Raw genomic sequence first — 69,507 nt, 5'->3', positions numbered from 1 at the left:
CGGCGCGTTGATTCGTGGCTCCCTCTCAGAGGGGAGGAAAGCCACCAACTGACCCACCGTCCCCGCTGCCTGCCGCGTTCTGGCTTCTCCTGGGAGGTCTCTCTCAAACGCTGCCCGGACCTGACCCTGCGTAGCTCACGCTGCCTCAGCCAGGCGTGGGGTTAGACTCACCCTCATTTATCAGCAGCGTGGTGCTTGCAGTGTCTCTGAAGCCCTCGGTGTGGGGTTCTGGGGCCCTTTTGTTCTCCCTCCCCAGTGCCCTGCTGGGAAGAGCTGGCCCCCAGGCCCTGCAGAAGCCATCGGCCCAGCTTCCAGTTCACCCACTATAGAGCAGGATGTGGGGGGACAGCTCTGAGCCCAAACTCAAGCTCAAGGGTTCCCGTATCTCGGCACGTGACGAGCCCACGTGTCTTTTCTGTAGCGCTGACGGGCGGGGCAGGGCTCATGGGCGTCCAGGCTTCCAAAGCTAACAGCGGCTACTGGGGCGGTAACGGGAGCTGGTCCTCCAGGCAGTCGCCTGCCCTGGGAATGGCTGCGTTGGGCATGTTAGCAAGAGTCTGATTTTCAATCTCTCTCTAAACGGTAGGCGCATCGCAGGGAGGGAAACCCTGGGGAAAAGCAGGGGCTGCAGAGATGACCCGAGAACGCAGGCAGGTGGCTTCCTTGGGTGTGCTTTGCTTGGAGGCATCTGAAAGACTCCAGCTCCCTGAAAGACAGTGCCCTGGCAAAGCCCTCTGGAGAACTCTCCACCCGGGCTCTGCCCCTTGGAAGCCGGGCACTGCAGTGACAGCTCACCTCACCGGCCATCTCTTGGAAAAGCGTCTTGCTCCTTCTGCACTGGGAGCAAAGGAACTCAGTCATGCCCACAGGCACAGGAAGGGAGTGCCACTGAGTGGTTAGAGCCAGGCACTGAGCTGGGATGGCTGGGTCCATTCCTGGTTCTGGCAGACTCTCCATGTAACCGTGTTCGAGCCACTCTAAACTGGGTCGAACGGCCACCTCACCGGTGGGTGATGCTTGTGCCATGTTTGTGACGCCCCTCGGGCCCACTGGCTGACGTGTGCTATACGCTGGGACTACAAAGAAGCTATTAACGTGAGGGTCCGTTTAAAAGGCTGGGGGCTCCCTCCCTGTGTGGTGCGGGGTCAGTGACAGGACTGGGCTGAGTCTCTCTCGGTTTCTCTCTGATGGTGTCTTTTCCCATCAGTCGTGTTGGCCCGACTGGACTTCCAGACGCACCCGGCCGGCGGGGTTCTGAGCTCTCGAAGCCCCAGCCCATTATTAGGTATCTCCTGGCATTCCCCTCCCCACTGGCCGTGCCCCTGGTGGATATTTAAAGACATCTTTATATAGTGGAGCCAATTTTCTGCTTAACAGGCCCCGGGGATGAAACCAGAAGCTGGTGGTTTATGATGCAGCAGGGAAAACATAGGCACGATCCCGGCCATTGAGCCGATGGAACGAGCTGAGGTTTTGGGGGATTGTCTCGACCAGAGATAATCAGGGTTAGACTTCGCCCCCGTCTATGCTGGGAGAGTCGGGAAGGTTGGAATTGGTTGTGCCACAGCTTGTGTGCGAGGTCTAAGGATTCACTAGAGGCCCCTTAGAACACAACATAAGAGCCTCAGAACGGCCAGACTGGGTCAGACCAAAGGTGCATCTAGCCCAGTATCCTGTCTTCCAACAGTGGCCAATGCCAGGTGCCCCAGAGGGAATGAACAGAACAGGGAATCATCAAGTGATCTATCCCCTGTCACCCATTCCCAACTTCTGGCAAACAGAGGCTAGGGACACCATCCATCACTCCACATGAGTCTCCGTTAGCACCTTGATCCCCCAGTAACTTGCATCGTCCTGTCTTGGTGAAAGAACTTAATTGTCAGACTCTGGGTCAGACCCCAGACCTTGCCCTTTGCGCCTCTGCCAAGAAAGGAACTAACAGCTGGCACGATTGTCCGAGATAGAAAATAGAAGGATGGACGGAAGAGCCCCCTAACCTTCAGTCCTGTGTGGGGTTGGGGGGACCCTGTTATCTCACACTGAGCTTCCTATAACCAGAGAAGAGTTGGAGACTCAATGAGGTTCATTGGGCACCTCAAGATGGCAATCTAATTTAAGCTGGGAAGTGATCAGACGCCGTGGGTGTGCAGCTGGTGTGCTGAGACCACTGCCTGTTCTGCTGTGTGCTGATCACTAGCACCTGATTGTTTCCTTCTGCTTCCCCTCTTGGAGCAGGGACTGTCTTTCTTCTGTGTTTGTACAGCGCCTAGCACCTTGGTGCCCTGCTCCACAACCACAATACGTATACTGACCGTGGTGATGACAGCTATTGCACTCCCTCTAAGGCAGTGGTCCCCAAACTGTGGGGCATGTCCCCCAAGGGGAGCTGAGGAACATTCAGGGGGACATGCAGCGAGGCCCGGGCGTGAGGGAGTGCCACATCCCCAGCCCCGCTCCACCCCCAGCCTCGCTCCTCCCCCAGCCCTGTTCAGCCCCTGTCCTGCTCAGTCCAAGGCTTGCAGATGGCAGCCTTGCTAGGGTTGCTTAGCCTTGAAGAGTCCCAGAGGAATAATTATCTAGCTGGGAACCTCAAGGGGATGTCATATGGGTCAGGCCCTGACCTTTAGTGTGAAAACAAGGGGTCGTGTAGTGCAACACCAGCATCAGACACTTGGGTTGCACAACGTTACGGTGCTGCAACCTGCCTCGCCCCCTTTCCTTGCACGCCGTGCTGTGCTCCCCGCCCTGGCGGCCGGCCGTGTAAGCTCTGCGAGGCAAGCACCTGTGTTTGTAACGTATCTCATGCCCTGAGCACGCCGGGCACCTAATCACATCACCCTAGTTACCACTAAACCGGCTGGAGTTCGCCGCTGCTGCAGGTCAGCAAGTTCAATCTTGTGTGGCTGGATTGTTTTATTCCTCCCGCCTTCTTTGTGGAGAGCAGTTCAGGTTTCCCCTTCTCGTGGTGTGTTGAACTCCATACTTCGGGGGTGTAAACTGATCTACTGTGGGAGGCCAGGAAGTGGGCTTTTCCCTACACACCGCAAGGCTTAATTGGCTCCCTCCATTATGGTTTTACACCTTCCTCTGAAACACAGGGTATCAGGCACCGTCGGATTAGACGGGTTTGCTGGACCGGATCAGGTCACTGGCATGTTACATGGGGGTTTGGCCGGAATTTCCTCCCTACTGGAACGGAATCCAAGACAGATGCTGAATTTCCAGGCAACGTATGCTGAAATCTAGTGGAATAATGTTGGGAAACCCGCTCACCCTAGAAACAACTCAGCTAAGGTGCCAAATTGCTCCTGTATTCTCCCGCCGCTCCTTTATGTATCTGGTTCTCTCGTTGTGGTCACTGCCTGAAATGTCTTCACCTGAAGGCCCCGTCCGCTCAAGTCTCCCCGCTGTGACTTGCAACTTCAGAGACGCCTTCCCCGTCCCGTCTCAGCACTCGTCCGTAATCTGAAGGCATAGGACACAGCCGCGTCAAAGCTGAACAAGTCTTGTTACCAGACTCCACGTGTTAATTGCAAAGAGGCTGGGGGCCAGTAAAGGATATTGCCTCCCCTTACCTTGTCTCGCTCAATTGCAAAATGAGGCATGAATCCAGCTGTACAGGAAAGGGCTGCCTTTGTGAACAGATGCTGCCTCATGAAAGGGGGCGTCCAGCTCCCTCGGGCTGCAGGAGGAGGTAGGGAAATTGAAAACATCTGGATCTTTTCAATCTCCTCCCCACCTGATCAGGTTTGTTCCTGGCTAGCTTTTCTCGTCCGAAGAGGCTGGCCCAGGCTTTGGTTTTTAAATGTACAATGCCGGGAGCTACACGCCTGTTGACTTGGTTGTCCACTTGCATCACATCCAATAAACCTTTCAGCTGAAGGGGAAAGTGCCCTTCTGGTTTTGGGAACACTTGCTGGGTTCTTTGTCCCTGTCTGGAGAGGAGTCCTAGGGCAGGTCTACACCACAGAATTACTTCGGTGTAACTACGCTGCCCCAGGGTGTGAAAAATCCACCCCCCCGAGTGACGTAGTTACACCGATCTAAGCGCCCATGTGGACAGCGCTGACATAGCTACCGCCTCTCGGTAGGATTAATTACACCGACAGGAGAGCAGCTTCATTAAAGCGCTACAGCTGCGCCGATGCGGCATTTTAAGTGTGGACCTGCCCTTCGAGTCTGTCTACACTGCAGTCGGGAGGTGCGATTGCAGCACATGTAGACGTAACCGAGCTACCTTTGAGCCCCGTAAGCTGGCGACTTGGAGCACCTTCTTGGGTTTCAGAGAGATGCTATGACAGTGGAGCCCTAACTCTGACTAGACAGAAGGGAAAATTGCAGAATGAGCCGTATGGGACGAGCGGCGGCCCCCTCTGTCTCTCTCCACCGTACCCAGCTTCCTTTGCCATAGCCTGAGGCTTCTCTCTACTTCTCCCTCACGCCATCTTCCATTCAGCAGGGAGATTGGGCCTCTCAGTGGAAAGGGCTGAAGCGTTGTCCTGGGGAGGAGCGGGGGCAGCACTGGCTGTCCCTTCTGAGCCGGGCAGTAAGGGAGCTTGGGTCATGCAGCCCTGGAGCTAATTGTGCCCGCAGGAGCTGCAGAGCAGGTGGAGGCGTCTCAGCTCTGTACCTGGCTGGCTTAGGAGCCCCAGCTGTGGTCTGGTTCCTCCTGCCCCCGCCCACCTCCAAAACCGCTATTAGCTGGCCAAACTGGCCGAAAAGCTCTCCCGCCGCGGGTCCCCTTAGCCCCAATGGCCTGAGCTTCCTCTGCCACCGGCCAAATGGGCCCTGCCCGTGGATGCATTTCGTGGGGCATCGCTAGAGTTATTTGGGTAAAATGAAAAGTCTCCTCCCCCGTTCTGTTACTGTGGCCCTCCGCCCTGCTCTGCTGCCGACGCCGAGCGTGCCACACACTGCCTGGAAGCGCCTGGCCTGGGGTCTAGAACTAGGGGTTGTGGAGGTGATCTGGTGCGTGTGACGCACGTGTGCTGTGTTAAACCCGGCCTGCTTGTGTTCCTAGTGCTGCTGGAAATTTATCCTCCATGCCGTAAGGGACATGGACGGTGGCTCTTCTCCCGTTCCAGGGCAGACAGGGAGCAGGGGAGGCCTCCTGTCTAAACACTCCTTCCATCAGGCTGAACAACCTTAACGCGGCTCTTCCCAGGAAAACCCTCCCCTCCGATCCAATTCAGCCACCTGCCTTCCCAGGCCCCGGCAGGATGTGAGAGCGGAGTGGAAAGTGACTAACCTAGCAGGCAGAGATGCACCCAGATTAAAGCTCACATCTCTGTCCTAGATTAGTTCCGTGTGTGTGTGTGTGTGTGTGTGTGTGTGTCTGTCTGCAGCCCTCTCGCCTCTGGAAGTGCCGATCTCTGCGTGCAGAGCTGACGAGCAAATCAGCAGAAATCCCTTCACGTGAGCCGACACCGTTGGCAGTTCAGACACCGCATCAGCTCTAGGCCAGCCAACCCCGGCGGACCCGTTCTCCGACCTGCTTCTTTCTTAGGCCAAATGCAGCAGGGAGCAATCTTTGCTGAGGTTCTCCGGGAACGGCCTGTTTGGTTTTTTTATCTTTTCATTGGTTTCATTTTCAGAGCCAGCAATTCCCTCCTTTCCCCCTCCAGCTCTGCCATGTGACTAGATCAATTGTTTCTCCTACACTGTACTCTTCACGCAGATCAGCTGTGCAAAAAATGGCCTGAAGGCAAAGGAAGGAAAAGTTTAGGCCAGACCTTAAAGAAGATAATTCTCAGCCCCCAGAGCCATCAGGCCAGAATGCCTAGGGAAGCTGGCAGAGGTACCGTTGCTGCAGATCAAAGCAACGAGGAATGATGTTGCAAAAGGCGGCTGATCCGAGGGCTGGCAAGCCCCTTCTGCCCTTGCGCACAGCCCGTCACCCCCTCAACTCCCACGGTGCTCTTGGGGTGCGCAAGGAATGTCGGACCAGATGCTACGCTCCCTTGAGTCAGGAAGCAAGGAGAGCAGCCAAAGTTCCTCCAGCCACCCGGCCATGAAATAAGCTCTACTTTCCTGAAACGTTGCCAGGCGCAACCTTGGGTCATGGGTGATAACGAATTTGGTGGCTTCTCCTCACTTCTGTGCACATGCGCCACCTGTGTGATGCAGTGTTGCTGGGTGGCCTGGATCTGGACTAGCGGGGGGGGGGCCTGTGGCTCAGCGTGGAAGTGAATTGTCCTCATCCTGCGTGAGCCCCGGAATGGGAATAACACCAGGAATGCTCAGGACCAGGGCTGGGTGGGAAGGTCATCCAGGACCTCCCTACCTGGCATGTAACTCAAGCTCCCGTTATGTCTGGTACAACGTACTTAACTCCGCCCACTGAAAACACAGCTCGCTGCTGGTTTAACTTCCAGCTGAGCCAAGTACGTGCTGCTCCGGCTGATCTCCAGTTAGATCCCTCGACGGAGACCAGCCTCCCCGTTACCCCAGGCTCGGAGACGTTCTTGCTGTGAAAGTCAGGCCCCTGCGGCGCGGCCCGGAGCGTGTTGTTGCATAAACACGGACGTTTGTGTTGGTACAGCCTGGCTGTAACGAGCGACAGTCTGCAAATATCCGCCCTCGAACGCCGATGGCTGGGTGGTCTCCAGCATGCACTGGCAGCACGGGGGGCCCGCCAGCGAGACCAGTGCCAAGTGGTGAGTAAGCGGTGGCAGCTGGTCTCCTCCAAAGGAAAGCCGCTGTGTGCGTGTGGGGGAGAGAGAGCCGAGCAGTTCCTGTTCCGCGCTTTCCCCTCTCCGTGAATCCCTTCCAGCAGCCCCGGCTCGAGTGTCACAGAACCATCCTCCATAGAGCCGTAGGGTTAGAAGGGCCCGCGAGGGTCGGCTAGGCTAACCCCCTGCCAAGGCGACTTGGTACTTTCCTGCGGTAGCTCTTGAAGCTGTGGGCATTTAGCCCGGCTTCGGGAAGCAGGGAAAAGGCTCCCGTGGGGAGTCAGCGGTGGAACGGGGAGTAGACCCCAGCCTTGTGCTCCGAGCGTGAGAGCCCAGCAGCCTCCACGAAGCAGTTGGGTAGCCGCTTACAGGCTGGGGGGGCAAAGCCTCAGGGTTGCTGCCTGCCATAGGGCTAAAGTCAGAATTCCCGTGCATGACGCAGCGGGTACATCTGGCCCCTTGGAACAGGATTGTTACCGTAACCCCCGTGCAAAGGCCAGGTGCCTGTGCCCACAACCGCTGCCTGTACCAATCGGTTGTTTCCCCTGGCTGTCACTTGTCTCTTACTCAGGTTGTAAGCTGTTTGCGGCAGGGTCAGTCGTTTCAGGGTGTGGGGGATGTACAGTGCCTAGCGCAGCAGGGCCTCGATCCAGGATCGGGTCCCTAGATGCTAGCGTAATAGAGATTATCACGTCACCTTCCCACAGCAAAGGGGTTCCCAAACTTTTTGCCGGCACAACCCCATTGTAATGAATTATTTCCTGGCCCCGGCAGCATGGAGGGCACCATCGTGAAGAGCACCAGAGCGTGTGAGGTCACGCTGGGTGGAGCAAAATGGCATCCCCCGTGCACTAGGGATTGCGGTGATCCCAACAGCTGAGGGCGTGATGTCATTTGGGTGCATGGCCCACGGTTCGGGAACCGCTGCCGTAGCACCAGTCATCGGCGGCTCTTGCAAAGCAGTAAGTCTCCCAGTGCGCTGGGCCGTGGGCATTGTCCCGGCTTTACCTCGGCTTTTTGATGTGCCCAAGGGCAGTTAGTGGCCAAGCTGAGGGTAGGGCCCAGGAGTCCGACTCCAAATACCTCCCCTGCTCTGACCACTGAGCCGCCCTTCCCAGGCAGGAGTGGCACCGGTACAGTGACTCTCGGCCTGCCATGAAAGGAACCTTGTTGGTGTGGTTTCCAGGGAGCCTGCTGCAGGCAGGGCCGCCCAGAGGATTCAGGGGGCCTGGGGTCTTCGGCGGTGGGTCCTGGGGCGGAAGGACCCCCCACCGCTGAATTGCCGCCGAAGACCCGGAGCGGAAGAAGCTCCGGGGGCCCGGGCCCCGCGAGAGTTTTCCGGGGCCCCCGGAGCAAGTGAAGGACCCCGCTCCAGGGGCCCTGAAAAACTCTCGTGGGGGCCCCTGCGGGGCCCAGGGCCTGGGGCAAATTGCCCCACTTGCCTCCCCCCCCCGGGCGGCCCTGGCTTCAGGGGCAGCTCGGAGCAAGGCGCTGCGCTGAGGCACAGAGTTTACGGCCAGAAGAGACCACAGACCCAAGAGGAAAGCGATACCTTGTGGGGATCAGTCACGGGGAGGGACCTGAAAGCCAAGCCTCTCCTGCTTCCCATTCTGAAGCAGATGGAGTCCCAGCCGGTAATGGGAACAAACCCCTCCTGTCCCACAGGCCTCCCCTCTGCTCCAGAGGCTGGTGGCAGGCTGAGAAATCTTTCTCCATAACACTCCTTGCAGGGGGTGAAGGTCTCTAACCTACCCGTAAAATCTCTAGAGACTGTAGGGTCTGGCCGTGCCGCCCTGGTTTGCAAGCAAAAGCAGGGTCCGACCGAGCGAGCCCCAGCCTGCTGGCAGCGGGGGGCTGTAGACGGGGACAGAAGACTGGACGGCTGAGCATTATACTGGGAGCCAGGAGCACCCGCCCCGTGGCTTTGGGAGATTGCTGAATCTCTCTGCCCCAGCGTCTCTGTCTGCGAAACAGGGACAGAACCTCCCAGAGGCATGGAGGATTCAGGGCTGAACTGCTCTGAAAGGGGGAAAGCCCTGTGCCTGGGCCAGCGGTGTCCTGATGCTGCCACGGGGCGCTGGGCTGCCGGTGCCATCTGCTGGGCAAAACTTAAACCCAAGCTTCTAACCACGTGCAGCCATGATATATCCCTGGGGGGGCCGCGAGCAGGTTTCAGGGGGACCACCAAGCAGAGCCGACATCACTGGGGCTCAGGTCCCTGACCCCTGCCACCTGGGGCTGAAGCCGAAGCCTGAGCATCTTAGCTTTGTGGGGGTCCCCGTGGTGTGGGGCCCTGCTTGCTGCCCCCTAACGCCGGCCCTGGCTTTTATATGCAGAAAACCAGTTACTGTGACACAGGTGGGCCGTGGAATTTTTATAGCATGTTGGGGGGGGGCCTCGGAAAGAAAAAGGTTGAGAATCCCTGTTATATCCCACATGGCTACGCAGGAGGCAGGAGTGGTCTGTCCGTGTGTCCTGCCCAAATTTCACCCAGCCAGTCACTTTGTCTCCTTCAAATTCCTTACCAGTGTCAGCTGCAGGTGGCACTTCTCACTTCCTGTCCTAAAGTCCTGTGCAGTTGACACAGCTGCTGCATTGTCAGTAGTGGAGGTGTGAATCTCTCTCTCTCTCTCTCTCTTTCTCACACTCACACATACACACACACACACACACACACGCACGCATTTTGAAAGGTGCTGGTGAGCGATTAACCTATATATGGCCAGTGCTTTCGAACGACATAAGCGGAGAGAAAAATGGCCTGGCTACGAGCCAGCCTAGCAGGCCCATGATGTTCCAGGGGTACGTCTAACGTGCGCTTCCCTCGCTTTGATTCGTTAAGTGACGGAGTTCCTGCTGTGACCGGTGGTTCGCAGAGAAACTAAAGGCTAGCTCTGTCTCTTTGTGATCCTTCGGACGAGTCGGCATTGCTCAGAACTCCCACGCAAAAGCTGCCACGATAAAAGCGTGGAGAGTCTCGCTGACTTACTCGCAGTGCTGGAGAGCACTGAAAAGCTGGCAGGGATCAGAGGTGACGGCTTTTATTGGAGTCTGAACAGCTCGGAAGCTGTGAAGTAAAGAGAATGGAGTCTGGCTGCCCGACTTGGCTACCGCTCCTCTCTGTGCCCACCCCCCTTGGTGTGAAAGAGAACCTGAAATGTATGCCATCGCTCTCTGCCTCCTGCAGTATCTCAGCCTCCCTCTGAGCTCTGCAGCTTCCCGTAAGCGGGTTCAGGGCTGGTCAGTGAGACCTGTAGGGGGAACACGGGGGGCAGCTGCAGGAGGTGCCCGTCAGGCTGGTACTGGATGTATTCCTGCAGCGTGGCAGTAGGGGGTGCCATCTTTCAGGTGAGACAACCCCCAGTCCTTGTATCACAGGATTGTCTTCCATGTGGGGCTCACAGCTGCCATGTCCCCTGCTGCCCCCTGCTCCCGATTTAGCTAGCTAGACGCTTAAAGCTGGAGCAAACGGCCGGCCCTGCCAAGTCTCCCCTCCCTCCTGCGTGTCTAAGTGGCTTTGCTCTCCCTGGGGACGGCCGGGTAAGTTTCTGGATGATAAGGAAACCGCAGTGCTATATCCTTCCTTTCACGCAGCCGGAGCAATGTGACTGTTCAAGCCGGAGGCATTGGGCAGAGCTGACTCCCTTTGGTGTCGCTAGCTGTCTGCTGGTCCTTGCTCCCCACATGCTTTCAGCCTGGGCAGGTGCACCGGAGGGCCCTGTTTCTTGCCACAATATTCTGAATTGGAAGAAGACCAGCTGCAGCAAAACTCCAAGGGATCGGGAAGCCGGCGCGCCATGCACGCCCTCTGCTTTGGTGTTAGCAGGAATTCACACCTTTCCGTAGACTTGCTAGAAAACGACACGGCACTTGGGGAGGGCGGGAAGATTTTTGCTGATGGTTTCCACCTCTGGCTTACGGTTTAGCAAGTTGCTGCAACTGGTTTGGCTTAACGAATGCAGCATGTTCAGTTAACAACGGCTGCTGTCTGGAAACAGCGTCACATGTCATGAATCAGAGGCATTGCACCTTTAACTCCATGGTGTGGCTGTGATCACAACTTGCTGTCTTGGAAATGAGCTACAATTGTCAAAGGGGTTTTGCCCTGGTAACCTTGCCTCACCTTGCACAGACGCAGTTGGGGGCTCCTGCAGGAGCCTGGGATCACCTGGGTTCTCTTCCAGTGACCTCCCCAGAACCTTAGGCAAGTATCTCTGCCTCTAATGAGATATATACTGTAGATAGATAATAAGACAGAAAATATCATATTGCCTCCATAAAAATCCATGGTATGCCCAGATCTTGGGTACTGCCTGCAGATCTGGTCGCCCCATCTCAAAAAGGATATATTGGAATTGGAAAAGTTACAGAGAAAGGCAACACATATAATTAGGGGAATGGAACAGCTTCTGTGTGAGGGGAGATTAAAAAGACTGGGACTGTTCAGATTGGAAAAGAGACGATTCAGGGGGGATATGATAGAGGTCTATAAAATTATGACTGGTGTGGAGAAAGTGAATAAGGAAGTGTTATTTACTCCGTCACATAACACACAAACCAGGCTCGCCCAATAAAACTAATAGGCAGAAGGTTTAAAACAAACAAAAGGAAGTATTTCTTCACACAAGGCACAGTCAACCTGTGGAACTCTTTGCCAGAGGATGTTGTGAAGGCCAAAAATATAACAGGGTTAAAAAAAATTAAATAAGTTCCTGGAGGGTAACTCCATCAATGGCTATTAGCCAGGATGGACAGGGATGGTGTCCCTAGCCTCTGTTTGCCAGAAGCTGGGAATGGGCAACAGGGGATGGATCACTTGAAATTGCCCTGTTCTGTTCATTCCCTCTGGGGCACCTGTCATTGGCCACTGTCAGAGGACAGGATACTGGGCTAGATGGACCTTTCGTCTGACCCAGTCTGGCCGTTGTTATGGTCTTATGTAATTCTCTTTTGCCCCCGTTTGAAATCGGTTATCCGTTACCCATCTCCATAGTGTCTGTGTGCCTCCCGAGCAGTTAAAAATAGACATCACCCTAACTGTGTCTCTTCCTTCCCTGCCTGTAGAAGCAGTTTGGTTGGTTCCAGGGTCTCCTGTCTGGGGTGAGCGGGTGGGTGGCATATGGAAAACACTTGCAGGGACAGTTAACTCTAAGAAGCGGGTGAGGTTTTTAGTCAGGGAGGTCTCTTGCAAGAGCGAATGAAAGCACTGAAATTGTCCAGTCCCTGGGACCATTCTGTCTGCTGCCTTTCTCCCCACCCCCCGCTGGCGTTGTCATTGTTCCTGTAGTTCAGAGCTGTCCTAGGAGATTGTAGTGGTAGAGGGTGTGCCGATCTCTCTGGGAACCGGCCCAAATGCATGGCGGGATAGCAAGACCTTGAACTGGAATCTATGGTGGGTGAACCTGGCAAAGCGGTAAATGCAGTTCACTGGAGGAGTGACTCCCGCTAGGTTGCTGTCTGAAGCATGAAAGCTCTAACTCTGCTCAGCTTAGATAGGTCCAAAGGTTAGTAATAAATGCATTGCATCTTCTAAAAACCCAGACCTGGGATCAGGCTTCATGACATCATGCAGCAGGGAGTTCCGCAGGCTGCCCGCTCCCTCAAGTGTTTCCTCTTGGATTTTTTTGGCTTTAATTTGGTCCTAGGTGGGGCAGATTAGTACAGTAGGAAAACAAGAACTAGCCAAAACAAGACTGAAATATTGGCCCTAAATGTCCAATGCATTCCATAGGACTCTGTGCTGGATGCAGAATGCAAATAGAGGCTCTGGTACCACAAGGACGGCTGGAAGTCCCACTTCTTCTTTTTAATTACGTTTATTACCTCGGTTATCTAAACTGAAGTGCTCGGATTGCAAGGTGTAATAAAACACAAAGGATCCCCTCATTCTAGAATTCATTGCATTGTTAAACGTGAAGTGTTTGTGCGTCTTGCATAAAAAAATCTGGGGGAGCAGGGATACATCGGTTTATTCCTATGCCGCCTCTTCCGGAAATGGCTGCACCAAGCCTTTCAGACGCTGTATTTATGATGCAGATAGAATGAGTAACTGATCTGTTACCCAGCTGCACGGCATCTTCCGATTTCTGAACTACGTGGGCCACCATTTGCCTGTGGGAGAACGTAGCGATGTAGATCTCTGTGCATTTGGATTTAATGAGGATAGCAGGCTTCTAGGGTTTGGTAAGGTGTGATTTCTATTTGAATGTTTTTCCCATAGGCTGTGCATGTTTGTTAAATTTAGCAGATTAGTACCGTTGAAAGAGGAGAACCTATCAGAACAGAATCCCTAGCCAGAGGGAGTGATGTGTAGTGGCTAGTGCAGGGGACGCTCAGAGCTATACTTACTTCTATACTTACCCCTGCCACTGACTCATTCTGTGTCTTGGAGTAAATTGTGTCCCCTCTCTTTGCCTCAGTTTCCTCATCTATCAGTAGGGGATAATACTTCTCAGAAACAAACTAGGGAAATGCAACCTAGATGGAGCTACTATAAGGTGGGTGCAGAATTGGTTGGAAAACTGTTCCCAGAGAGTAGTTATCAGTGGTTCACAATCATGCTGGAAGGGCATAACGAGTGGGGGCCCGCAGGGATCAGTTCTGGGTCTGGTTCTGTTAAATATTTTTATCAGTGATTTAGATAATGGCATACAGAGTACACTTATAAAGTTTGCCGCCGATACCAAGCTGGGGAGGGATTGCAAGCACTTTGGAGGATAGGAATAAAATTCAAAATGATCTGGAGAAATGGTCTGAAGTAAATAGGATGAAATTCAATCAGGACAAATGCAGAGTACTCCATTTAGGAAGGAACAATCCGTTGTACACATACAAAATGGGCAATGACTGCCTAGGAAGGAGTACTGGGGAAAGGGATCTGGGGGTCAGAGTGGATCACAAGCTAAATATGAGTCAACAGTGTAACACTGTTGCAAAAAAAAAGAACATCATTCTGGGATGTATTAGCAGGGGTGTTGTAAGCAAGACACAAATAATTCTTCCGCTCTACTCCACGCTGATTAGGCCTCAACTGGAGTATTGTGTCCAGTTCTGGGCGCCACATGTCAGGAAAGATGTGGGCAAATTGGAGAAAGCCCAGAGAAGAGAAACACAAATGATGAAAGCAGCAAAGAGTCCTGTGGCACCTTATAGACTAACAGACATATAGGAGCATGACTAACAGACGTATAGGAGACTCCTATACATCTGTTAGTCTATAAGGTGCCACAGGACTCTTTGCTGCTTTTACAGATCCAGAGGCTACCCCTCTGATACAAATGATGAAAGGTCTAGAAAACATGACCTATGCGGGAAGATTGAAAAAATTGGGTTTGTTTAGTCTGGAGAAGAGAAGACTGAGAGGGGACATGAGAACTGTTTTCAAGTACATAAAAGGTTGTTACAAGGAGGCGGGAGAAAAATTTTTCTTAACCTCTTAGGATTGGACAAGAAGCAATGGGCTTAAATTGCATCAAGGGCGGTTTAGGTTGCACATTAGGAAAAGCTTCCTAACTGTCAGGGTGGTTAAGCACTGGAATAAATTGTCTAGGGAGGTTGCGGAATCTCCATCACTGGGGATTTTTAAGAGCAGGTTGGACAAACACCTGTCAGGGATGGTCTAGATAATACTTAGTCCTGCCATGAAGGCAGGGGACTGGACTAGATGACCCCTCGAGGTCCCTTCCAGTCCTATGATTCTATGAGTCCCTGTCTCACGGGGCTGTTGTGGAGCTTAATGTTTGGGGAAGTGCTTTGAGATCCTCAGATGAAAGGATCGGCATGTTCCGCTCCTCAGCTTCCACTCTGTATTTCAGGAGCACGATCGTGGTTTGCTGTGAGACACGCAGGAGCTGGTGGGGCGATCTCCAGTGAGCTTGGCTCCCGTCCACTGGCAAAGAGTTTGTCGGCAGACCAACGACCTTGGTCACCCGGGAAGATGAGAAGACATATGGTCTGGTACCTGTTGGTCCTGTTGGCGGCCGCCACAACGGGCTACCCCTCTCGACGATCCGCCGTGGACTTGGACGCGACCCCAAGGACGACGATCGCCTATAAGGGTAAGGAAGCTCGGTTTTACCCCTGCCCCGGAGAGAGCAGCCGGACACTGTGCGTCATTGGTGCACGTTGCCTGCATGGCCGGGCGGATGTGAAGGCCGCCTGGCTACGGGGAGTGGAAGGTCCTGGGCAGAGGTCCTTAGATCTGTGCTTAGCTCCTGCAGTGAGCACTGTGCAAAGCCCCAGGATGCACAAAAAATGGGGTCTGGTGTGTAACAGCCAGTGCTCTGAGCTCGCGGTGTGCCCCCTCCTCCTCTCTCCGATGGCTCCCTGGGGATGAGGCCGATGATTTCCCCCTCGCCTCTGGTCCCCTTGTGTTTCGGCTGTGAGAGACGGATGGGGCGTGGGGGAAGGAGGGAACCTGCTCGGAGAGCCATCAGCCTGCCCTGCATGCTGTCTGGGAGCTGCTGCCGATTGCTACGTGCCAGATCGGAGCCGTCAGCACAACAGCATCTGCATGTCCAATGACATCAGCGTCTCCGCTTTCCCAGGCTCCTGCGGCACAAGGACATATGGCCGCAGCTCCTCGAGCACAGAGGCTCTTTGGCGAGGCCGCCTGTTCCTGGCTGCCTGTGCTCAGCCCCCGGATGCTAGAGCTTCCCAGAGCAATTGCATTAGACTGACCTTCCCTGTGACATCCCTACCTGCTTCCTTCCCGGGGGCTTGAAGGGAGGATTTTGTCCCCTCTGCAGAGGGGGGCCAGCCTGGGGTCCACACACCACCCCACATAAACCCCAATTCAGCTCATAAGGTGGTGCCTAAGCCTTGTCCTGGCCCCTCTGCCTAGGGGTGAATTCCGCCTGTGGTGGGCTGGAGGGTGGTCAGATAGGTTGTTCCAGGCCTGCCATGCCATGGCTTTCTTGGTGGGACTGGTTTATCCAGCCTCCTGCGTCATCTTCCCCGGCCCATGGACTGACTCCTGGTTGCACTGTCGGAAAGGAGTGGGAGTCTTACAATTGTCTTTGATGGACAGAAGGAAGCTTGGCCTTTGCCCTGCGGGCTGGCTTGGTGACATCTCACCTGAGATGCTGCTAAATACTTCAAGACAGTTTGGAAGTGAAGCCAAGGAAAGAGCCTCTACCTGACAGGGATGATGAGAGGGCCGATTAATTAACTAACGGTTGCACAGTGTTCGCTTAAAGGCTGATGGAGCAAGGAGAATTCAGTTCTCATGGAAAAATGAAACCTTCATGTAACTGCAGCAATTTCTTTGCAATGGCAAAAGCGTTGGCTGAAATATCGCTGCAGAATGCTCAGGAGAAGCCGAGAACTTGGTTAAAAGTTCACATTTGAGATGAGTAGATGTCCCATGAGCGCCGTGAGGGCTAGCGGGTTTAGCTTAGGGCTCGGAGCCAGGAGGTTGGTCCCAGCTTCTTCACACATCTACCGCTGAGGGTATGACTGCTTTGAAAACCAGAGAGCTCTTTATAAACCCTTAGCCACGAAGCAGTTCGGTGTCATTGCTCCATTTTACATAAGAACGGCCATACTGGGTCAGACCAAAGGTCCATCTAGCCCAGTATCCTGTCTTCCGACAGCGGCCAATGCCAGGTGCCCCAGAGGGAATGAACAGAACAGGTCATCATCCAGTGATCCATCCCTGGATGGCTAATAGCCATTGATGGACCCATCCTCCATGAACTTAGCTCGTTCTTTTTTTAACCCAGTCATAGTTTTGGCCTCACAACATCCCTTGGCAACGAGTTCCACAGGTTGACTGGACATTGTGTGAAGAAATACTTTGTTTGTTTGTTTTAAACTTGTTGCCTGTTAGTTTTATTGGGTGATACCTCGTTTGTGTGTGTTATGTGAAGGGGTAAATAACACTTCCTTATTTACTTTCTCCACACCAGTCATGATTTTATAGACCTCTGTCATATTCTCCCTTGGTCATTTCTTTTCCAAGCTGAACAGTCAGTCTTTTTAATCTCTCCTAATATAGAAGCTGTTCCATCCCCCAGTCGTTTCTGTTGCCATTCTCTGTACCTTTTCCAATTCTCTCATACCTTTTTTGAGATGGGGCGACCATATCTGCACGCAGTATTCAAGATGTGGGCGTACCAGAGGCAATATGATATTTTCTGTCTTATTATCTATCCCTTTCTTAATGATTCCCAACGTTCGGTTTGCTTTTTTGACTGCCGCTGCACATTGAGTGGATGATTTCAGAGAACTACCCACAATGCCTCCAAGATCTCTCTCTTGAGTGGTAACAGCTAATTTAGATCCCATCATTTTATATGTATAGTTGGGATTATGTTTTCCATTGTGCATTACTTTGCATTTATCAACATTGAATTTCATCTGCCATTTTGTTACCCTGTTTTGTGAGGTCCCTTTGTAACTCTTCCCAGTCAACTTTGGACTTAACTATTTTGAGTAATTTTGTATCGTCTGCAAACTTTGCCACTTCATGGTTTACCGCTTTTTCCAGATCATTTATGAACATGTTGAACAGCATTGGTCCCAGTACAGATCCCTGGGGGACCGCGCTATTTACCTCTCTCCATTCTGAAAAGTGACCATTTATTCTTACCTTTGTCTCCTGTCTTTTAACTAGTTACCGATCCATGAGAGGACCTTCCCTCTTATCCCATGACAGCTGACTTTGCTTAAGAGCCTTTGGTGAGGGACCTTATCAAAGGCTTTCTGAAAATCTAAGTCTACTATATCCACTGGATCCCCCTTGTCCACATGCTTGTCGACCCCCTCAAAGAATTCCAATAGATTGGTGAGGCGTGAGTTCCCTTTACAAAAGCTGTGTAGGCTCTTCCCCAGCATATTGTGTTCATCTCTGTGTGTAGGAATTCTGTTCTTTATTATAGTTTCAACCAATTTGCCTGGTACTGAAGTTAGGCTCGCTGGCCTGTAATTGCCAGGATCGCCTCTGGAGCCTTTTTTAAAAATCGGTGTTACATTAGCTACCCTCCAGTTATCTGATACAGAGGCTGATTTAAGCGATAGGTTACATACCCCTGTCAGTAGTTCTGCAAGTTCATATTCGAGTTCCTTCAGACCTCGGGGGTGAATCCCATCTGGTCCTGGTGACGTAAATTACACAGTAATACCAGTTTGTTCCAAAATCTCCTTTGTTGACACCTCAATCTGGGACAGGTGTTCAGATTTGTCATCAAAAAAGAAGGGCTCAGGTACGGGAATCTCGCTCCTATCCTCAGCCGTCAAGACCGATGCAGAGAATTCATTTAGCTTCTCTGCAACGGCCTTGTCTTCCCTGAGTGCTTCTTGGGCAGCCCGATTATGCAGTGGGCCTAATGATTGTTTGGCAGGCTTCTTGCTTCAGATGTACTTTAAAAAATGTCAAGTATCAGAGGGGTAGCCGTGTTAGTCTGGATCTGTAAAAAGCAACAGAGAGTCCTGTGGCACCTTTAAGACTAACAGATCTGTTAGTCTTAAAGGTGCCACAGGACTCTCTGTTGCTTTTTAAAAAATGTGCTGTTAGTTGTGCTAGTTGCTCTTCTGTTCTTTTTGGGCCTGCCTAATTATGCTTTTACACTTGACTTGCCAGAGTTTAGGGTCCTTTCCGTTCTCCTCAGTAGGATTTGGCTTCCCGTTTTGATTTGGCTTCCCGTTTTTTTGCCTCTTACCGCCTCTTTTACCCTCTTTAGCTATGGGGGCAGTTTTTTGGCCCTCTCACCATTTTTTGGTTTTCTTCAGGGAAGCCTCTGTTATGGCGGTGTTTTAAACGTTGCCAGAAGTTTATTGATGAGGAAATTGAGGCACAGAGAGGGGAAAGGAATAGCCCAAGATGGTATCAGAGCCTAAGCCACTACACCCTAAAATCCTTCGCCTCTTCCTGCAGGAGGGGAAGGTGCGGGTGGGGGAGGGCTCCCTTCTGGTGCTGCTGTTAAGAAAAGAAAATCGGAATGCATTATCTCTTACCAAGGCTTCAGCCAAAGTGGGCTGGGCTGCGCCCTGCAGGCGCACGTTGTTCGCTAGATGATGGCGGGGCACGAGAACGTGCAGGGGTGAAGAATAAGTTCTGTGCCTGCTCAGTGGGTATCGGTGGAGCTTTCGAGCAGAGCCTGAACGAGCTCCCTCCCCCTTAGGACATCTGTGCGCTTTGCCTGCCTGACAGCTGGCGCGACTCGGGGGGAGATAACACTTCACTGCTGCACGCAGAAGAGTCCTTCCTGGCCAAAGCCCAGGACATCCAGGAGAGCTGGTGAAAAGCCCACGCACCCCAAAGAGTGAGAAACCTGGGGGCTACCTGCAGTCCTACCTTTGAAAAGAAATCCTAGGAAATGAAATGCCAAAAACTTTGCTAAGATGGCCCAGGTCGGGTTGCCGGGTGACCGGTTTTCGACTGGAAAGTCCGGACGAAATGGGGACCTGACAATGTCCAGTCAGATCTTCTGACCGGGCACCCAAAGTCTGGTTACTGTGGGCAGGGGAGGCACCCAGCTGTCACCTGCGCCATCCCCTACTCAGCTGGGGCTGCCTCCATCTGCGTTAGTTACCTGCAGCTCCCAGCCCCGGCTCTGCGGGCGAGTCCCTCCCAACCTGGGGTGGGGTGACGGTGGAGGGAAAGCAGCAAGCAATGGGGGGAGGGGAAAGAGGAGCGAATGGGGGGTGGGGCCTTGGGGAAAGAGGCGGGGCAGGGATGGGGCCTCGGGAAAGCAGGGCCTCGGGGAAGAGGCGGGGGAAGGGAGGGGCCTATTGGGAAGGGGCGGGGCAGGCAGGTTCCATAGGCGCTGACTTCCCCTCTGCCTGGTGGGTGCTCAGCCCCGCCCCTGCACCGCCCTCGCCCCGCCCTCATTCCACCCCTTCCCCAAAGTCCCCGCCTTTTCCCACCCCAACCCTGCCCCCTTTCTGCCCCCATTCCACCCCTTCCCCCAAGTCCCCGCCCCTGCCCTTCCTCTTCTCCGCCTCCTCCCCTGAGTGCGCCGCATCCCCGCTCCTCCCCCCACATCCCGGAAAGTCCTAAGCGCCGCCAAACAGCTGTTAGGCGGCGGGACACGCTGGGAAGGAGGGGGAGGAGCGGGGACGCGGCACGCTGGGGGAGCTTGGCTGCCGGTGGGTGCGGAGCACCCGCTCATTTTTCCCCGTGGGTGCTCCAGCCCCAGAGCACCCACGGAGTCGGCGCCTATGGCAGGTTCTGGCATTCCTGCTTGGAGTGTCCAGTTTTTCAATATTACAAAGTTGGCAACCCTAGGCCCAGGGTCCAACAGCAGCACTGACTCTGGCCCCGCTGCGCCCAGCTGCCGCGTAGACATATCCATAGAGGCCCTGAACTGACGGGCCTGTGTCTCTTGCCCCTGGCAGTAGAGGCGCATGCTTCGCCGCGCGGAATCAGCTGGCGACGTCGTTAAAAGTGGTGGCCCAAGGTCGCCTGTGTGTTGTTTCTGTTTCTTTCCAGCTAGCTGAGCGTTAGTATGTTCCTCGCTAATCTAGGCTGCTGAGTTGATTCTCCTCTCTAGCAGCTGGGAGAGCGTCTCTCCATGGCACCGAGACAGTGCAGGCGCGTCACACACATAGATTGGCAATTAATAGTGTTTGAATGGAGCTCTGGAGGCTTTTCAACTAAGCCCAGCACACCAGGTGATTAAAATCCACTTAGCGCGGGCCTGTCAGCCCAGCAGAGCCCGGGTCGTGCTTTCATGGTCAGGGCACAAGCTTGCAGCTGTGGGCAGTGCTTGGGATTCGCCGGGGCTCTCTGGAGCTGTGGGGGGGGTTCCTGCCTGTGTGTGTTGTGTTCACAGGTAGCATTGGGCAGTATAGCCTAGTGGGGAGGGCACCGCGATTCAGGAGACCTGGGTATTATTCCTGGCTCTGCCATTGGCCTGCTGGGTAATTGCTGGCAAATCACTGCACTGCTCTCTGCCTCGGTTTCCCCATCTGTGAAATGGGGATAATGCTCCCGCCCTCCTTTGTAAAGCGCTGTGAGATCTGAAGAGGGACAGCGCTATAAGAGCTAGGAATTCTTATTATTAGACAGTCCCCTCCATCGCCTAGGCTTTGAGCAGATGGGCGAGTGTGGGCACGAATTGGCGAGCGGATTCTGGGGTGCTCGCCTCACGTCTGAAAGTTTGTTCCAAGCGTCCCTGCTCTGTTCGAATTGTTCGTCTCTCTATGTGGCTCTCAGTCCACCCCGCCCTCCCAGTGAGGTTTTCCTCAGGCTGTCTTAGGGTGACCAGATGTCCCAATTTTATAGGGATATCCCAGATATTTGGGGCTTTTTCTTATATAGGTGCCTATTACCCCCCACCCCCATCCCGATTTTTCACACTTTCTATCCGGTCACCCTAGGCTGTCTAGAGATCTCTGTACCTGCCACAACCCCAGAGCAATTGACAAAACAAGGACATTTCCTTCCCAGGGAAGTGTGTGGGGGTGCGTGTGTTTTGGGGTCACTTTTTATTGCAGTAGCCTCTAGAGGCCCCACCGGCGCGTACAGACCAGAATCCGGATATTCCTGGAGCCCCTTTGCCAGTTGGCTTTAAGACAAGGGGAGGGGATGTGACTTGCCCACTCAGGATCACGCAGCAGGTCAGTAGCAAAGCTGGGACTGGAATTCAGGTCTCGGTGCAGTGGCCTAGCCACTAGGCTGCACTGCCTCTCACTGCTCTAGCGTGGCCCTTCCGTTTTGGGCTGTATTTGGCACGCCATGAAATGCAGAACCCGTGGTAGTGGCTGGAGCTAATCGCAGCACAAGCTGCCAAGCACCGCCGGCGCGATCAGAATTCCAGGCCGGTTGAACACGGCCCTTCGGTTTGGTTTGAATAGGCTTTGACCTGGGCCAGCAGGGGAAGAAGTGTTTCATGGTGCAGGTGACTGCACCCCTCCCCGCCCAAGGGATGGAGCAGATAGCTTAGTGGAACCTCTGTCCACAGAGGTCACTGTGTCCCCCAGAATGTCACGTCTTATCCGTGTGAAGCACTTCTCTGGGTGTCCCCAGACCGCTGTGAGCGAGGGGACAAAGGGCTCTGGCTGCGCACAGGAGCCACGCAGGGGTGGGGGAGGAAAGTGGTGGTTTGTTCCCACACCATGAGACTGCACCTAGATCTTCCTGCCCCGGCCATTCGCCTCCTCCCCTGCATGCTCTCCCCAGCAGCGAAACAGAGACAAACAACAGTAACACTGACACTTCGGCGCTGTGTGCTGACACCTCGTCTCACTGTACCAGCCGGTGCTGCATGTCCCTGCTTCCGTTCCCATTTTTGAAGGCTTTTTTGTGTGTGTGACCTGAGCGCTGGAGACAAGACGTTAACTTCCAAAATAAAAGACTGGCTTGGTGAACCGCTGAGGACGGAGCCAGTCCAGTCCCTAGATGTGTGTGTGAGATTCCTCCCACACACACCCTGTGTGCGCCTTTGCAGGCACACACAGGGGTGGGGGAAGAGACTAAGGGAGGTGCTAAAATATTCTTCACACTTCTTCAGAACATTCAGCGTCTTAAGATGCAAATCTGCAAACCACGGGTGTGTGTCCCTGTGTCAATCGACGGCCTGAGAATAGCGGTGCTTGTACAGAACATGTATCTGCAGAATATAAACAGCTGGAGATCACACTCCCCAGAAACTGCTTGTGTTGGGATGTTTTGATCTCCCTGTCTCTGCCCTCTCTTTCTGACAGCTGCAGGGGCCACACGGAGAGGGGAACAGTGCGGGGCAGGGCTGAAGCCACCTCATCTTACATGATTTGGTTCCATCCCTGGTGATCTTTGGAATCCCAGAACCACTCCCCGAATCGGAGCACCATGGCTCCACACTGGCTTGGTGGCGTTTCATGGCGGGATCCTGGTGGGCAGCTTTGTACCGGGGCGGCTCCTTACCCCCATACAGGGACCTGGCTAGATGTTGGAATAGCCCATTACTGTGGATTTGTGCATTCATGGCCTCTTGGCCACCCAGGCATCTTCACACCGTCTGGAATCTGCATAATCTCTCTTGAAACAGAAGTCCTGGGGATCGGGGACGTGGTCACTGGGGAGGAGAGAAATCCAGACCCGTATTGGTCCGTCTGGGGTTTTTCTCTGTAGTGCGTGTGGAGTGAGTACTTCCTTCCGTGCCCTCTGGGTGCGGGGAACCCGAGATCAGGGCAGAGGGGTGGCTCCTGAAGGAGCTGAGTCGTCAGGCAGGAGCACGGGGACCATTCCAGGAGCACTGTGGGTGCGGCCCACACCACAGCGAAATGCACCGTGCGTCACGAGGGAGCTGAGCCTGCTCTCTAGGCTTGGGAATGGTGTAACGAGGGCCTTGAAACAATAACGGGGCCCCGACTCATCTTGGCGTGCTTCCTCTCGTCTCACGACTCTCTCTTTTGGTGCTAGGGCTTCTCTCCTCCATCTTGTTTGTTCTTCTAAGGTTCCCGGGAATCCACCTTCTCCACCAGGAGGGATCCCCCGGGGCTAGTCAGACCTCTGCTCTCCCTGCTTTTCAGTTTCCTTCTCCTTGCAGCTTCTGGATGCTCGTGTGACAGCCGTGCGCGCCCGTTGGGAATCTTCCGCCGCAGGCCCAGGCCCCAACGCGGTGTCGCTGCTGGACGGGGCCAGCTCTCCCCAGGCACCGCCAGCGTTCCTGCTGCTTGACTGTTGAAGTGAATTCTGTAACCGCACACAGAGCATAGCGTCTCACACGCGCTGAGTTGAGCAGCAGTATCCCATCGGGGAGACGGGCCAAGGGAGGCACAGAGGCGGGGCGTGACTCGAAGTTCACCCAGCGTGGCTGTAAGAGCCGGGACTAGCGCTCCGCTCTGATTCCTAGCCCTGCCTCCCAAGGAGCTGTGTGATGAGCGCTTGGTGCCCACACCTGCCCTCCAGGATCTCCCCGCCGAGGCGGCTTTCCCCCCGCGCTCCCGGCTGGGAGCAGGAAGGCACGAAGCCCTGGGGGGGCAGCTGGCCTCCCAGCAAGGAGCCGAGCAGAGACCTCCGGCTCTCAGCCCCCCGCACTGCCCCTCTTCAGTGGGTGGAAGCGCTGCTGGTGTGGACAGAAGGAGGGTAATGTGGCCATCAGCCACCGAAATAATTACTGCGGCGGCTGTTAATCGACCTAACATCGCTTGTAGTGTAGACGTGCCCTGTGACACATAAGGAGTTGCAAGAGACCATTCAGAGGGAAGTGGGCAGATAACCCTTCTGCCGCCACGGGACAAAGGAGAGTTAGTGAGTTATGGGTTGTTGTGATGAGCCAGGAAACCAGTGTCTCCACTGAGTCCATGGCTTCTGGGGCCTGGCAGAGTTACAAAATTCCATCGACCCAGCCATGGCGCTCAGGGGGTTGAAAATCCACCCCCCTGAGCGAAGCAGTTAAGCCGACCTAAGTCCCCGTCCGGACAGCACTAGGTTGACAGAAGAGTTCTTCCGTCGCCCTGGCTCCCTCCTCTCGGGGAGGTGGATGACCTAGGCTGCTGGGAGACCCCCCGTTCCCCTCACAACCCCGTTGGCATAGGGAGTGTCTCCACTCAGCACCGCAGCTGGGCCGCTGTCGCGTTTGAAGTGTGGATGAGGCCTGAGCTCCCCGGCTGGTCTTTAGAAGGTGCTGCGCGGGTTTCCTTTGAGGAGGAGGATGGAGAGGTTGGAGAAAGGGTGTGAAAAGTTACAGTTGCCCTCGTTCAGGTAAAACCAGTGTACGTGTTTCTTGAGGGTCAGGGGCTTCTGCACCCCACCCCCTTCCTGCCTCCCTGAAGGTTTTGCCCCACTTCCTCCCTCCGGGGACGGCTCCATCTCGTAGCCACCAGCTTTCTCGACCCGGCTCTTCGGCGCTGGCCCTTGATGCTCACCAGCATCATCTGAAGCCCCTGTGCTGAGGGTTGAACGTGGCAGTCTCTAAAAACAGCCCCACAGCTCCCCCCTGGGCTGGCTCCCGTCACCTCTGCACTCTAGAGCAGCTGAACGGGCTTGTTTCAGGCGGGAAGCCCAAGGGGAGGTTGGCAGCTGCAGTCGGAGGGGAAGTGGCTTTCCAGCCCTGTGTTCGGCCAGGAGTCCCCCTGTGACGCAGCTATGTGTGTTAACAAGCCATGACCCCATCAGGCAGCCTCCCCTGGGGACCAGGAAATACTGGTCTAGACGAAACATCTGGACGCCGCGGCTGGTGCTGCAGATGTGACCAACTTTACGTAAAGTATCCTGTGTTAAACGCAGAGGGGGTCGAGTCATAAATTCTGGTCCGGGAGACGCTGGGATAAATCCAGAGTAAATGAATTGAAGTCAGAATTGAGCAATGCTGCGGTAAATTTGTAACAGATCAGAATCTGGGTTATGGGCGGGGAGGGGCTACGTGCGCCTCAGGCACTGGAAATATAGCTGCCGTAGCACGGATTCAGGGAAGAGTGAGCAAGAGAATGCAACACATAAGGAATAATATTCCTAGACTTCCCTGTAGGGTAGGTCTGGCACAGGCCTCACGGCTGCTTCTGACTTTTCCCATGGCGTTCAGCTGTGCTGGGCAGAAGGATGGATGGAAAGCAGGGCCCTTTGTTCCATCTGTCCCAAAATGGGCCTCTGTTTGCACCTGCAGTCAAATGCATCTCAAGTCAGCACGGCAGGACGCTAACGCTTCAGCACACGGAGTCAAGAATCAACGAGAAAGGAGGCTGAGGGTCACATACTCTACCTGACCCTGCTGGGTAGGTCACCCATTGCGCACTGGCCTACCTGGTACATGAACCGGTACCCATTCCGCACCAACCTACTTGGTACCCATTCAATGGCTATTAGCCAGGATGGGCAGGGATGGTGTCCCTAGCCTCTGTTTGCCAGAAGCTGGGAATGGGCGACAGGGGATGGATCACTTGATGATTCCCTGTTCTGTTCATTCCCTCTGGGGCACCTGGCACTGGCCACTGTCGGAAGACAGGATACTGGGCTAGATGGACCTTTGGTCTGACCCAGTCTGGCCATCCTTATGTTCTTATTCCACACTGGCCCACCTGGTACTTGGACCGGTACCCATTCTGTACCAGCCCAGCTGGTACTTTATGGGGCATGGAAGTTCATCTCACACACTTCACCATCACTAGTCAATAAGACCCATCTTTGTCCCGCCCCCTACCTGGCTGGCCATCTAGCCATCCCTGGCAGGTCCAATGCCTCTTGTTTACAGACCCTCTGATTGCGCTAGCCCCTCGTTCATAGAAAGGGGTGGAACGCAATTCTGGATTTTTCCCCAGCTGGTTTCTCGTTGTCTTAGCTCCCAGCTCAGTCTGACCCACTGCTGTGTTTGGAGGGGGCCTTTCTGAACCTCTGCAGAGAAATACATGTTAAAACCTCCCTGACGGAAGATCATTTTCCGATTATTCTACGATCTTCCTGCGCCCAGGTGGAAGCTGTGAGACAGCAAGAGCGCAGGGCGGGTTTGCTTTTACGCCTACAATCATAGAATCTCAGGGTTGGAAGGGATCTCAGGAGGTCATCTAGTCCAGCCCCCTGCTCAAAGGGGGACCAATCCCCAGACAGATTTTTACCCCAGTTCCCTAAACGGCCCCCTCAAGGATTGAACTCACAACCCTGGGTTTAGCAGGCCAATGCTCAAACCACTGAGCTATCCCTCCCCCAATATTTTGGAGCGGTTCCGTCTAACTTTCCCAGCCTGGCTCCAGGCCTGTTCAATTGCCTCTCGCGCTGTAGGCTGCATCCCTGTAAGGTGAGCAGAGGGAGGGAAGTGTAAAGCTAATCTCTGACCCTTGGGGCTCCAATAGACATGTGCCACAATTGGGGCAAACAGGAAAGCTTTAGGCTCTTCTTGCAGTGAGCTTGGCTGCCTGAAATACGGCAGCTCAGCTGTGCCCTGGGTTATCAACGTTAGAGGTGACTTAACGGACTGCCTAAACTTTCGGAGATTTCCTTCGGACTCAAACAGCTGCCAGAACTAGCCGCTCTCTGAAGCAGCTGGGTGCAGTTCCGGTCGCCCCATCTCAACAGAGATATATTACAATAGGAAAAGGTACAGAGAAGGGCAACAGAAATGATCAGGGGGACGGAACAGCTTCGGTGTGAGGAAAGGTTAAAAAGACTGGGACTGTTCAGCTTGGAAAAGAGACGACTAAGGGGGGGGATATGATAGAGGGCTATACAATCATGACTGGTGTGGAGGAAGTGAATAGGGAAGTGTTATTTACCCCTTCACATAACACAAGAACCAGGGGTCACCCAATGAATAGGCAGCAGGTTTAAAACAAACAGAAGTACTTTTCCACACAACGCACAGTCAACCTGTGGAACTCATTGCCAGGGGATGTTGTGAAGGCCTAAAATGTAACTGCGTTCAAAAAAGAATTAGAAAGTTCATGGAGGCTAGATCGGTCAATGGCTATTAGCCAAGATTGTGCTCTGGGTGTTCCTAAACCTCTGACTTCCAGATGCTGGGATGGGATGACAGGAGCTAGATCACTCAATAATTTCCGTGTTCTGGTCATTCCCTCTGAAGCGTCTGGCACGGGCCACCATTGGAAGGCAGGATACTGGGCTAGACGGACGATTGGTCTGACCCAGGATGGCCGTTCTTATGAAGATCATAGGGACCAGGGGCCAGATCCTTCGCTGGTGGACATGGTCCCAGCTCCATTGCAGCTGGGCTCTCTTCACCAGCTGTGGTGTCCAAGCCCCCTGGGCAATGACTTGGCGCAGGGTCACCACGTAGCCCCGCTGTGGCGTCTGTCCTGCATCTCTGGCTTGCGGGACCAGCGAAGCCGCCTGCGATGTATGTTTTGGGCCTCCTGTGCCGTCATGGCAGTGCGTCGCCCAGCACTGCAGCCCAGCTGCCACGTCACCCCCAAGTGCATTGCAGCCGCTGTCTGCCTCTCCTCGACCCCCGTGCTGCCCCTCCTCCCCCCAAAGCATCCGTTCACCCGACGCTTCTCCACTCTCTAAGAACCGGCGTCCTCCCATTGTGTCTCCTGTCTCTAAGGACCGGCGTCTTCCCGATGCTTCTCCACTCTCTAAGGACCGGGGTCCTCCCGTCATGTCTTCCGTCGCTAAGGACCGGCATCTTCCCGACGCTTCTCCACTCTCTAAGGACCGGCGTCTTCCCGACACTTCTCCCCTCTCTAAGGACCAGAGTCTTCCCGACGCTTCTCCCCCTCTAAAGACCAGCATCTTCCTGTCGCTTCTCCCCTCTCTAAGGAGCGGCGTCTTCCCGATGCTTCTCCCCCTCTCAAGACCAGCATCTTCCTGTCACTTCTCCCCTCTCTAAGGACCGGGGTCCTCCCGTCATGTCTCCTGTCTCTAAGGCCCGGGGTCCTCCCGTCGTATCTCCCGTCTCTAAGGACCGGCATCTTCCCGACGCGTTTCCAGTGTCTAAGGACCGGCATTTTCCCGACACATCTCCCCTTGCTAAGGACCAGGGTCTTCCTGGCGCGTCTCCCGTCGCTAAGGACTGGGGTCTTCCCGACGCTTCTCCCCTCTCTAAGGACCCGGGTCTTCCCGATGTGTCTCCCGTCTCTAAGGACCGGGGTCTTACCGACATGCCTCCTCTCTCTAAAGACCGGGGTTTTCTGTACGCGGCTCCCGTCGCTAAGGCCTGACTCTGGCAGAACCCCCTAGTGTAGATGAACTGTAAGGTAACTGCTGGCACAGCTGCCCCCCCTCCCCGAACCCGATGTCAGGCCGCTGCTAGCAGTGCTTTTCTGCTGGCATAGTTACGTCTCCACTGGGGATTTTGCCAGCACAGTTATGGTGGTTCAGGGTGTCATTTTCCACACTCCTGGCCAGCAGAGCTATGGCAGCCGAACTCCGTAGCATACACCCGGCCTCAGGTGTGTGACCAGCTACCCGCTGTCCTGGGCAGGGAGGGGCACTGCTCGGCCGCTTTCCAGGACAATAACACTCAAAGGCCCCAGTAACCCTTTGGAGGACGGCTCAGCAAACCTGTCGGCTGGGCGAGCTCCTGCGCATGGGATCTGTGCTTCTCCGCTCACTTGGGGCGGCACCATCGTTTGACTCCATCGGCAACTGCGTAAGAATCCTTATCAAGGCCACATGCAGAATCAGTGTGTGCCTGGTCCTGACGGAGCTGCTGCCCCACTGCGCCAGCTCTCTGCGCTGGCACGCAGCCATTACCGAGACCTCGTTTCACTGCAGAAGGCAAAACTGGGTTAGGCTGGACGCTGCTGGGAAAAGGGTCCTTGCAGATTCCTCCTTCTTCTCCACTGCTGGAGTGAAAACCTGCTCCGCTTCCCTCCCCTGGGACAGGCACAGCACAGACACACACACACACACCCCGGGCAAGCTTTCCTCATTCCCCCATGTCCTGGCACTGTGCTTTACCGAGCCCCAGGGGCCAGTCTGTTGCAGGTAAGAGGGGACGGTAGGCTCCAGGCCTTCTTAGCCATGGTCTCTCTGGGGATCCGTCATGATGGAGCCTTTTGTGCTATGGTCACCCATCCCCCTGGACCCATCATCAACCTGTTTTATCCCCGGCCACAGAGCATGGCCAACCTGGGGCGGATCCAAGCCAAAGGCTCCATTGTCCAGCTCTGATCTCTGGACCCACTGGGCGTGTTATCAGCAGGCAGACAGGTTCCTGGGATGACAGCTCCTTCCCGGTGCGACCGCCTTGGTACCAGGCCAATGGGGTTGTTAAAAGGCTCGCTCAGATCCGCCAGCAGAGACCGTCATCCCAAGTGGAAAGAAGGTGCCAGTGTTTAATAGTCAGAGTAATTAACCATTGGAGCCATTTACCAAGAGCCGAGGCAGATTCTCCAGGACTGGCGATTCTCAAATCAGGCCTGGCTGGTTTTAGAACAGAAGCTAGTTTCTAAGAGATCGGCCCTAGGGATTGTTCTGGGGCAGGTCTCTGGCCTGTGCTAGACAGGAGGTCAGATGAGAGGCTCACACTGGTCCCTTCTGGCCTTGATAGCTGTGACTCTGTGGCTGGGGGAGGAGGGCTGGGTGCTGCCGTTGGGGTGGCCCATGGCCAGATGAGCCCGTGGCTTTGGCTCTCTGGCTGCTGGGGCGATGGCAGGCTGGCTCCTTGCCATCTGCATGGCTCTCTTCCGTCTCGCTCCCCTGCTCCTGGGCCCCATCTGGTGCTGCGGGGGCGGGGGGGGGGGCGGGCTCGGGTGCAAGTCACACGGCTTCCTGCAGTGCAGGAGTCTCGGTCAGCACCTGAATTGCAGCGGCTGCATGGATGCTGCCTGCACTGGCCCCCACGCAGCGACCCTGAAGTATCCACGCGTGACCCTACAGCCTGATAACATGCGGAGCTTGTCTCGGTCCTTAGGAGGGGTCTCAGCACATCCCAGGGCACCAAATTAGCCACTGGCACAGCAGCTGGGAGGCAGGCAGCGGAGCACAGAAAGGGGCCGTGGGCGGGTTTAGATGGCTCTGGGATATTATCCGGGCTGAGCTCCACCCCAGACCTGTACTTCCCCCAGGCAGCACCTGCCCACCCAGCCCTGTCCGCTCCCCTCCCTCCGCGTCCATCTTCCCAGCTCCCAAGGCTGGAGGAGGGCGGGAGGAGGTGAAAACCGTTTCCAAAGCTTCCGCTTAAGAAACGAAACTCGGAGGATCTCACAAAGATCGAAACCTGGGCTCCAGGCGGCTGCTGGGGAATTTATGATGCGAGCGATTTCTGCTCTCCACGCCCACGTGCCAACGGCATCTCTCCCGCCTGTTCCCAGGCCTTTGTGCCAGCACATGTATCCTGCTGTCCGAACTCGGAATTGTACACGGCAGGGCCCCGGGCAGGGAGGACAGAATCAGGGAGCGGAGGGGGCTCGTCCAGCTCTGAGTCCTTGTAGCAGAGCTGGCTGGTTACAGAGTGGGCTGTGGGACTGAAGTAACACAAAACGGGTGGATGTCGCAGTTTGGGCGCGGGGTGGGGCGAGAGACCTGCGGTTGTGAGCTTCGGGCTCTGGCCCCCCCATGGGCCTGGGCCCCCCCCTGGGCCTGGGCCCCCCCCCAGCTTGGGGAGCAGGGAGGTCAGTGACCATGTGTCTGGCCAGCGCCCCCTCCCAGCTCGCTTTCATACTAAAAGTCCCCACATGGGGGCAAGGGGCTTTTTTGAATGCTGGTGAAAGGTACCTGGAGCCCCCCAGCCCCTACTCCTCTGTCTCCCCCCTCCACCGCCCCCCCCCCCCCCCCCCCGTTGCTGAGCAGTAGATCCAGGCAGACACCTGCGCCTTGGGACCTGGAAGGAGAGAACCCCGCCCTGGTTGGGTTCACACCGGGAGCTGAACTACTGGGATAAATCTGCATCCTCCCCCAGGCGCCCCCATCCCCGATCCCGTAACTAGCCGAGAGACGATCTGCGTGGTCCCAGCTTCCAGGCAAATCCAGCCAACCCAACCCAGGCCGCAAGCGCAGGAAGCATGTGGGAGGGTCTCGATCCGGAGCGGCCCCATGCTGCCAGCAGCTGGCGTCCGTCCATCATGCTGGAGCCTGGAGGGCATCAGGCTGGCTGGGGACGCGCCGTGTTAGAAGAGAAAAATCGCTCCAGGGGAACGCGGTAATGTGACAGTCTCTAAGGCAGGGGTCCCCAACGCGGTCGCCCGCCACACGGAAAGGTTGGGGACCACGGCTCTAAGGCATCGGCAGCAGGTCCTCCTGCCCTGTTCCTCTGGCCTTGCTCCGGCAGAACTCTTGGTGCTTTAACTGGGAGGCTGCAGGAGAGGAGACCTCTGGCTTTGGGCCGTTGTCACGATCCACTGGGTGGGAAGCTACGTAGAACTGGGTTCCCCCCCAGTTGTTCCCTCAGAGCAGAAGCACACGCTTTGGCAAGGCAATCAAAGGCCGGTCTCTTCCCTGTGCCACGTCAGCCCGACCTTCTCAGATCCGGCCAGGAAGCGTCCGACGCGGGCTCTCCAGGGACGCAGCGGTTGCCGGGGTGCAGTGGGTTTTGCAATGTATAGCACTCACAGCAGCCTTCGGGGAGAGAATGCCAATGCCTGGCGCCGCATGAGGTGCACACAACACACACGCGGTGACTGCTTGCAAGTGCCTGATTTCCCACGTCGCAGCAGATGGCAGCCGGGGGTCCTGTGGGTTGGGAAGTCACCTGGTTAATTGCAGCTCTTGGCCTAAGTTACCTTCCCTCCCCGTGGCCGGAGCCTAGAACGTCTCGTTCGTTTCCTGGCCGCTTTGGAGAGTCGCTCTGCTGTTGTGCATTACTGAAGCAGCAACGGCATTTCAAAGGCAGGTGCCTGCCAGCTGTTCCCACTCCCCTCAGCTCGGGTTCCAGCACCCTGGAGGTCAAGATCAGATGGTTTGTGCTTTGCTCGGGGGATTTCCTTTATTTACTCTGCATAGGCCGGTTTGCTCATAAAAGTTTAACGATGCGACTACCTTGCCTGTCTGGATGCCGGGTTGTTTGGGCGGGCGATTGTGCGCCTCCGTTGTACACACTGTCACAGTGATTGCGTGTGCAGTTGGTCAGGCCAGTCATTTCGTGGACTGGAAGCTCTTTGGGGAAGGGACGTATGTACAGCATCGTGCACAGTGGGCCCCCAGTCCTGAGTGGGGCCACTGGGCAGGACTCTACGATCAATATTACATGTGCAAAATAATAATACTGGCGTTTCTAGCAATCTTCAGCAGCAGCTCTCAACATGCTTTACAAAGGAGGGTGGTATTATTATCCCGATTTTACAGATGGGGACACTGAGGCAAGGTCACCCAGCAGCCTCGTGACAGAGCTGAAGGATCTCAAACCCCCTCCCAACCATTGCTGGCTTTTCACGTAGGACGGGGACACACACACGTCTCTGTCTAGCATTATCCGCATTGTGCCAGCAAAACTGACGCAAGAGAGGTTAACTGACCCATCTAAAGTCACACAGTGAGTCCGAGGCAGCGCTGGGGATAGATCCTTGTTCCTTGCTCTGCTGTTTGTTTAGTGTGTTGTTATTAGGGAGCAGGGCCCCGTGGTGCTAGGGCTGCCCGGGGCTTTTGGTTAGTTACCTTCTTTCTGCAGGCCCCTGAGGATCGGGCCCAGATGCTGTTCCCAGGCAATGGCTCCTCGGGGGCCTGTGTGAAATTAGCGTGGCCCAGTCGCCGTGCAGGGAGTGCCCCCGCCCTTGCTGGTGGGCTCCATTGTGCCCCCGGTGAGCAGCCGCAGCGGGGGGGCCATGTGTCAGGTGGGCCACAGAGGCTGAGCCCCACTTTCGCCCCTAGCAACTGACTAAACCCTGGGAAAGCTCCCTCTGGTGTGGACCTGGGCCCCGGGAGCACTTCATCCTGTGTCCCTTCAGTTTCGAATCGCAGCTCCTGTGCGCGTTAGCCCCAGGAGCAAGACACAAACCTCTGGGCACCTGTAGGGAGATGGCACTGCAGGGTGGAAAGGTTTGGCTCTTTTCCCTACAGCCGCAGTCAGGTTTCCGTGCGTCCTTCCTTTTGTGTCTGGCTCTATAACTCCTAGACAACACTATTCCTTGATGAATTCCAGCCGTGCTCTGTACACAGCCCTCAGCCGGGCTCTCCGGGGACTCATTTTCTTCTCCTGACAGCAGTGGAAGGACACCGGTGTCATAAACGGTGTGATTTGTTGGAGCAGGACCCAGACACTAATGGCTCCTGAATCTAAAGAGGGATTTTAATTAGTGGAGAAAACTTTCCAACAGGAGACTGAAAGCAATTAGGGCCTTTTGCTTTCCACAAGACCTTCCTCCTCATTTATTTCTTTTGTCCTCCTCGCTCGTTAGCCGAGCTGTTTAAATAATAATACTTGGTGCACACCTTCAAACACTGGTTAATCTTCACTCCTGGGGCTGCTTTCAATTTCTTCAAATGAAAAGGGGCTTTTTTGGGGTGGAAAACCCCCCAACCTTTTTAAAAATAAAATTGGCCAAAAAAAAAAAAAATGGTGTCACATTTGTATGGCAGTGTTTTGTTTCCCCCAAACCAGGGCTTTGGCCAGTGGAAATGGAATGTTTGGGAGAATGTTTTCAGTAATCTGCGGAGTGGAAAGTGGATAAATGTCACCCACAAAACTTAAAATTGGCTCATTCGAACACTTCCGAATGAAGACCGTTTTTAAGTTGTTCACTAAACAGGTTTCCAGCCGGCTTTGTCCCAGCCCCTTTCCTGGGCTGGGTAAGGACCCCACGGTTCCTCTTCTTAAACCAGAGCAAAGAGAGGGTGACGTGGCAAAGGCCGCAGAGGGAAGCTGTGGCAGAGCCAAGATAAGGCGCTGGGGGTTCCCGGCAGTTAGTCCTTCATCACTACACTAAAACCCTTCCTAGGCCATTGGCTTCTGTTTTAATTTTTCCCGCCATGCTGTGAACAGAGCCCCGTCTCCCTGCGGTGTTTGTGACGTCACAGCCGCTTCCCCCGCCACAGCCCGGCAGCCGGACGAGGCTTTCCCACTTCTGCTTACGAAACCCCAGCCGGCCTCGGCCCCCCCAAGGGAAGCAGCAAGCCGCCAGCCAGCCCCCACTTCCCGTCCATCTGCCTGTCTCTCCCTGCCCCTGGCCATGAGCCAGGCTGGCAGCCCTAAGGGGAACTGAACGTACCACGCCATGGTCATGGGCAGCCCTGCCAGCTGGTGCCGCTTGGAAAGGTGCCTCCTCCCAGCCATGTGGGTACTTGGTGCAAACCGATGTGGGGAGGTCCTGTAATGCCCTAAAGCCAGGGGGCAGGGGAGACGCTCTGAGCAGGGACTCGCTTGGGCTGGCTTTGGGCCCATCTGCTGCCTCAGTTTCCCTCTAGGCTCCAAAGTCTCCCTGGTCATTTTTCAGGGCTTCCCCTGGCTTACAGCCTGGACTGCAGCCTGCCTTGCCTTCCCTCCAGCCACACGACTCTTCGGTGGTCCTCCACGCTGGGGGTTTTCCCCCAGCAGGCTCCTGCTCCCTGCATGGCTCTCCCCCTCTCCCCGACCTCAGGCTGCCCTTCTCTTCCCCCTCAGGCCTGGTTTCTAGTTCCCTGCTGCCCCACACCTATTCCGTCCACCTGGGGAGGTGGCTACACCTGGTCTGAGCCCCCAAGCCCCTCAGAGGGCCAGCTCAGCTTGTGAGAAGCTCCCTTTGCCAAGTGGGAATGGAGAGGGTATAACAGTCCGAGGATGGGGCTGAGGGCTGGGCTCCTGGGAGTCCCCGATTCCTCGGATCCCTTCTCTAGCTTCCTTCTGCGTTAAGTTCTGGTCGTTCCTGCATGTGTCTGCTCCCGTTCCCTCCTGCTCTCTCTCTCTGCTCCCCCCCTTCACGCTGCCGCCTGTGCCCACGTGCTCTCCCTAAACCGGTCTCCCTGCTGAAACCTCTCCCCTGCCAGGACGCCCCAGGCCCAGCATGCAGGGACCCACTTCTCCACCGCCCCCCATCTGTGGGATAGAGAAGCAGCAGTCCGTTGGGCAAAGTCTGGGGGGGAGCCTGCGTCCCCCCGCACCAGCACCTTCCCCACCCAACTCCACAGCTGCAGGAGTTTGCTGTTCCCATCTGGCCGTAAAGCCCAGATTCACGTTTCTTATGGACCCCCTTGAGCCAAGGCAAAGGTCCAGCTACGAGCTGTGCAGCCCGGGGGAGTGACAGCCGAGTGCCTGGTACATGCAGCGCTTAGAGAGAGGTGAGAGAGCGGGGTTCCCTGGAGCTGGGGGACCTGATACAGCAGCCTAGCAAAGAGCAAGCGCTGAATCCGAGGGACCAGCATGGACAGCTGGTGTGCGGCTCGCGGCTCCGGGGAAGCAGCCTTGTCCTTCAGCTCCTAATAAATGCAGCGCGGCAGCAGCAATCGCATCTGCCTGCGTGTGCCCCGGCGCCTCTGCAGAAGGGCATCGGTTCCTCTGCCCGGACTCATCCGGACGCTTGGTTTCCTTTTCCCACCCCGTGGAGATCGGCTGGGGGATCTCTCAGGGCCCCTTCCAGCCCCGCCTTTGGGTGAGTCTGGCTCCAAAACCCGCGCTGCTGACGCTGAGCGCTGTCCGCAGCTCCTGCTCCGCTTTGCCTGTCTACAGGAGTGACCATTCCGATGCAGTTTAGTTCTGCCAGGCCCCTCGGCGCGCCCACGGCCAACAGACCCCCAGCTCCGTCCCCTTCTGGAGGTGCGAAGGATTTCCCCGTTGTGCACGGCCAAATCCTGAATCCTTCTCTCCCCTTTGAAATCTCACAATAGCACCCAGGAACCTCCGGCACGGGCCTGGGGAAATGTCCGCTCGTATAGATCTGCGGATACGAGAAGTGGATTTCCCTGCTAATGCCAGGGAAGTTATCCCCACTCCTGTCTCATGCAGGTGCATTAGAGGTGCAATTCACCCGTTTGGAGGGCGAGGACAAAGGGCTAGTCCCAGAGACCTAGATCCCTCTGGGCTGGAGTGGGACCTAGACCTTCTTGTAGGAGCAAATTTCACCCTAGATGAGCTGAGCCAACTCGCCAAGTGTCCTGTTCTAACACTGCCCTGTGCTTCTCCCCACACAGAGTTGTCCGACATCCGGCGCTTCAGCAGCCACACCCTGAACTACACCACCCTGCTGCTGGAGGACGAGAAGGGGATCCTCTATGTGGGAGCGCGAGGGGCCATATTCGCCTTAAACTCCAGCAACATTGCCGACGGCTCCCAGAGGGAGGTGAGCAACACCCCGCCTGGTCTGGGCTGAGGTTCCTGAATGGCCAGTTGATTGGTTTGGATGCGTCAGGCGTCTGCAGCTGGGCAAAACCGAGTCACTGGTCACTTGGAATCTTGGCCTTGGCTCCTAGCTGCCTTTTTTTTTTAAAATAACATATAGGGGTCAGATTGGTGTGGGGGGAGGGCAAGGTGGTGGTACTCTTCTAAGCTCCACCCACAAAAATAAGCTCCGCCCACGTGTCTCCCCAAAACGAGGCCTGGCTCCCAGGACAATGTGCGGATCGGTGACCTTCCCTCTGCTTTCTCCCACGAGCAGTGACAGAATTAACCAGGCTGGTGTTTGAATTGGTGTCCCTGAGTGTCTGAGCTAACCCCTGGCAGAGCTGAAGGAGGGAGTTTTCACCTCTTCTAGCGATTGCCCCAGGCTCTCTGCCTCAGTGACGCTTGTCGAGATCCTCTTCCTAAGGAGGACAGCTAACGACTTTTTAGTTTGTAATACAAGCTGAGATTCTGGAGAGCAATTAACAGCTCCAGCTGGATGCTCGTTAGGGCTGGGTGAGACACGGTTTTCTAATCCCAGGAGAATTTTCAACAGTGTGAAAAATGTTCCTGTCCCAAATTGCGGAAAAAAGTCAAAATGTCAAAACTGTTCAAGAACCAAAAATCCACTGTCCAGGTCAGTCCAAACGTAACATTTCGACCCCTTTAGCCTCCCCCACTCTCTTTTTTTAGTGTAAATTTACAGACATTTCTGAACTCAAAGTAATTTTGACGACAACCCGAAACGTTCCGGTTCGACAGTCTCTGGTCTCTTTGACCAAAGGTTTCCAAGTCTGGCGTTTCATTGATCCTGACCTAGTTTCGTGAACAGTTTCGGTTTCGATAAATCGGCTTTTTTTGAGGGGGAAAAACACCTGTTCATCAGAGAGTTCCCAACCTGGCGGCACAGGGAACGGGGCGCGTACTGGCTGTTTCTGAAGCCTGGACGTCAAGGGCAGAAATGGGCCGGGTTCCCCTAGCGGTTCCCAAAGCGCCCTGTGTTGCTGCCCAGTTGGTTGGGGTGACGCCCATTGCTCACAGCACCTGCCCTCTCTCTGGGGCAGGAACGAGAGCTTTGCATGCTAGTGGACGGCTCGAGGCTGACAGCCCCAGAGGGGACGCCCTCTACAGGCGCAGCAGCAGCAGTGCAAGCTGCTCCACTCCCACCCACAGGGCCAGGCGGCCGAAGGGGGGTGTTCCTTGGCAGAGCAGGCAAAATTGACTCTCAAGTCCATGAGAGAGGGCGGGCGGGCGGGCATGCGGCTAAAGCACAGGACTGGGACGCAGGGGATCGAGGTTGGTTTCCCAGCTGTGCCTCAGGATCCCCACGTGACCTTGGGCAAGTCACTTCTGTGCCTCAGTTTCCCATCTGCAAAACGGGGCTAGTAATCCTTTCCTTGTTTGCCTGGCTGTGTCTATGGTGAGCTCTTCAGGACAGGGAAGGGACGTTCTCTTGTTATTCACAGCACCTAGCACCCGGGGGCCCGGATCTCGGCTGGCGCTGCCGTGATTCCAGTCATTAGTATCAACGACCAGGCTCCGTCATCTCTCCGTGATCTGCCTTAGCCGAGCTAGTTCTTGGTACCAAGTGAGTTTGCTCCCAGCATCCCCCTCTGCCTGACCAGGGTGCAGTTTGCTGCTCCTGTCCCCACCTGGGGCCGGTCCATCACCTCACGGCCATTTCAGGTACCAGTAGCTGCACTGGAGCCGTGACTTGCGGCTGCGTATTGGGGTTGGTCCATCTGTCTTCCCAGCTGATGCCCCCAAGTGCTTCTCCCGCAAAGTCTCAGCTGCTTTACCTCCTTCCTTTGGGGTGCATGCCACGCCCCCCGGCAATGCCGGCTGCTGTCCGCTGAGCAAGCCGGGCTGGGGAGATCACCCTTCCTGCAAATTCCTCCCTGGGCCCTGGCACCCAGCAGCTGAAACCAAACCAAACCCGTGGTGCTATAAAGCCCAGCACGGTCTGGGGGCACAGGTGTTAAGGCGAGAAGGGGCCCCCCAGTATAGCCAGACCTGTTCTCCTGCACCCAGCAAGAAGCCCAGGAATCTGGAGTAGGCCAAAGACCAGGCTGTTTGCCCCAGGCAGAGAGTGGGGGGGATCGGGGTGCAGGAGGAGGCTGGAGGGACCGGGGGCAGGGTGTCCTCAGCAGTCAGCCCTCCCTTGGGGACTCTGCTGTTCCCCAACCCGAGCGCGGCCGCTTGGAGGAAGCGCTGCAAGCCGCACTGCCTTGGCCAGGCTCTCTGCTAGCCCCAGCTGTTCATCCTTCATACGGCTGAGGCGGACGGGGATTGTGGAGCACTGGTTCCCTGGGCAGCGGCAGAGCCCTTTGCCCGTCTAAGCCGCGGGCCGTGCCTCCAGCCAGGATGGCGACGGGCACCAGGCAGCACCTGTTCCCGTCTCGCAGAACCCCTTACCCCAAACCCCACGTGGTCAAACACGTCTGGCGCCCAGCTCCTCCCCAGATGTGACCTTTAACCCCCGGGCCCACTGCCCCCCCTCCCCCATGCCATGCTCCTGGGCGCCATTGCAAACACGCTCCATTGAAGTCCCTGCAGCCTCCAGCTGCTAGCTCCCCTGCGCCCCCCTACGGCCAGTTCAGTGTCTCCCCAAAGCTGGACGCCTCACCCCGTCCCGGCTTCTTCTCCGCCTGTCTGCCTCACGCCCTCGGTCCAGTGTCCCCTTCCTCGCTGCCCCAAGCGCCAGCACCTTCCCCCAAGCCGTGACCTCTGTAATCCACTCGTGGGTGCTCCCGCTTTTCCCCTCCCCTGCCAGCCCACCCCAAATGCTGCCGCTAAAGTCCTTCCCCCCCCCCAACGCTGGGACACCCCCCCCCATCCCCGGATCCCCTGGCCACCCCCTCCTGCAGGAACTTGACACCTGCCGAGCGCCCCTGTCTGCCTCCCCTCCAACTCCGCAGCCGCTGCTGGGTGCCTGGGACAACTGGAACCCCCAGGGTGCTGGCTCGATGGGATGAACGGGGCTGGCACCTCCTACCCCAGCCCTCTCTGCCCAGGGTCTCCTGCACTTCCAGCCCAGACGCTGCGATGGGCATGCAGGACTGGCAGTAGCCGGCAGCTAAGGATACGCGCCCACAGATCAGACTGTTGCAGGGTAGAGTTAAGGTTTTCCAGCCATTAAGTCCTTCCAGATCCTGTTGTCCTGGACACACACACGGTCTTTTGTGTCCCGATTTTAAGATCCCCCCCGGCTGACGGGCGCAGCGGATGCGATTTTGCAGCCTGACAAATTGGCTGGTGATGAATGTTGTCTCTGTGCCAGCCTCCGCGGAGCTGTCCTCCCCCGCGAGGGGCCAGTCCAGCCGGGGGTCTTACTGACAGCAAGGCCGTTTCTCTGCCAGCCCCGCTGCATGGGCAGGACGGTGTCGCCGGGCGGTGGAGGGGCATTTTTGCTTCCCGTCTCTGTCTCTCCGAGCCTTTCCCACGAGGGGCCCCTGGGCTTTTGTCACGACGGCAGCAGCGGCCCAGTTGCACGAGCGTTTTATGATGTGTATTATGGTGGCTCCGCGAGGCCCCGGTGCGCCGGGCGCTGCACAGGCAGAGGGACCGTCCCCTGCCTCAGAGAGCTTTGAAATAGGTAGGGCGGAGCCTGGGCAGCAGACAAGAAGAATTGTGACCCCAATTGCATGGAGAGATTAAGTGGGTCTCCCAGGGCAGCAGAGAGAGGGTCTGATGGTGCCAATCGCAGCCCCCCCAGGCGCTACGTCACTCAAAGCTTGGGGGTGGGGGAGAGCAGCTTCAGGCATTGGCGCAAGGTCCTACGCCAGCGGAGAATTCGGCACAGCGGAGTCCTGCCCTCCCTATCCCTGTCTGGCCCAGGAGGTGGTGGGTTTGGGTCCTACAGCTTCACATCGGTGGGCAGTGCCCCTCGTGGGGCGGATTCTCCAGGGCATAAGCTGGGTGGTTTAAGCTCCTCCGGTTCTGTTCATAGACTCATAGACTCATAGACTTTAAGGTCAGAAGGGACCAATATGGTCATCTAGTCTGACCTCCCGCATGATGCAGGCCACAAAAGCTGACCCACCCACAACAGAATCTTCCAGCCTGCGACTCCTGCCCTATGCTGCGGAGGAAGGCGAAAAACCTCCAGGGCCTTTGCCAATCAACCCTGGAGGAAAATTCCTTCCCGACCCCAAATATGGCGATCAGCAGAACCCCGAGCATACAGGCAAGATTCTACAGCCGGACCCTCATTTTACCCGCGATGGCACGTTAATGCCTAACTGACTAAAATCACGTTATCCCATCAAACCATTCCCTCCATAAATTTATCAAGCCTGATCTTGAAGCCAGAGAGGTCTTTCGCCCCCACCGTTTCCTTCGGAAGGCTGTTCCAAAATTTCACCCCTTTGACGGTTAGAAACCTTCGTCTAATTTCAAGCCTAAACTTCCCCACTGCCAGTTTATATCCGTTCGTTCTCGTGTCCACATTACTACTGAGCTTAAATAATTCCTCTCCCTCCTTGGTATTAGTCCCTTTGATATATTTAAAGAGAGCAATCATATCCCCCCTCAGCCTTCTTTTGGTTAGGCTAAACAAACCGAGCTCCTCGAGTCTCCTTTCATAGGAAAGGTTTTCCATTCCTCGGATCATCCTAGTGGCCCTTCTCTGTACCCGTTCCAGTTTGAGTTCATCCTTTTTAAACATAGGAGACCAGAACTGCACACAGTACTCCAAATGAGGTCTCACCAGCGCCTTGTATAACGGAAGCAGCACCTCCCTGTCCCTACTAGAAATACCTCGCCTAACGCATCCCAAGATCGCATTAGCTTTTTTCACAGCCACGTCACATTGCCGACTCATAGTCATCCTTTGATCAACCAGGACTCCGAGGTCCTTCTCCTCCTCCGTCACTTCCAGCCTGTGCGTCCCTAACTTATAACTAAAATTCTTATTAGTCATCCCTAAATGCATCACCTTACACTTCTCACTATTAAATCTCATCCTATTATTGTTACTCCAATTTACAAGGTCATCCAAGTCTCCCTGCAGAATATCCCTATCCTTCTCCGAATTGGCAATACCTCCCAACTTTGTGTCATCCGCAAACTTTATCAGCCCACTCCTACATTCGGTTCCGAGGTCAGTAACGAATAGATTAAATAAAATCGGACCCAAAACCGAACCTTGAGGAACCCCACTGGTGACCTCCGTCCAACCCGACAGTTCACCTTTCAGTACTACCCGCTGCAGTCTCCCCTTTAACCAGTTCTTTATCCACCTCTGGATTTTCATATCGATCCCCATCTTTTCTAATTTAACCAATAATTCCACGTGCGGCACAGTATCAAACGCTTTACTAAAATCTAGGTAAATTAGATCCACCGCATTTCCTTTATCTAGAAGGTCAGTTACTTTCTCAAAGAAGGAGATCAAGTTGGTTTGGCACGATCTTCCTTTCGTAAACCCATGTTGTAATTTGTCCCAATTGCCATTCACCTCAAGGTCCTTAACTACTTTTTCCTTCAAAATTTTTTCCAAGACCTTGCATACTACAGAAGTTAAACTAACAGGCCTGTAGTTACCCGGGTCACTTTTTTTCCCTTTCTTGAAAATAGGAACCACATTAGCTATTTTCCAGTCCATCGGTACCACCCCCGAGTTTACAGATTTATTAAAAATTATCGCCAAGGGGCTTGCAATTTCTCGCGCCAGCTCCTTCAATATTCTAGGATGAAGATCATCCGGTCCGCCCGATTTAGTCCCATTTAGCTGGTCAAGTTTGGCTTCTACCTCTGATACTGTAATGTCAATCGCCCCTCCTTTATTCCCCTCTGTCCCGCTCTCTCTATTCCTAAGCCCTTCATTAGCCTTATTAAAGACCGACGCAAAATATTCATTTAGATATTGTGCCATGCCTAGATTATCCTTAATCTCCACTCCATCTGCATGCTTCAGCGGCCCCACTTCCTCTTTCTTTGTTTTCTTCCTATTTATATGGCTATAAAACCTCTTACTATTGGATTTAATTCCCCTCGCGAGGTCCAACTCTACACGGCTTTTGGCCTTTCTCACCGCATCCCTACATGCTCTGACCTCAATAAGGTAGGTTTCCTTGCCGATCTCTCCCCTCTTCCATTCTTTGTACGCTTTCTGTTTTTTCTTGATCGCCCCTTTGAGACGCCCGCTCATCCAGCTAGGCCTAATTCTCCTGCCCACTAACCGTTTCCCCTTTCTCGGGATACAGGCCTCGGACAGCTCGTGCAACTTCAGCTTGAAATAATCCCAGGCCTCATCTGCCTTTAGCTCTCTAAGTATGTTAGCCCAATCCACTTCCCTAAGTAGTTGCCTTAATTTATTAAAGTTGGCCTTTTTGAAATCGTAAACCTTAGTCACAGTTTTATTTCTGTTAATCCTTCCATTTAGTTTAAACCGAATTAGCTCATGGTCGCTCGAGCCAAGGTTTTCCCCTACAACCATTTCCTCAACGAGGTCCTCACTACTCACCAGCACCAAATCTAAAATGGCATCCCCCCTCGTCGGTTCAGCTACTACTTGGTGAAGGAATTCATCTGCTAGCACGTCTAGGAACATCTGAGCCCTATTATTGTTACTAGCATTTGTTCCCCAATCTATGTCTGGGAAGTTAAAGTCCCCCATGATCACACAGCTCTTATTAGTTTTTACTTCCTTAAAAACATTAAATAGTTCTCTGTCCGCATCCAGGCTAGATCCCGGCGGTCTATAGCACACCCCAAGCAGTATCTCAGGGGAGGCTTTAGTAGTTCTTTTACCCAGTGTAATCATTGCCCAGACAGACTCCGTCTTATCCATTGCATCATTTATTATTTCTTTACATTTTAGCTCATTATTGACATACAACGCCACACCCCCACCTTTACCTTTTTTCCGGTCATTCCTAAACAGCACATACCCTTCCATACCTGTACTCCAGTCATGACTACCATTCCACCACGTTTCGGTTATTCCTACGATATCAGGTTTCATTTCTTGGACCAGGAGCTCCAATTCCTCCATTTTGTTACCTAGGCTTCTCGCATTTGTGTATAAACATCTTACCGTATGCTGTCTATCCTTTCTCCCATTAGTTATGCACTTTGGTACGGACCCCGTAGTGTCCATCCGCCCCCTCCTTCTCATGTCTAATTCCCTACCCCTACCTATATCTGCGCTTATCTCTTTGCCCTCTTTTTCAGTGTTGGAATCTGGCGTGGAGATTAACTGGACATCTCCCAACCGTCTCCCCCAAGTTCCTAGTTTAAAGCCCTTTTGATGAGATGAGCCAGCCTCCCTCCCAGAAGTCTATTTCCTTCCCTACTCAGGTGAAGTCCATCCCGCGAGAACAGCTGTCTGTCCCCGAAAGCCTCCCAGTGGCCATACATCCCAAAGCCCTCCTTATAGCACCACTCCCTTAGCCAGCTATTTATCCTCACAATCCTGTCTGCCCTTTGCTGTCCTTCTCTAGGAACAGGCAGAATCCCACTGAAGATAATCTGAGCCTCGACTTCCTTAAGCGTCTTCCCCAGCCTGGCATAATCTCCCTTGATTCTCTCTAGCGAGAACCTAGCCGTGTCATTCGTTCCTACGTGAAGGACGATCAAGGGGTTCTTACCTGCTCCTTTTAGGATCCTTTTCAACCGCAGGTCCACATCCCGTATCTTAGCGCCTGGCAGACAGCACACCCTTCTGTTCTCTGGGTCTGCCCTGGTCACAGGCCTGTCTAACCTCCTCAGTAAGGAGTCCCCAATCACATAAACCTGCCTTTGCCTGGGGGCAGCGCAATCTACCAATCTATCCCCCGTTCCCTGTGGCCGTAACTCCTGTCTGTCTCTATTTTCCCTTATAGTCCCCCTATTGCCATTCTGTATCCTCCCGGGGCTGAGTATTGATGCTGCTTCCATCAACTCCTCCCCCCTGTCTATTGGACTAGCTGCCCTTCTTTTCTTCCTCTGCCTCCCACCATCAGTTACCACCTGCTGCGTCCCCTCCTCGTTAGCCAAACACCCAAACCTGTTCCTGAGTTCTATTTCCCCCTCACTAGCCCTCCTTTTCCTTGGCCTGCTTCTCACAGTCACATACTTCCACTGCTCTTGTTCTCCCCCCGACATTCCCCCCTCACAGACCATAGCCCCCGCTTCCACCCGCACCCCCGAGCATTCCCCTTCAGTCACCCCTTGCCTTTGCTCCATTAGCTGCTCAAACCCCCTTCTAAACTCTACCAGGGTCTCTACCTGCATCTCCAACCCCCGAACCTTTTCCTCTAACAGGGCAAGTAGGCGGCATTTCATACAGACATACCTCTGATCAGGTGCACCTGCTAGGACTATATACATACCACAGCTGCTACATGCTTTCATCTGCATTGTGTCCCCTGCTGCCTGGCTCATGGCTGCCATGGTCTCAGCCTGCAGCCTCTGAGGGAACAAAGCACACCGACCGCCGCGCCCTCCTGCCTCCCCTTCCACCTCCCCCTGTAAACTCCCACTTAAACTCCCCTGTTAGCCGCCCTGTTTGCCGACCGCTGCTCGCTGTTCAATATCTTCATCATTGAGTTAGCTAACGACATCGAGTGTCCACTCATACAGTGTGTGGACGATACCAAGCTGGGAGGGGTTGCGAGTGCTTTGGTGGATAGGATTAAAATTCAAACTGATCAGGACAAACTGGAGAAATGGTCTGAAGTAAATAGGATGAAATTCAATAAGGGCAAATGCAAAGTACTCCACTTAGGAAGGAACAATCAGTTGCACACATACAAAATGGGCAATGACTGCCTAGGAAGGAGTACTGCGGAAAGGGATCTGGGGGTCAGAGTGGATCACAAGCTAAATATGAGTCAACAGTGTAACACTGTTGCAAAAAAAGCAAGCATCATTCTGGGCTGTATTAGCAGGAGTGTTGTAAGCAAGACACAAGTAATTCTTCCGCTCTACTCCATGCTGATTAGGCCTCAACTGGAGTATTGTGTCCAGTTCTGGGCGCCACATTTCAGGAAAGATGTGGACAAATTGGAGAAAGTCCAGAGAAGAGCAACATGATTAAGGTCTAGAAAACATGATCCATGATGGAAGATTGAAAAAATTGGGTTTGTTTAGTCTGGAGAAGAGATGACCGAGAGGAGACATGGTAACAGTTTTCAAGTACATAAAAGGTTGTTACAAGGAGGAGGGAGAAAAATTGTTCTTCTTCACCTCTGAGGATAGGACAAGAAGCAATGGGCTTAAATTGCAGCAAGGGCGGTTTAGGTTGGACTTTAAGAAAAACTTCCTAACTGTCAGGGTGGTTAAGCACTGGAATAAATTGCCTAGGGAGGTTGTGGAGTCTCCATCATTAGGGATTTTTAAGAGCAGGTTAGACAAACACCTGCCAGGGATGGTCTAGCTAATACTTAGTCCTGTCTCAGGGCAAGGGCCTGGACTAGATGATCCCTCGAGGTCCCTTCCAGGCCTGCGATTCTGTAAGTGGGACCAAGTGAACTGGTCAGTCCGGACGCTCTGCCCCTTTGCTTTGTGCGGGGAAGGCAGGGGAACTAAAAGCCCAGTCTGTGATAGGCATTGTCCAGCGGAGTTGGGCGCTGCTGCTGCTCAACGGGCCCCCAGCCAGGGATTAATAGCAGCCAGGTCCTTATTTGAGTCAAGAAGCGTGGAAAGCAAATGGACCCAGGCGTGGGGCTGTTCCTGTGCCATTAGCCTTCACCAGCCGAGCTGGCTCTTTAGGGGCTTGGGTGACATCACTCCGGGGCGTTGCGGGGCAGCTAGCGTCTCCACAGCCGAGAGGCACCGGTGAGTAACGACCCCTTGTCCCTTCGCAGATCCGGTGGGAGGCGTCTCTGGAGAAGCAGACCGACTGCCTCCAAAAGGGCAAGAACAACAAGGTATTTGCGGCGGGGTCTCTGCCCGTGCGGGGGGCGGGCGCGGGCGTCGGGCCCCCGCGTGATGCTCTTTCTTCCTCTCTGCAGACCGAGTGCTTCAACCACGTCCGGCTCGTGCAGAGGCTGAACGACACCCACCTGTACGCCTGCGGCACCTACGCCTTCCACCCGCTGTGCGCGGCCATCGTGAGTGCGAGCACGGGGCAATTCACGAGGAGGGAGACCCCAGCTGGGTGTTGGATGCTCCCTCCATCTCTGTTCATCACTCGGTGCTTCCGGCCCCGTCACAGGCTTCTGTCGCTCCTCGCTGCTCTCCCTCCTGGCTGGCAATATCTTCCGCAACAATTTGCCACCAATCCTCGTGGTTGATCCATGGACCGTTCAGCGTGGGGAGCAGGGCATTGTTAGCCGGCAGGGGGCGCTCCAGACGGCCCTTGTTTGGCAGGGTTACGGGCCTGTCATGCAACCTAAATCCCCCAGCCCAGGCCCCGCTGCACGACAGTCACGAATTAAACGTGGCTTGCAAGGAACGTGGCTGGATGTTGGCCTCCGCCTCAGGCTGCCCCACCCAGTGTAGGGAGTGAAAAAGTCCATTCTGGGCTTTCTGTTCTTCACCTTAGTCACCTCCAGTCTTTGATAACCAGGAGAGGGCACATTTTAAACCAGTGTGTGGGGTTTCAGCTGAAGGTCCCTTCGCTGATGTCAGATGTTGTGGCCACGGGCATGATAGGCGTATCAAATATATAAAAATAGGCAGGGCTGGCGGAAGGTTGCCTGACCCTTATAAGACCCTGTTTTCAGTTGCTTATGACCGTGTCTGTCTGGTAGCCGCTTGGTCCGTTAGTTAGCTCTTCCGTCTGGTTGGAAGAGCCGAGCCCCGGGAGCCGCCATACTCCACCGTGTTCCCCAGACCGCCGGTAGCAATGGCACGTCCCGGTGGGCTGGCTTCCAGCAGTGACAGCATGGCATGCCCTGAGACTGGCAGGGTGGGTGGGGATGATGGCTCTAGCGCGTGGCCTGCGGGATGAGCTAATGGGCGCTGGAGCTCTGCATCCCTAGGCTGCCAGCTCCTGCCCAGCCCAGGTTGGGCAGCGGCTGACGGTCGTAGCCATTTGGGGGCTCTGTGATTTGCATTGGTGGGGGGCGGTCTCTGCCCACTTGCCTGGTCGGGCAGTGCCCACATCCCAGGACATTGGTGTGGTTGTCTGCCCCTGGAGGGGAGTCCTGCCAGCTCACGGCCTGGGGAACCTTACCCAGCAGCTGCCACTCCTGTCCCTGGTCCGTGGCTGCATGGAGGCCCCTGGAGCTGTGGGTGCTGCTTTCATGCCGTCCTGCCCAGCCCAGCGGCTCCTCACCCCCTCGCTCCCTCTCTCTGCAGGATGCCGACAGGTTCGCGCTGCCGCCCCACTTGGAGGAGGGCAAGGAGAAGTGCCCGTACGACCCCACCCGCGGCTACACCGGCCTCATCGTAGGTAGGTGGGGCCGGAGGCCGACGGGGCCGCTCGCCTGGGGTTCCCCGGGGAGGTCACGGCTTGATCTGGCTCTGGGCTGTCGCTAAGCGAGTTGGAGCAGCCCAGGAAGGTTTTCCCCCTGCCCCCACCCAAATCTCTGTGCACCCCTCAGGGGCTAGAGCCAGCCTCCCCTGCCTCTCCTTTCACAGCCAGTCACCTCCCCACAGTGCCCACCTGCCCCATGGCGTGCCAGTTCCCTTCTATCCCGAACCCTGCCCGAGCCCTACACTGCCTGGCGTGGTGCAGCCGCAGGAAGGAGAAATCCCCCCCACCTCCTGACAGGGTCTCTGCGAGGGTCCAGCCAGGCCCCGATGCGATCAGGGCTGGGGAGCAGTGTCCACGGGCACACGTTACACGAGTCCCCGAAGTGGGTCCAGCCTGGGCACGTGGCTTCCCCTTCCCCCGGCCCCGGTGCTAAGTGAGTGGGATGCGGGTTGGGCCACAGGTGGCTAAACAACGGGGGGACCCTGACCCGTCCTTCCCCCTGCTCTCAGACGGCGGGTTGTACACGGCCACACGGTACGAGTTCCGCAGCCTGCCGGACATCAGGCGTAACTTGCACCAGCGGCCCCTGAAGACGGAAGAGTCCCCTGTGCACTGGCTAAACGGTAAGATCCAGCGGCCCCAGAGACCTGACCCTCCCCCTCCTTTGCCGGCTCTGAGCGCCCCTTCAGCCACTCCGGGCCGAACCCTGCCGTCCTCGGGCAGAATAACGCCCAGGGGACATTGAAACGGGCGGAATAGACTCGTCTGTGTCGGCCCCGCGACACCCGGGGTCTGAAGGGCGTCCTGGGGTCCGACTCTTGGCTGTACGTTTCATCCGCAGCCTGGCACCTCCTCGCTGCCCATCTGGCATGGGGCACAATGCGGGGTGCTCGGGGCGGGCGGGTGCCTTGCCCACCTCCAGATCAGCAGGCCTGGCAGAGGGGCAGAGATACACGTGGCTCCGTGGGGCTGCAAAGTATTCACACGAACGTGGCCGGCCAAAGGCAGCCGAAAGGGCATCTCTGCTCCTCATGCCGCGCCTTCCCCTGTGCCATGGAGAGGGCGGAAGCCGGGGCCTTCTCCATTAGCGGAGAACAGGGCACCCGTCGCATGATGCGCCCAGGACCATCCTCGGAGCCTTGGCACTGATCCTAGCGACCCACCTCCGTGCCCCTTCCCCGGGAGGGCGTGGCGCTGGCCACGGAGCGGGCAGCTCTGCTTTGTGCATCCGGCTGAGTTCCTTCCTCCTCCTCCTGTTTGTCCCGTCAGGCTTTGCCCCCCGCCTCTTTTTGGGGGTGTCCTGGCGGTGATCACTCTCCAAACCTTTTCACACCCTGGCCCCATGTTGAGTGGCAGCCCGTCCCGCTGCACACCCTGGCGAGAACCTCCCGCCGGGAATCTGGGTCACTCCGGTGACGGGGCACCCTGAACGTCTTGCCATGTCTGGGCGGGCGGGGTGCCCCAGATCACTAAGAGTTGGGGGGTTCGCTAACCAGACCAGCAGTGGGCACAGATGCCAGCTGGAGTGCTCAGGGCCGGGGGATGAGACACAGCACGGATCTCAAAGCTCTTGTCAGGCCCTGCAATAACCCTGCAGGCAGAGGGGCAGGCGGTATCGTCCGTCCTCATTTCAAGGGAAGGAAGCTGAGGCATCCAGAGGGAAAGGGACTCAGCCAGCGGCAGAGCCGGGTACCGATCAGACCCACCACCCGCCTGGCGGCGGGGCGCGTCTGACGCCGCTGCTGTTTGCAGATGCGGAGTTCGTGGCCTCTGTGCTGGTCCAGGAAAGCGTGCGCAGCCCCGTGGGGGACGACGACAAGCTCTACTACTTCTTCATGGAGCGGGCGGCCGAGGAGAGCGCCTCCTTTGACAAGAGCCATGTGGCCAGGGTGGCCAGGGTGGCGCGGGTGTGCAAGGTAAAGAGACGCTGCCGGAGCTGGGGCACGCAGCTGGGCAAAGCTTCCCAGGGAAACCTGCAGGGCCTGGGCACAGCCGTTAGGCCAGGAGGGGTTTCACCCTCCCAAGGGGATGCACCCTGAACACTGGTGAATTCGCAGCCGCCCTTGGCACCTTGGCCGGACCAGCGTTGGACCCGGGCACCCCCTCCCCAGGTGCAGGCTGGGCTGCCCCTTGCTGCTGTTATCACTGACGGCGGCTTTTATGGCCCTCCCTCCTCCCCCGTCCACCAACCTCCCTCTGCGTCTATTTCACGCCATGCCCCTTGCAAGCGTTCGTCCCAGGGGTCCTGGCGCCACTCCGGCTGGGTTTCTGCAGGGCCCACCTCTCTGGAGAGGAGTTCTCCAGCGGCAGCTACAAACGGGCAGCCCGAGGTCAGTTAGTTAAGCGCCGGTGTTGGCGCGAGAACAAATGGCTGTAAACTAGCCATCAATAAGTTTAGGCTTGATGTTAGGCGAAGGTTTGTAACCATCAGAGGAGTGAAGTTCTGGAACAGCCTCCCAAGGGGAGCAGTGGGGGCAAAAAACCGAACTGGCTTCCAGACTGACCTTGATAAGTTTATGAAGGGGATGTTCTGTTGAGACTGCCTACAGTGGCGTGTGACCCATCTGCGACTGCTAGCAGCAGATATCTCCAATGGCCGGTGATGGGACACAAGATGGGGAGGGCTCTGAGTTGTGACCGAGAATTCTTTCCCATGTGTCTGGCTGGTGGGTCTTGTCCACATGTTCAGGGTCTATCTGATTGCCATATTTGGGATTGGGAAGGAATTTCCCCCCAGGTCAGAGACCCTGGGTTATTTTTGCCATCCTCTGTAGCATGGGGCAGGGGTCATAAACTAGTGCAAATGGTGGATTCTCTGTCACTTGATGTCTTTAAACCATGATTTGAGGACTTCGATAACTCAGCCAGAGCTCAGGGGTCTATTACAGGAGCGGGTGGGTGAGGGTCTGTGGCCTGCGATGTGCAGGAGGTCAGACTAGATGATCACGATGGTCCCTTCTGGCCTTGAAGTCTATGAGCCCCCAGCCCTTGGTGTCAGCGCCCTGCTCCCACCACCAGACTGGCACGAACCGGGCCGGGGCATGGCTGCCTCTGGGGGACACGAGGGGGTTTAGCCTCCCTCAGCTGCATCCGGCACAAAGGCCGATGAGCCGCAAGGGAGGGAGCTGGCCGAGTCCTCTCTGGCCAGGGCAGGCAGGAGCGGGCGTGACGCTGCGGTTTGAAGCAGGAGAAGGAAGAGGCTGGTGCGCTGGGCACTTCAGACAGGAGCTAAATACACCAGGGTGAAGCCTGTCCTCAGTCCCGACATCCACTGGGGGCAGGAAGGCGCGTGGCTGGGTCTCCGATGGCTGCCCCTCGGGGATCTCGATACTCGGTCCGCTCCCTCCTCATGAGTGCGGCACATCAGTGCCCGCAGGACGGCTCTGCAACAGGGGAAACCCCCAGCGGAGCTAGCCGTCGTCTGCAGGGCGTGCGGGGGGCGGGGGAGGGCGCAGAAGGGGCTCCTGAGAGAGCCTCCCGGGTGTGTGTGCCGGGTGTGACTGCTGCTGCAGGATGGTGCGAACGCGAGCCGGATTCAACTCACAGCCAGCCCAGAGCCAAATCAGGCGGCAATGCAGAGTAGCCCAGCCCATGTACATGCAGGTGAGGATTGGTTTTGTGGCTATCCTGGGAGCCTGAGGCACGGGCCAGGACCCCGAGGTGCTAGGAGCTGTACAGACACAGAACAGAAGGACAAGCCCTGCCCCAGTAGCTTGCAATCGAAAGGCCGGCTGCAATGGGGTTTACATCTGGGGAGCCCCCTTCCCTGGCCCGTCTGAGGCCCTGAGCAGCTGCAGGGGTGGGGGAGTTGGGAGCACCCCGGTCCCGGGGGGCTCAGAGGCTGTGACGGGGCAGCCCAGGCGACAACTTCGCCTTCTCCCAGCGCTTCCCTTCCCTTCGCAGAGCGACCTGGGTGGGAAGAAGATCCTGCAGCGGAAATGGACGTCGTTCATGAAGGCCCGGCTGGTCTGCTACATCCCCTACTACGAAGTGCTCAAGGCCGTGCACAGCGTGGACGGGGGCAGCTGGCCCAGCACCGTCTTCTACGCCACGTTCACCTTGTCGGCTCAGTGGTGAGTGGGATCCTGCCTGGCCTGCTTTCCCTGCGGGGCCCACAGACTCGTCCCCAGAACAGGGTGATGGATCCACTGGGGGGACGTGGGCTGGAGCAGTTCAGCTGGGTCGCCTGGTCCCCTGCGGGCGACCCCGAGAGCTGAGAGAACGGCTGATCCCAGGCTGCAGGGCGCCTGCCCCTGGTCAGAACAGCTGGTTCTGGCCATTCCCCTAATGGACACGTCACAGCTCCTCCCCCTTTGCATCCCGCCGGCCGTCCCCAAACAGGTCCTCTTCCACCACGGATTCTCTGTGCTTTGTCCACTGCCGGCGTCTGACCCGTTCCCCCGTCACCACCCTGCTTGGCCAGCCAGGCTGCCGGGCCGGGTCCATGTGCTTTCAGCTCCCTGATCTGTGCCGAGCCCGGCCCTGCCTCTGGCTCTCTCGGCGCGCTCTGGGCGGGCAGATCCTCCTCCTAGCACCCCGCGGTCCAGCTGCCTCAGCCCTGGAACCCCCTTCCTGGAGCTCGAGCCTTGGGGCTCTCTGGGCTACGCTCCACCCCAGCAGGGACACGTGAGAGCCGCAGCGCCCAACCACAGGCTGTGCAAACAGCGTTCCCAAACCAGTCCCTCTTTCCTATAGACAGCACAGAATATACGCAGCTCCGGACAACCCACTAAACCACCCGGATGCCATCCCCTGCCTCAGTTTCCCCCCCAGTCTGCAGGATTTGGGTCAGCGTCCTTTCAAGGGTCCTGGACCGCCCTTCCCCTCTCCGTCACTCTGTGTGGGTCTAAAGATTCATATTGACTCTGGGCCTGTGTTTTCCCCTTCCTGGGGAAATTCCACTGCTCCAAATCCTCCTCCTGGCCAACCACCTGGGGAGCTCGGGTTCCCCCAGCTCAGGCAGCCTCTTTAGCATAACCATTGTCCTGTCACAGCGCAGACGGTAAGGTTAACAACTTCCTTCGTTCATTCAGCCGCTTCTTCCAGAGCAGGGGGTGGTGATAGAGTAAGGGGCCCCCCACGGCTGACTCACGCCCCATTGAGGTGTTCACTGATACAGCAATTTCACCCAGTGACCCAGACTTTGTGAGCTGTACGTAGCCAGATCCCCCAAAGCGTGTCACCCCCAACCCCCAAGTGACGGTCTACCTTAGCGCGCGCAGATCTGGCCACGCTCCGCAGCACGGGAACGGTATGTGTAGGGACCGTGAGAAAAGCCAAGAGCATCATGTGGTTTTAAACAAGCTCTTCGTCGCGCCGTTGCATGGGGCGGCTCGGGGCTGTTGATGGCCCTGGTGTCACAGCTGACTTGTTCCTGGGAATGGTGCGAACAAGAGGCAGTGTATAAACGTATAACTAGGAAAACCCAGTGCCCGGAGCTCAGGAGGAAGACACAAAGCCCAGGTTACTGGGACCGCAGAGAGAGGTGGTGGTTTTCCTAATTTGCTGGATTATTTCCCAACCTCGACACTCCTGCTCCACAGGGAGCTTTCTGCTTTCACCGTCCATTCCAAACGCATCGGGTGTTACAAACGTTTGGGCCCCTGTTTGCAATGCTCCATTTGTGTGCAGAGGGCAAACCTGGACAGCAGGGGATCAATGGGGCACAGAATCATAGAATATCAGGGTTGGAAGAGACCTCAGGAGGTCATCTAGTCCAACCCCCTGCTCAAAGCAGGACCAACACCAACTAAATCATCCCAGCCAGGGCTTTGTCAAGCCGGGCCTTAAAAACCTCTAAGGATGGAGATTCCACCACCTCCCTAGGTAACCCATTCCAGTGCTTCGCCACCCTCCTAGGGAAAGTTTTTCCTAATATCCAACCTAGACCTCCCCCACTGCAACTTGAGACCATTACTCCTTGTTCTGTCATCTGCCATCACTGAGATCAGCCTAGTTCCATCCTCTATGGAACCCCCTTTCAGGTAGTTGAAAGCAGCTACCAAATCCCCCCTCACTCTTCTCTTCTGCAGACTAAACAATCCCAGTTCCCTCAACCTCTCCTCGTAAGTCATGTGCCCCAGCCCCCTAATCATTTTCGCTGCCCTCCACTGGACTCTCTCCAATTTGTCCACATCCTTTCTGTAGTGGGGGCCCAAAACTGGACGCAGTACTCTAGGTGTGGCCTCACCAGTGCCGAATAGAGGGGAATAATCACTTCCCTCGATCTGCTGGCAATGCTCCTACTAATATAGCCCAATATGCCGTTAGCCTTCTTGGCAACAAGGGCACACTGCTGACTCATATCCAGCTTCCCGTCCACTGTAATCCCCAGGTCCTTTTCTGCAGAACTGCTGCTTAGCCCATCGATCTCCAGCCTGTAACAGTGCACGGGATTCTTCCTTCCTAAGTGCAGGACTCTGCACTTGTCCTTGTTGAACCTCATCAGGTTTCTTTTGGCCCAATCCTCCAATTTGTCTAGGTCACTCTGGACCCTATCCCTACCAGGGGCGGCTCTAGGCACCAGCAAAGCAAGCAGGTGCTTGGGGCAGCCCATTTGCAGGGGCAGCAGCCGGCAGGGATCCAGCATGGGAGCTGAGAACCAACAGGGGGCCATGGGAGCTGTAGTTCCTTGGTTAGCTCCCTGCCTATAGAGCCAGCCCTGGAGCAGGGAAAGAACTACATTTCCCAGCATTCCCTTGGCCGCTATCAACAGGAAAGGGAGGGGAAGGAAGTATGTAGCTGAAACCTCATGCTGCAGCTTGCTGTGAATGGAGAGCTCATTGCTAGAAGTGGTGGTCCTGTGAATGGGGAACAAGTGTGCCCAAGGAGTAGAAGGCTTTGCCCCAGAGATCCCCTTCAGAAGACATCCCCAGCCTGGATTAGGGATACTGCTGTGACCTCACCTTGCAGCCCCCCAACGAAAGAATTGGGTGGACTAAATGGACAGCGCACCTCTCTATCTGAAGCCTAGCAAGGGAGGTACGTGGATCCCACTAGAATTTAAAATGAAAAGTAAGGGAGGGGAGGCTCTGCTAGAGGACTTGGGCAGCTTTAGATACAGTACCAGGCTCATAGGAGAAGCAGAAATTGACTTTTCCTTTCCAGATTTAGCTAATATTCAGAAAGGGAATCTAGCACCTGCCTTCCAGATTTGAACACCCTCAAAATTCAGGGGTGCTCAAGCTCAATTTGGGCAGCTGTTACTTCATTTCTCCCAAATCAAATATACTGATCCACTGTAACTTGCTGTAGAAAAAGTAGGATAAAATTGAGCAAGAAATGCTTCCCAGTGGTTATTAGGACTAGAATTACTATTTTCAACAGCCATTGCCATTTTTTTGTTTTTGTTTTTTTTTTGTTTTATTTGTTTAAAAGGAAGTCAGTGATATTGCATTGGCAAATTTCCCCATAGAAACAAAGAGTGGAACAAAAAAATAATAAAGGCACCTCAACTTTTCCTCATTTATGGAGGACAGTTTTATAATATGCATCCAGATATCCTCCAATCACACAAGCTGAAAATTGTTCCACTTTACTAGAGTTCTGTAACCATATGGGAACCAAACCTGTCTGTGTTCTGTGCACATCCAAAATTCCTGCTGAATGACCCACCCTGGGAGTGAGTTACCAGTCACCCAGGGCTGGGGTGGAAGGAGGGTGCAGTTGGCGGGGGAGAGCCCAGGGCTGGGGTGGCAGAGGGTGTGGGTGGAGGGGGGAGAGCCCAGGGCTGGGGCAGCAGGGTGTGTGTGGGTGGGGGAGGCACAGATGGGGGGGAAAGGGAGGAGCCCAGAGCTGGGGCAGCAGGGGGGTGCAGGTGTGGGGGGGGAGAGCCCAGGGCTGGGGCAGCAGGGAGGTATGGGTGGGGGGGAGCTCAGGGCTGGGGCGGCAGGGGGGTACGGGTGGGGGGGGAGCTCAGAGCTGGGCAGGAGGAGGTGCGGGTGGGGGGGGGGGCTCAGGGCTGGGGTGGGGGGCAGCCAAACATTTTTTTGCTTGGGGCAGCAAAAAACCTAGAGCCGGCCCTGATCCCTACCCTCCAGCGTATCTACCTCTCCCCCCAGCCTAGTGTCATCAGAGAAGCCCGGAGCCAGAAGGCTTCCCCACAGAACGGTTAATTGTCGCTGCATGCATTATGTTGCAGGTGGCAGGGGAGGGAGTGGAACAGTTCTGGCAGGCTTCCTATCTCCACCTTATCTGGTGGAAACGCAGCCCAGTTAAACAGGAGGAGGTTTAGCAGGAACCAGAGCTATCAAGGAGCCGGGGCGTATTTCACTTGGGCACATCTGGGCCAAGCTCCAATGGCCGTTTTAATGGAAAGGGGCGTTTCCTGTTGGTTATTGACATTGATGTGAATTCTAATGAATCGCTGCCTGGCTAATTAGCCGGGTCTGTCGCTAGAAGCCTGACACTGACGGTGGCTATTTATAGCACAATGGCACAGGGAGAAGGACTGGGCTTGGATGGTTTCTATAGAGAAATTCATTAATGATCACTCAGGGGGCTCGTTAACCCCCCAGGAGTGGGTCAGCCTGGGGAGTGTGCAGGCAGCCGGGAAGAATCCAGGTGTGAGAGGGTTAAATTAAAGGGAAAGCGGCAATGGCACCATAGCCTAGTAGTTAGTGCACTCCCAGGCAGGGGTCCTGATCCACTCTCCAGGGCACCAGCCTTCCTCGCCTGCCGGTAAGGGGGAGGGTGAAGATGAGCGGGGAGGGGAGGGAGCCTCTCGAGGCGGCAGCAGCAAGCAGTGATCCATCCCGCTCCTGATGACCAGGGAACCGGAAACCACCTCCTGAGCTGGGTCTCACCCAGACACCCCCCTCCCCAGGGCCAGCTTCTCGCATTGAGCACACCGAGCGAGGAAGGGGCAGCAGCCCAGGGCAAGTGTCTCCAGGGATCACAGGGCCATCGCGCTACCAAGCACGGAGCTGGGCGTTCACCCTCCCACCTCCCAGCTGTACTGTAAGCTGGGCAGAGGGCGCTGGGCCGGGGCTTAGACCTCCTCTGTGACCTTGGGCAGGTCAGCGACTGGGAGGTGGGAATAGGGCCGGGCCAGCACTGAGGAAGAAGCCCCCTCTCGCTCCACCCCGCAGTGGGGGCTGGATGCCAGGCTGTCTGGGGTTGGGAAGGAATTTCCTCTGGGGTGGGGCACAGGGGCTGTAGGAGCCAGCGGGGCCATGAGAGCCAGCAGGGGTCCCCCAAGCCATGTGCTGAGGGCTGGCCGCTCGCCGGGGGCTGCCCTTCCTCGGCTCTGTGTGACGCCTGGGGTCATGGGGTAGGTTTAACAGAGTGGGGAAACTGAGGCACATGTTGGGGCTGGGGCTCGTTGTGCACTGGGTCAGTGGCAGAGACAGGAATAGAGCCCTGGAGTCCTGACTCCCGGAGTCCTCGAATGGCTGCTTCTCTCCACCTCCCATCCTGCTCATGTGCCAGCATTCCCCTCTGGTGAGGGCATGCCGCTCTCAGCACCTCCAGCAGGCCTGGTCTGGGGCCCCCTCGGGATCTGCCCAGAGAGCCCTGGCTTGGGAAATCGCCAGGCTCCCAAACTTGGGGGCTCTTCCCCGACCTGCGGGGCCTCCGCCTGGCACTCCCCCGCCCCCCGTTGTGCGGCGGGTGACCCTGCTATTGAGTCTCCGTTCCCTACCAGCTCATCTCCGGTGCCTTTGGGGCTGATATGCCCACGCTGCTGCGGGCAGGGGGCTGGCAAACAGCGCGGGGGCGCAGCGACCTCGCTGCCGGAGCGAGGCAGCCGCTGGGAGCAGAACCGGAACCGCAGGGGGGCTGCGGGTCGGGATTGAGGGGCGTTGGCAGAGCTGTGTGCTGCCCGGGTTGGCGAGGTCGCCCATCTGCTCCCTGTGCTGGGCTTGGACAGTGGCTCTGTGTCATTTGTGGACGCACTGTCCATCCCCCCCATCCCTCCTAGGGCCTGCTGCTCCCACGTCCCATCCTGCCACAGCTCTGCCAATGCCAGCTGCTGCTCTGGCGTTTGCCAGCCGGTGCCTGGTGGCGCCGTTTTCCATTCCCTTTCCCTGGAGAGACATGTCTGGGCCTTAGGAGGCTGGGGTTCACTGCCACTGCCTTGCTGTGTGACTCTGGGCAAGCCCCTTCCCCCTCTGGGCCTCGGGTTCCCGTCTGTAAAATGGGCATCATGCGACAGATCCACTTTGCCACCTGCTTTGAGGTCTCCGGCTGCCGGTCCATGGGACGGTCCTGTCATTATTTCAGAGCTCCTTGTCCTCCTCCAGGAAAGCCTGGGTGTTTGGGGCCGTTTCGGTAGGATCCAGCTCTCAGTGAGGGAGAGGGCGGCGTGGTCAGTGGCTGGGGCGTCTGGCGGATGGAGCAGAGGTGCGTGTAGCCCTTGGGGGGGGCCCGCGGGTCGCTGATCCTGTCGCCCTCTCTCCTAGGAGGAGCATGGAGGCATCCGCCGTCTGCCAGTACAACATCTCTGAGCTGCAGAGGGCTTTCGAGGGCCCCTACATGCAATACCAGGACAACACCCGCAAATGGACCCTCTACGACGGGGAGGTGCCGGCCCCGCGGCCGGGCTCTGTAAGTGACCTGGCCACGCCAGCGCCCCCTGCTGGCCTGCAAACATGCCCTCGGGCTTCATCCCCAGGAGGGATGGGCGAGGGGCAGCAGGGATGGGGCTGAGAGCCACGAAGACCTGGATGCTGGTCCCAGCTCTGCTGCTGACTCACGGCCAGGCCCACCGGTTCCAGCATGCATGGCTCCCTCCTCAAAGTGGCTGGTGGCGCTCACACCCCAGCCGCCAGCCACTTCCCGAGTTTTGGAGGGTTGGGGGGGAGGAATCAGCTGAACGTGAGCTAATGCGATCCGGGGATGTATAAACGGGAATCTCGAGGAGGAGTAGAGAGGTTATTTTAGCTCTGTATTTGGCCCTGGTGCGACCGCGGCTGGGGTCCTGTGTCCGGGTCTGGTGCCCGCAGTTGAGGAAGGATGTTGATCAATTGGAAGGGGTCAGAGAATGGTTCAAGGACTGGAAAACCCGCCTGGTAGCGATAGACGTAAGGAGCTCAGGCTACCTAGCTGAACAGAGAGCAGGTGAAGGGGGGGCTGATCACAGTCTGTCAGCACCGAGGGAGGGAACAAATATTGGGTAATGGGCTCCTCAGTCTGGCAGACGACGGTCTAACATCTGAAGCAGGACAACTTCCGACCGGAAATAGAGTAACTAACCGCTGAGGCAATGTACCAAGCGCCTGGTGGATTACCCGTCACTGGCGGGTTGGAAATCCAGACTGGGCGCTTGTCTGAACTCTGCTCTAGGAGGGTTTGGGGGGCAGGTCTCTGGCCTTTGCTATGCAGGGGGTCAGACTAGTTGGTCACAGTGGTCCCTTCTGGCCCTGGCGTCGAGGAAAGCCCTGGAGGCCGAGGCGGGAAGGGATCCCGTGTAACGCAGAGCAGGATGTTTCACCCCGTGCTGAGGCCAGGTGCAGTCAGACCACAGCACGTCAGTCGTCAGGACTGAAAGGAACAGCAGCACCCATGCACCGAGCCCCATGCAATGGGTTAGGTGAGACGTGCCAAGGTGATCCCCACAGATCCTAGCCTGCCAGGCGCTGTTCACCAGCTGCTGTGTCCCGCCCCAGAGGTGGCCGCATTGGGCCAGCGGGCAGGCTGCGTACCCGTCCCTAGCCACCTCTCCTCCCCCGTGCAGTGCATTACCAACCGCTCCCGCGAGGACGGCTACCGCTCCTCCCAGGACCTGCCCAACGGCGTGCTGGATTTCGTCAAGCTGCACCCGCTGATGTTCGAGGAGGTGAAGCCGGCACTGGGGGAGCCCCTGCTGGTGAAGAAGAACGTGCTCTACACGGCCCTGGCGGTGGACAGGGCGCCGGCCCTGGATGGCCAGCAGTACGACGTGCTCTTCATGGGGACGGGTGCGTCGGCGGCGCCCCTCCCCCACGTGAAGGGTTGGGGGGGCAGTGTTGTCTGGGGGCCCTGAGTCGCTCGCCCAGGCTGAGTGGGACGGGGGACCCCAGCGTGGCTGGGGGGCCTGGGTGGAAGCTGCCACCGGAGAGGGGACCCACAGAAGGAGGGGGGGTAGCACAGAGTCCCACACCCCCATCGGGGCAGCAGCCAGGGGCTGCCGTGCCCAGGCCGGGGGGGAACTTAGCTGTGCGGTTGCCCGACCCCAGCCCTGGCCTGTGGGCACAGCGCTCTCCCGCCCGGCGCTGCCCTGACGGTGCCCCTCTGCCTTTGCCCAGGTGACGGCTGGCTGCACAAGGGGGTGGTGATTGGCTCTGCCGTACACATCGTGGAGGAGCTGCAGGTCTTCGGGGCCCCCCAGCCCGTGGAAAGCCTGGTGATCTCCAAAGGCCAGGTGAGACGCCGCTCCGGGCTGCACCCCGACTCCGCCGGGGGGGACAGAGTAGAGCTGGCCCCCGAGGGGGAGGCACTGCGGACACGCCGCCCCTCCAGGGGCCCTCTCGCTTGTAGATGGCAGAACAAAATGGGCGTGTTGAAGCCCTTGGCTGCCATAGCCCGCAGCCAGGCCCATTGAAATCTAGTGGCGCATCGGGGCACCCCCCTGAGGGGGGATTGGGGCCAGGGAGACGGGCGAGGAAGGAGAGGCAGGGACTTCTGCCGGCTGGAGTAGGGGGCCGGGCGTCAGGACGCCTGGGTTCTATTCCAGAGTCTGCCACTGACTCCCGCCCATCCACGGCCCCTCTGTACAGTTGCCCGGGCGGGGGCAGGAGGAACAGCCGTCTTTGCGTCGTTAGCTGGGCTGCCAGGCCCTGGCGCTGCAGGGCGGCAGTGAATGGGGCCTCCGGGGCCTGTCTCCCACCCAGCCACGCTTTAAACTCCTTCCTGGGCAGCTGGCTGAGCAGAGAGGCCTGGCGGTGGGTGGCCGGCACTCCCTGGGGCCTGGCTTGCCCAGAGAGCTGGCAGCACTGCAGGGCGGCTCTGATTAGCCAGCCTGGCCCCCTGCCCACGGCGGAGGCGTGGCCTGGCACTGGCTGACCCCAGCTTGGAATGCCAGAGCTTATCGGAGCCTGGGCGCCCTCGGCTGCCTGCCAGCCTGCCCACCCCAGGGCGGGGACTCAGAGCTGTGCTGTGGGGCAGGGCACCTCCCCACGCCCCAACGTTAACCCCTCTTTGGCAAGGCGCTGGCGCTGGCTGGCCCACGTGGGGCAGGGGGCTCTGCTGAATGACAGGGGCGTCCCTGGGGCCCCTTCCTGCCCTCGGGGGTCTCAACCCCCCTCTCTCCATCCTGCTGCCCTTATCCGAAGCCCTGGGGAGCCCCCCCCCCCCGTGCACCCCCGCTGGCTTTCCAAGCACAGGCCTCAGTAAGCCAGAGGAGGCAGCAACGGCAGAGCCAGGCCCCACCCCCCGCCCAGTGGGGCAGGGCCTGGGGCTGTTCCCCCATGGCCATTGTTACTGGGGCATCTGCATGGGGGAAGGGAAACCCCCCTCTTTGTAGCGCCCCCATCCCAGCCCCTCAGTTGGGGGGTGCAGCCCAGAGCCTAGGAACCAGGCAGCCAGGAACCGTACTGATCCCCTGGGTGCCACCCAGCCCCGGGCCCCCATCGCTTCCCCAACACCACGGGAGTGAGTCGATTGGGGGGTGAGCCCCGTCCCATGGGGGGACTGAGGCAGTGACCTGCCCAAGGACACACATAGGTCAGTGACACAGCTGGGAGGAGAACCCAGGAGTCTGGGCCCTCAGCCTCCTGCTCTAACCACTAGACATGCTGCCTCCCAGAGCTGGGAATAGAACCCAGGAGGCTTGATTCCCAATGTCCTGCTCTGTGCCCAGCGGAGCCGCTGCCTGGCTGGGGCTAGTTTCTGGGGGGCAGATTCTCTTAGGCCTCGGTTCAGGTGTGTGTCTGACGATGCCCTAAGGGAAGGCGCGTTCCCACGTCAGTGTGATCGAGTTTCGCCTCGGCCCGGACCAAGGTTTCAGCCGGCTCGTAATACCAGGGTCTCTGCTCTTCGCCTACAGAGAAGCGTGTACGTGGGGGCTGCCAGCGGAGTCCTGCAGCTCCCCCTCTCCAGCTGCGCCAGGTACGGCTCCTGCTACGACTGCATCCTGGCCCGGGACCCCTACTGCGCCTGGGACGGCGAGGGCTGCAGGGAGGTGGCTGGCGCTGTGGACAGGTACGGAACCGCTGAGCTTCTCCCTCCCAGCGGGGAGGTCCCGGCCCTGGCCCCTGAGCGGCCTGCCGCACCCAGCTCCTGCTGCCCGGGTGAGACACGGCCGTGGGGTTACAGGAGCTGCCGGCCCAGGCTGGGCTGGAGGGATGCTGGACTCAGCCAGCCAGAACGCTGTCTGGGAACTGGAGCGCTGCTGGGTGCGGAGGGGGGCACCGCAGCCTCCCCCAACGCTGCCCAGCAGGACAGCTCGCCCTGTGCAGGGTGAACCCCCCTCCTGGTGTCTCCTGCTGGGGACGTGCGCCGGGACATTGGGACTTCCCTACGCCCCGGCCCACCAAGCTAATCTCCCCCTGCCAGCTCCACCGCCGGAGGGGCTGCAGTGCCAGCTTAGCCCTTCGTTGGCATTGGTGGCCCCTTCCCAGAGCTGGCCTGGTGCTCAGGGAGCCCCGGCTTCTCACCCCGGCTCCCACACTGCCCCCGGGTGCTTCCTTCGCCCAGAATGGCACCGTTAACCGGGCTCTGATCAGAGCTGGGATGCTGGGGACCAGCTGGCTCTCTGTGCATGTGTGTGCGTGTCTGCAGGCAGAGCTGTGTGCATGTGTACCTGTCTGTAGGCGGGGCAGGGTGTGCACGCGTGTGTGTGTCTGCGGGCGGGGCTGTGTGTGTGTGTCTGCGGGTGGGGTTGCGTGTGTGTGTGTGTCTGCAGGCAGGGCTGCGTGTGCGTGTCTCTTAGGGCCGTCGGCCCCCTGCTGACACGGCCCGTCTTGCTCCTCACAGGACCCAGCTGACCCAGGACGTGCAGCACGGCAGGGAGGGCTGCTGGAACGGCTCCGCCCAGGGTGAGGCTCCGCCCCGCCCCTGTGAACTCAGGCCAGGACCATCCAGCCTCCGCCCCTCGGGAAGCGTCTCGCTGGCCCCCTCCCAGCCCCCACCTTCACCCCCAGTTCCCTGGGAGGGAGGAGTCGTCGTCCTGTCCTGCCCTGCCCAGTCACTGCGCTGGGGGGCTCCCTCCCAAAGCATTCTGGGAACTCTCACGGCTCAGCCATTGCTTTACCGGGGCAGTCCCGGGGGGGGGCAGTCCCAAGGCATTCTGGGAGCGCTCTCTGGGCTCAGCCATTGCTTTACCGGGGCAGTCCCGGGGGGGGGGGGCAGTCCCAAAGCATTCTGGGAACTCTCATGGCTCAGCCATTGCTTTACCGGGGCAGTCCCGGGGGGGGGCAGTCCCAAGGCATGCTGGGAGCGCTCTCTGGGCTCAGCACGGGGCGCAGGCCGTGGGGCGCTGGCTGAGCTCCCCCTCTCCCATCTCTCCCCCAGCGCCCCCCGTGCAGAAGAACCGGACGGTGGTGCGGGGCGACGACGTGCTGCTGCCGTGCGAGCAGCGCTCCAACCTGGCGCGGGCCGCCTGGCTGGTGAACGGCACGGCCGGGCTGGCGGCCGGGCGGGGCCACTTCCGGGTGGGGGTGGACGGGCTGCTGGTGACCGACACCCTGCCGGAGCACAGCGGCGACTACGGCTGCTACGGGGAGGAGAACGGCCTGCGCTCCCCGCTGGCCGCCTACGCCCTGACGGTGCTGCCGGAGCCGCCCAAGGAGCAGCCGGCGCCCAGAGCCCCGCCGCCCCCCCACACCGGCCGCCTGGCCTCCCCCGACATGAAGTTCGTCTACATCGCGGTGATCGCGGTGCTGGGCGGGCTCTGCCTGGCGCTGAGCGCCGCGCTGCTCCACGTCTCCTGCCTGCAGCGCCGCAAGGGCAGGTACGTGCTGGGCGCCCCCTCCGTGGAGCTGCAGACGGTCTCGGCCAACTGCCTGGGCAGGGGCCGGGAGGAGGAGGAGCTGAGCCGGGAGGACGGATGCCTGCAGATCATCCCGGGTGAGGCCCCCACGGCGGCGTCCCCGGCCAGGGAGACGCCCCTGGCGCCCCCGCCGCCGCCCCCGCCGCTCCCGGCCGAGTTCACCAACGGCATCGCCGCCCTGCCCAACATGGTGCGCAAGATGAACGGCAACAGCTACATGCTGCTGCAGCAGCAGGAGGAGCCCAGCCCCTCGCCCCTCTACAGCACCTCCTTCGCCGAGGAGCTGAGCAAGCTCCTGGAGAAGCGCAAACACACGCAGCTGGTGGACAAGCTGGACGAGAGCTCCGTGTAGGGGCCCCCAGACGCCGGTCGGATTCAAGCCCCCGCCCCCGTCCCCCCCACCAACCAGTGTTACACAAACCCACGGGAAACTACCTCCGGAACCGGGCCTCGGGGCGCCGGGATCCCTCCTGCTGGGACCGTTTGGGCCCGGAGCCTGTTGTAAAGAGACACTGATTGAAATGGGAAATCTATTTATGTATAAAAGATGACAAGCCGGAAAGAGGAGCCAGAAATACGGCTGTGTCAGGGTGGGGCGGGAGGAGACGCCTGCCCGGACGCTGGCCTCGGACCACGGCATTGGAGCGCTCCGGCGAGGCCTCTCCCCAGCCCTGGGAGCGGCAGCCGGGCCGCGGAGAGGCGGGAGCTGGCCCCTGTGTGCCGAGAAGAGGTAGGTGACAAAGGCGGCAGTGGTGAAAGCTCTCACGTGGCGTCCCCAGCGCCAGGTCGGGGCCGAACGCTTTGGCCGTGGCTTGCCAGGGGCTTGCCCAGCGCTGGGGCTTTGGCACTTCCTCGGCTGCCGGTGGGGGGTTGGTTCTGGTAGAGCAGTGTCCAGCAGCCCCAGCTGAGATCGGGGCCCCATCGTGCTGGGGCTGGGCGGAGACAGTCCCTACCCGCTAGAGTGCCCGGTCTAAGCAGACGAGACAGACCAATAGGGGGAGAGCGGGAGCACCATCCCCACCGTTCAGAGGGGGGCTGAGTGATTCACCCAGGGAGTTGAACTCCGAGCTTCTGGGGCCCAGCTTAGTGCTTGAACCACTAGGCCAGCCTGTCTGACGACAGCTGGGCCCTGCTGCGTGGTTTTGTTTGCTGAAGAACCTTGGAGCTTGAGTGTGTGTGTACAAGGATGCGGGGTGCACAAGGACGGGAGGTGTGTGTGTGTGTGTGTGCACAGAGGATGGGAGGTGGGGTGTATGTGCACAAGGACAGGGGAGGTGTAGGGGTGCAGAGCCCTGTGACACACGTGGAGGTGTGGGGGGAGGGGTGTCTATGGATACCTGGCTGGCAGGGCGGTCCAGTGGTTTGACCAGCAGGCACGGGGTGGCTGCATTGCTCACACAGGGTGACCCAGCCCCTCTCCCATGAGGGGGGGCTCCCTCCTCCCCCGCCCATCATGTGGGTGGCACTTTAGGGACAGTTCTCAGGGTCTGAACAAATTACAGTGGGATTATTCTCTGTCTCCCTCCACCTGTCCCGCCAGGGGCCGTCGTTCCCTGGCTCCCGGTGCCCAGGGGGGAGGAAGTCCCCCCCATGCCCCCAGCGTGGGGCAGGGATCCCCATCCCAGCGTGGTGAGGGATCGGCCTGCAGAGCCCTGGCGTCTGTCCTGGCAGAGAAGCGCTTTGTGACGCCCATCCTGGCCCTTGGGGTGATTTGGGGGGTGGATTTCCCATGGCGGGAGGGGGTTCCCCATCTGGCGGCTCTTTGAGCTGCTCCGAGGTGGGGTGCTGGGCTCAGCCTGGGGGTGACAGGCGAGGGGCAGCGATGCGCTGCAAGGCGTGCGATTCTTGCACGGCTCTTTCCTCCCTCCACGTGTGTCACGGGGCCCTGCAATTCATCACGCGCGTGCAGATGGGGTGAGGCAGAACCTCCGCCCCCCCAGCTCTGTGCCGCCTCGCCCTAGCCTGGCTCAGCCCTGAGCTGGTGACCAGCGGCCGCTTCCGGCCTGGGCTGAGTCTGTTTGATGGCCCTGGGCAGAGCACGTGGCCCCAGCCAGCCCCAGGAGGGATCCCTATTGCGAGTTCACTCCTCCGAGAGCGTTGGAGATGCCAGCAGATGGGGCGATGGGAGAGTTGAGTTGGCACCGGCCTGCGAGGACCTTGCCCAGTTCCTGAGGCGTGTGTGGCTCACTCCTCTAGACCTGGCGGCTCGGCTCCTAGGGGTCCCGCTCTGCTTCTTAGCTGGGTTCAACACCTGTCTCGGCCCTCGCAGGCTCCCGCCCTGCTCCCCTGAAGCCCGTCAGACCCCAGATGGGCCCACCCTTCCCCTGGCTTGGCGAGAGAGACCTGCCCTGGACCCATGAGAACTGCTGCTCTCTGGGGTCAACGGACCATGCAAACGCAGAAAGGTATCCAGGGGCACAAACAGCCCAACTGGCCCCTGAGTGCCCCCCGGACGAGAGATGCCCGGGAGGATCTGTGCCCTGTCACTGAGGCCTGGAAGCTGCTGGCTGGCTTAAGAGCATCTTTGTGTTCGGTCAGCGGAGGTGCCAAGCTACTGGGATCGTCCCAGACATCGGGCGCCCGTGCTTCGCGGGGAGCCAGGCTGCAAAGGAACAGGCCAGCAAGGCGGGTTGCAGGATGCGATAGGGCTGGGGTGTTAGCCAGAGAAATGCCTCTCACACCTGTGCTGGAGAATCGTGCTCTGAGTAACCACCTGGCCCAGCTTTGCCCCTGACGCCGGGCTGTGCGCTGCCGAGGTATCCTGGCTTCTGGTAGGGTTTAGTCAGTATGTGAATTTCGGCAGGGCCTGGGAAACCCCAGGTGAGGATCAGGGCTTGGCCAAGTTGGGTCATCTATTTAGCCCAGTGTCCCATCTTCTGACGGTGGCCAATGCCAGGTATTTCAGAGGGAATGAACAGAACTGGGCAATTTATCGAGTTATCCATCTGCTGCTGTCCACTCCCAGCTTCTGGCAGTCAGAGATTTAGGGATATCCAGAGCATGGGGTTGCATTCCTGCTCATCCTGGGTAATAGCCGTTGATGGACCTGTCCTCCAGGAACTTATCTAGTTCTTTTTTTGAACCTTGTTATAGTCTTGGCCTTCACAGCATCCTGTGGCAATGAATTCCCCAGGTTGACTGTGCGTTGTGTGAAAAAATACTTCCTTTTGTTTGTTTTAAACCTGCTGCCTAGTAATGTCTTTGGGTGAGCCTTGGTTCTTGTGTTATGAGAAGGAGTAAATAACACTTCCTGATTTACTTTCTCCACACCAGTCATAATTTTACAGACCTCTGTCATATCCCTCAGTCGTCTCTTTTCCAAGCTGAACAGTCCCAGACTTTTTAATCTCTCCTCAGACGGAAGCTGTTCTATTCCCCTAATTATTTTTGTTGCCCTCTCTGTACCTTTCCCCATTCTCAGATACCATTTTTGAGATGGGGCGACCAGGTCTGCATGCAGTATCCGAGATGAGCACATTGAGGTCCGTGCATGCAAAGATCTTTCCCCCGCACAGCAGAACCACTTTAAAGCAGTTAAACAATTGGATCTGGGTGTAGGAACCAATTTGGGGTCTGGGATGGGGGAACCTTCATGCACTGAAGTGTCTCAAACACATTGATGCCTGTGTGTATTCCCAGAGCCCAGCCTCCAGCACCCACTGCCTGCTTACAGGGAGTTCACAGGGGCATGCTGGGTATGAGCATATGCAAAGTAGTCACCCCAAGCCCCTCCACCCCCAACTTGCTTGAGAATTTCAGCCCCTCTCTTCAGAAGCTGTGATTTGCTCAGCGATCAAATGGGGGGGCTGCCTCTGCAGTGCCCCCCATTTCCTGTGCCACAGACACGGCCCCCGGGACCCACCGGACCGAGAGACAGAGACGGGGAACCTGGCGTGGGAGAGAGCTGGGAGGCGGCGGGGTGAGGAGCGGGCAGTGGCTCAGCGCGGGACGGCGTCTCAGCTCCAGCGCTGGGCACGCGGCCCCAGGTAGGATCCGTCTGGGCACTGCAGAGGGTCTCGGCAGGTTGGTCCCTGCCAGGAGAGCTGAGGGTGTGGGAAGGGGAGCCCGTCTGCAGGGAATCAGGGGTGGGCAGCTCGGGGTGGCATTGGTGGAGGGCGGGCAAGGGAGAAGGGCACCCGCTGCAGGTGGGTGGAGCTGGCAGAGTACAGGAGTGGGTCAGGAGCTGCTGAGAAGTGGGAACAAGGGACCCACGGCCCCCTCCTCAGCTGCTCCCCATAGCAACCTGTCTCCGCCCTGCCCTGGAAGGACGCCCTCTGGTGGCAAAAGCAGAGACCTGCCCACAGAAGCCTGTGACGAAGCCAGGGGGCCGTCAGTGATATTGGGAGAGGGCATGTCCACCTCTCCAGGAACCACCCCCAAAGCACTCAGCAAGGCCCTGGGTCCTGGCCTCCTTTAGCAGCGGGGCCGCGCCGCTCGGCATTCGGGACAGGCCGGGCAGCCCAATTGCAGATTCCAGTTCCGAGAGCCCGGGGCGGGGGATGGAATCACCCCTGCTGGAATTCAGCCGGGACGCCGGGGACAGCACCCCCACCCGCCCGGGGAGCTGTAGCGACCGCAAACTTAGGGGCTCTTTTACATCTCTTCTGCCATCTCCCAGCAGCGCGGGGCCTTGGCTGGCACAGAGCTGCCTGAGTGATGGGCATCTGATAACTGTCTGCCGTCTGCATCGGCGGGCGGAGTGCCATGGCCACTGCTCGCAGTCTGGCCCCAGCCCTCCACTTCCTGACACCCCTGTGGGCGTGGCCATCGACTTCTCTCCCTCCCACCCCTGCCGGCTTCCCAACCCCAGCGCCCTCTGCCAGCCTCCTGGCGCCGGGGCCCATCCCACGGGCAGGGGGAGGGACTGGTTTGGAAGGCCATGTCTGGTGGGGTACAGAAATAACGGAGAGGGAAAGGCACCGGGGACGGTGCACAGAGGGCAGGCTGGTATCAGTGCAGCACTAGCCGGACGTGGCCAGGAGCTGACATCGGAGGGCGTCCGGTGCCACAGCCCGAACCCGGCTCCCGAGGAGAGGGGCTGGGGCCAGACCGGGCCCTGGAGCTGGAACTGGAGAACCCAGCTGGTTTTACGGCGGAACTGAATGGCAGGGGGTGTCCTGCTCCGCTTAGGGGGTGCCAAGGGGCGTCCCCGTTCTGCATGGGGGATGCAGGGGATGTCTCAGCTCAGGGGGTGCAGGGGGCTGGGGACCCTGCTGCACATTCTGTGCAAACGCCGTAACACAAGCCCTTGTCTGTGTCTCTCAGCAGGAGCCCGCTAGTCTGTGCAGAACGACGACGCCGTGGCCGTGAAGGGGCTGGCTCCGACACAGGGCCCTGAGCTGCAGCGCCGGGGGGACGCCGGCTTTCAACACAGCCTGACCTGGTGGGGAGAGAGCTGTGCCTGGCCCCTCCATCAGCTGGAGACGTGGCCCTGAGCTATGCTAGCGATGCCAGGCTGCAGCCAGCGGGTGGGGCAGGGGGTGGGCAGACAGTCACAGTGGAGTGAGTGCGTACGGGGGTCACTGCAACGTGGGTGTGGGTGTGTGCCAGGGTTCACACCCAGCCACAGCTGCACGGGATCTCCCCATTACCCGGCTCCCGCCCAGATGCCCTGAGGTGCATCCGACCCCGGGCGATCTCGGTGTGTCCTGCCCCCCAGCTGCCACTCCCCAGCGCTGGTGCCCAACCTGCGAGACCAATCACTGCTGGTGGCAGCTGTCGACACAGGCAGACCCCGGCTCTCTGCTCGCGGCCTGGCTTCTGCCTTGGCCTGCCCCATGGGCACATACCCTGCTGTATTGGAACAAGCTGAATTCACGATGGGGGAGCCGCCTGGTCGGGTACAGCTTAAAGCCCTCCCTGTCCCCAGCCTGTGCTGGACCAACCTGGAGCCCCGAGCTTGGCCCGCTCTGGCCTTGGGATGGCTGGCTCTTCGCCATGGGGCTGCCCTGTGCCCCGTGGCACTGTAGCCTGCCTGCCCTGTGGCTGAAGAGAACGTGTTGTCACGGATGCACCCACCACAGCCCCTCGGTTTTCACCCCT

At 57.4% G+C, this 69,507-nt stretch overlaps 1 protein-coding gene across 1 annotated transcript; it reads left to right on the top strand.

Annotated features, from left to right (window-relative positions):
* The first annotated feature begins 14,607 nt into the window (after positions 1–14,607).
* Positions 14,608–63,817, top strand: SEMA4G (semaphorin 4G). Its single transcript, XM_065408422.1, has 14 exons — positions 14,608–14,728; positions 36,025–36,173; positions 46,003–46,065; positions 46,150–46,248; positions 47,441–47,534; positions 48,068–48,181; positions 49,311–49,474; positions 51,462–51,631; positions 57,959–58,103; positions 59,233–59,455; positions 59,783–59,898; positions 61,522–61,676; positions 62,451–62,512; positions 62,988–63,817. Exons 1-14 carry the CDS (start codon positions 14,608–14,610, stop codon positions 63,815–63,817), a joined length of 2,505 nt encoding a protein of 834 aa, XP_065264494.1.
* The last annotated feature ends 5,690 nt before the right edge of the window (positions 63,818–69,507 follow it).

The sequence above is a fragment of the Emys orbicularis genome, chromosome 7 (genome assembly GCF_028017835.1).
Source record: "Emys orbicularis isolate rEmyOrb1 chromosome 7, rEmyOrb1.hap1, whole genome shotgun sequence".
NCBI lineage: Eukaryota > Metazoa > Chordata > Testudines > Emydidae > Emys > Emys orbicularis.
The sequence above is the reverse complement of the archived record's forward strand: the minus strand, read 5'-3'. Positions and strand labels throughout refer to the sequence as shown.

Coding starts and splice junctions, on each gene's coding strand:
- SEMA4G (XM_065408422.1), top strand. CDS start 14,608: ATGAGAAGACATATGGTCTGGTACCTGTTGGTCCTGTTGGCGGCCGCC. Junction 14,729..36,024: donor GACGACGATCGCCTATAAGG/GTAAGGAAGCTC, acceptor CTCCCCACACAG/AGTTGTCCGACATCCGGCGC. Junction 59,899..61,521: donor TGGTGATCTCCAAAGGCCAG/GTGAGACGCCGC, acceptor CTTCGCCTACAG/AGAAGCGTGTACGTGGGGGC.